At 44.4% G+C, this 71,610-nt stretch overlaps 4 protein-coding genes across 6 annotated transcripts in view; all 4 read right to left on the bottom strand.

The window, feature by feature from the left end:
* ptbp1b (polypyrimidine tract binding protein 1b) overlaps positions 1-11,642 on the bottom strand; it is an 18,757-nt gene extending 7,115 nt beyond the window's left edge. The window contains exons 1-7 of the mRNA XM_048975767.1: positions 11,500-11,642; positions 10,323-10,376; positions 8,589-8,619; positions 1,660-1,732; positions 1,404-1,576; positions 1,176-1,322; positions 226-381 (exon numbers count right to left, since the gene is read on the bottom strand). Of these exons, the coding sequence (XP_048831724.1) occupies positions 226-381; positions 1,176-1,322; positions 1,404-1,576; positions 1,660-1,732; positions 8,589-8,619; positions 10,323-10,376; positions 11,500-11,507 (642 nt within the window). The 5' untranslated portion in view covers positions 11,508-11,642. The remainder of the gene's footprint in view (positions 1-225; positions 382-1,175; positions 1,323-1,403; positions 1,577-1,659; positions 1,733-8,588; positions 8,620-10,322; positions 10,377-11,499) is intronic.
* A 5,304-nt stretch (positions 11,643-16,946) lies between these two features.
* si:ch211-262i1.4 (thymic stromal cotransporter homolog) lies at positions 16,947-21,968 on the bottom strand. Of its 2 annotated transcripts, none has more exons than XM_048975773.1 (5): positions 21,712-21,968; positions 20,245-21,201; positions 19,687-19,770; positions 18,318-18,474; positions 16,947-17,915 (listed from the first exon to the last, which is right to left on the bottom strand). In XM_048975773.1, the coding sequence occupies exons 1-5, from the start codon at positions 21,770-21,772 to the stop codon at positions 17,825-17,827; spliced, it is 1,350 nt and encodes a 449-aa protein (XP_048831730.1). In that variant the 5' UTR covers positions 21,773-21,968; the 3' UTR covers positions 16,947-17,824. The 2 variants fall into 2 exon arrangements, with proteins under 2 accessions (XP_048831730.1, XP_048831731.1); XM_048975774.1 differs by lacking the exon at positions 21,712-21,968 and adding an exon at positions 21,477-21,696.
* Positions 21,969-22,213: 245 nt separating this feature from the next.
* LOC125708314 (mitotic spindle positioning) lies at positions 22,214-31,590 on the bottom strand. The gene is made up of 5 exons (XM_048975761.1): positions 31,484-31,590; positions 26,213-28,340; positions 25,201-25,427; positions 24,044-24,082; positions 22,214-23,859 (listed from the first exon to the last, which is right to left on the bottom strand). Exons 2-5 carry the CDS (start codon positions 28,302-28,304, stop codon positions 23,776-23,778), a joined length of 2,442 nt encoding a protein of 813 aa, XP_048831718.1. The 5' UTR covers positions 28,305-28,340; positions 31,484-31,590; the 3' UTR covers positions 22,214-23,775.
* Positions 31,591-34,878: 3,288 nt separating this feature from the next.
* Positions 34,879-67,958, bottom strand: palm1a (paralemmin 1a). 2 transcript variants are annotated; one of them, XM_048975782.1, is made up of 8 exons: positions 67,578-67,958; positions 54,097-54,142; positions 52,145-52,225; positions 48,599-48,726; positions 47,737-47,845; positions 45,647-45,668; positions 41,064-41,195; positions 34,879-39,748 (listed from the first exon to the last, which is right to left on the bottom strand). In XM_048975782.1, exons 1-8 carry the CDS (start codon positions 67,580-67,582, stop codon positions 39,216-39,218), a joined length of 1,056 nt encoding a protein of 351 aa, XP_048831739.1. In that variant the 5' UTR covers positions 67,583-67,958; the 3' UTR covers positions 34,879-39,215. The 2 variants fall into 2 exon arrangements, with proteins under 2 accessions (XP_048831739.1, XP_048831740.1); XM_048975783.1 differs by lacking the exon at positions 41,064-41,195 and having other exon boundaries at positions 67,578-67,955.
* Positions 67,959-71,610: the final 3,652 nt, after the last annotated feature.

Raw genomic sequence — 71,610 nt, 5'->3', positions numbered from 1 at the left:
AATCGTTTGTTTTTTGATCAGTGGCAGAGAGGGGAGATAAAGGACATTCTCTGTCCTCTTGCACACAAATCCCAGATGCTTAAAGTGTTAATTGTTTTATACAAGTGTTAGACTTCTTCCAATGTCTTAAAATTCCAGTAAGAGTTTTCCTACGGTAATCGCATGCTCAACGAACCAGGAAGGACGAGCGGCTGACAGCAGGCAGCGAGACCGACGGAGCCGTACCTGATGCAACACATCCAGTGTGACCGGGTAGAAGAGATTCTCCACGATGATGCGCAGGACAGGGCTGGGGCTCCCCATGGCAGAGGCATCCACACTGGCCATGGTCATGTTCCCCGTCTGGACGGCATTTACCGCCTGGAGCGCAGCCTGTGCCCTCTGAAGAGAGAGGCGGGACCAGCACTTTATGAACAGCTAAAGAGGCATGTTTACTGTAAAGGACCAGACTGAGTAAAGCAAGAGAACAAGGACACCCATTTACACAGTGCTGTTAATGGCAATTGTTCAGCTTGGTTTGAGTACATCATGGCACAGACAACGTGTCCAACAGGTGGTGACAATCTGTCTCACACTGAAGAAAAAATAAATTCACCACACTATGTGAATTCAATGGGCACCTCTGCCAAACAAACACACTGCACGTGTACAACAAGGTTATGGGCAGGTTTACAAGTCCTAAAGTACAGGCCTGACAAACCTCTCATGTGAGGGTGGGTAATGCAGGAGGGAAAAGGTTATGGTGGGAAAATGGGAGCCTTTTTTACAGTGCTAATATATAGGGAATAATCGAACACACACAGGCATACAATTACTATGCTAAAGTGGAACACAGAGGGCTGATATGCTAATGTGTGGCATCCATTACAGGCTTTAGATGGCTTGCCAAACAGCATCCAAAAATATTTCTACTTGCGTGAGACGAGCACAAATTCACCCGCAACTGGTAAACACCGGGGTTTTCCTAGCCGAATGAGTTGAAGCTGAAAAATCCCTATGAAACCAGGATTTTTTTGACAATGAACAGCCAGCAGTCAAATTGGTTTCTGAACTTTAAAAAGAGTAGCTCACATCAGGTACCATCGAGGCATTTTAAACACCTGTGGCACCCTGTCAAACACAAAAGTAACCTCAGATACCATGTGGTATATTATTGGTCGGTTGATCAGGCTCACCACTTGATTGGGCGAATTGTCCGTCTTGAGCTCCTTGTGGTTTGAGTACTGCATGAATATGGGGTGGTTCCTGATGACTGGTGTGACAGAGGAGTAGTAGGTGACCATTGTCTGTGCCGCTTCTTCTGTGTTCATTTCAATGAAGGCCTAGGGAGAGACGGCAGGGTTACACCACACCACAGTAAGCAGTGGCATAGGCACAATGACATGATGCACTCCTGCAAATACCTGGTTCTTCCCTTTGAGCATGAGCAGGTTGGTTACTTTGCCAAACGGCAGCCCCAGGGATATCACTTCAGCCTCGTTGATGTCATTGGGCAGCTTCCGCACGTGTATGACGCGTGACGGAATGCCAGGGCTGCGGATGTCACCTTTGAATTTTTTGCTGTCGTTGCCATTAGCTGAAAACACAAAAACGGCATCAATTACTCAGCACTCAACACCCACTGATAATCACACAAGACCAGGAAGGTGATGCACTGACCTGCTCCAGACGAATTGCTCATGATATAGGGTCCGTTAGAGACGCAAGAGGAAAAGAGTTCGTCAGATCCTCTCTGTAAATGACAGGAAATGAATGCCACCATGACCATCAGATCATAAAATGACAGTGAAAGGGATCAGAAATTCAAACAGGAAGTTTTCAGAAAGCAATTTATTGCTGAAGCAGTTCTACCAAGAAAACCACACTACCATAGACATTTACCAAAACTGAAAAGCACAATGATGCACTGCAGCTGTGCCAGTTCAACCAACAAAGTTTGACTTTGCTGAACCATATCATCATCTGAAATAATACAAGCTAATCCTGTGTTGTATGCAAGCCAGATGGGCGAGTGACGTGTCCGGGTCACTATTTATTAAACCTTTACCACATAGCAAGCTTAAGATTGTATGAAAACTAAAAATTTAACACACTGAAATACAGTATTGACATTTATGCATCTCAAAGTCCAAAAATGTCTGATGCCGCAACTATCTGAAATAAGCCGAAAAATACTATTAAAACTGCTAGTTAAGTTAGGCATAATTGTGTTTGAAAAGTTGCTAAACACTGGTTTTAAGCCTATTAAAATATTTACTGGAGATATCAGGTGGCACAAATGAGAAGCTTTAAAATTTTAAAACCTGGACATTAAAGACAACCTTTATGGTGCAGTGAAAAAACGTCAGATCCGACTGACAGAGACTTCCATTTTAATCTAATATGCACAGTTTCCATATCAGGTGGTACAATCCAAGGAAAAACAACAATTGCAATATGGTGAAACTTTAGAATTGCATGTGTAAACATTGAGATAAAGCACGAATGTGTGCAGATGCTCAAATAGACGTTTAATAAGAACCATGTAATGTCAGGGGATTCAAAGCACTTCTAATCATAAATGCAAAAACAAATAGGAATTAATGGTTTGACTTTTTTACAATTTGGGAAAAAATTGCTCCTGAGTTTTTGGTTTGCAAAAGCCTATTGCCATTCACCCAAATGCAATCATAAATGTGAACATGCTTTCAGGCAAATTTAGAGGGGCCAAGTGAGTTCAGCTGTTTAGTATTCGACGAGAAAATATTTCAAATGACTGAACAGTAGCTAAAATATGATCTGCTAAGGATATACCATCTATACAAATGTGCAAAAATCTCAGAATGTATAATGCACCAAGCAAGCAGACAACAAATGGCAAATGACAAGCACATTTTACCCCCTTTAATGGGGGGGGGAGGAGTTCTGGGTCACAAAAGCTGCAAGAATGGATGGGAGGAAAGGACCTGATTTGCAAGTCATCCACACCTCCCCCATCCTCCTACCAAAGACTGAAAAAACAAACCCAATTTCCCTCTGAGAAAAATCTGAACATCTAAAGGGCCAGTGCAAGGAATGCGGAAAAGGGGTGGAGTAAAACTAGAATCCAAAAAGTTAAGTTTTGTTGCGTAAATGCTTAAACATACGGTGCTGAAAAGTTTATTCAAGACAGGCGGCCTGCTTTCGTGAGGTAAGCACAGGCACTGAAAAGGAGAAGGCCCACAACAGAGCTCTTTCATTAACATTCCAGAGTTTAGAAACCTACCCAAACCAAACACTCAAGGTTAGCCCAACGCAGCACAATGTTTACACGCACTCCAGGATGACTCAGACATGCGCACACGGCTACTTCCTAGTACTTCAACACGTACAGGTCATACACACCTCGCATTGTTTTAATATCTCCAGCGACAGCTTTAGGCTAAATCACTCTTCCACTCTTGGATGGCAACTAGCTGGTTGCCTTCAGCTGTTAGTTACCATTAGCCTGACTGACACGATTTGGTCCTGTTTTCACAGAAACATTTAGCAGGTACCACGGCCAACATCAACCCTTCATAACTTAAGCCTAGTTCATGCTTCACTTTGCTGCGTATTGTTACAGCCCACACAGTCATGTGCTCGGACTTGGGTGCATACTATATTTGTCGGTTGGCACTGGACAGCAGTACCATTCTGGCTAAGAGGGCAGGCATATTGCAACAAACAGGCTAGCAGTACAGTTAAATTAGTAAATGTATTAACCATTTGAAAACTTGTGCCTGGGCAGTATTACAGTAATATGGTAGAGCTCCATATTTGGAAATCTTAGATAAAATTAATTCACTGAGGGGGTAAACAAAAAAAGGATTCTAGAATGACAGAATAGCACTACTGGACGATATGAAAAATTAGACACTACCTTTTTTTACAGAAAAGCAACCAATGAGATCAAATAAACCAATTACATACAAAATGTTCATTGTATATGCAACATTTTTGTAGTGCAGGACAGAATACGTCCTTCTACTCCCTCAGTAACAAACATCAACTACTCTCTCTGCCACCTAGTGGAAACAGCCAGTTTCCTTGCACACCGATATGCAAAATGTCCGCCTGACACCAACATTTGGGGTGCATGCGAAAAATCTGGACGAACCTGACGACGAAAATTAAATGACTGGGCCCAGAGTAATGGCACACGGAAAGGTGAAGTATGACTCGGCCTTTAAAGTCACTGCCCCTCTGGACACATCAAATTCTTATTTCACTAAAGCAGGCAAACTATAAACAGACTCGAGTCATTATGAAGCTTACTGAACAAAGTCATTTCCTGAAAGATTTAAGTTACCATTTGGGGACAAACAGTGAAAGAGGATTAGATGTAGGTGTAACTATGGAATAAAGTACTCACAAGGTACTGGTGTGAGAAGAATGCACAGGGGATCTTGTATTACAAGCACAAATGGTAGGCGTGTCACCAAAATGAACAGTGGCAATCCCTCAAAGATACCAAGTCCAAGTGTAGATGATCCAGGGAAGCTAATAACTGGAACAGCCTTATTGGTGAACTGTCCTTGAGTAATCCAGGGAAGCAGCTAGTTGCCCCAGTGGAGTGACACAAATGAATGGTGGACAGCAAGCTTACAGGTCCAGAGCAAATGGTACAGTGTAGATAGTGTATAGTTCTGTTTGTGCTAACAGAGCTTTGGAACAAAAACAGACAAATCTTTAATCCCTCCCATAGAAACTACAAACCTCCACTCCATTCTTCTTGCCAGTATAAGGCCTTACGGTTAAAATCAGAATATAAAGGGATATGGTCCAATGGAAAGGTGAGTGCCTCCAGGTTCATGGACAAGCACATTTCACCAAGAGATTGGGGGGGGGGGGGGGGTACAACCCTTGGTGGCCCTAGGTGATTCAGTATTTACGTGTGGTGTCACGTTACATGACGTGCCTTGGAATGACTTCAAGAGGGGAAGCCGAGAAGACTATTGTGCATTTCTAATATGAAGCCAATGTCAACTATTCTTAAAAAGAAACGAATGACTCACTTGTAGATCTTTTCCCAACTCACTCATTCCACCACCATCATTCAGGTTGAGCTACTAGATAGTTCATATCCAGGTTATAGTTCAAGCAGCAAAATCATAGACTTTGCATTTGATGAAGATGATTTAGCGTCGACTTACAAGCTATGTTTTGTATGGCATAAAATTGAGACCAGATCATAGGAGTGTAAACATTTAACATATTCCTCCCTTTAACAAGCACATTCCTGTAGATTTGCCGAGGGTCCTAATTCCTGGCCTGGTGTCTCAGTTTTACGCAGAACAATGCCATTTGAAGAAAGGCAGCTGCCCAGATTCTTTCCCTGATAGCAGAGGGTCATTCAGCCGCAGAAAATGTCTTACCATCACACACACACACCCAATAGGGCTCTTAGCAATTCTCAAATGTCTGCTGGGGAGCACATCGTCTCACTTAGGTACGGACAGCAATACAAAACAATGCATTTCAGGAAAACTGCTACCACGGCCACCTGGAATCACGTTCACCATGGAAACCCTAGCCCAAGGCTGCAGGAGCACTCAACCACACCCGCCATTATAAACACAGTCCTGGCAAACGTTAAGCAGCGCGCGCACACACTCAAGATCTGCAGAACTGGTCAGACCAGTTACTTGTGATCGTTAGGGTAAATGAGAGCATATTCTGTGGCAAACGCCACAATCCAAAGCGGAAAAACTGCATTACAGCACATAACTAATTTATGAAGCACAAGCACAAACAAATGATATGGATTCTACTTTGTAACCCAGCAAAAGCCAAGACAAAAGCTTCAACACAAAAATTGAATTCTCATGTTTCTCGAATGTTCAACAAAAGCCAATTATAAGCCTAATTACATCTGGGACATGTAATGCTTTAAGGCAACAGGGAGAACCACAACCTTTCAGTTAAGACAAAATGCTGAACTAGTATCACCACCACCACCACAAATTCATGTGGCACAAAGAGTACATGTTAAATACAACCAATCAGACCGGAGGGGGCACACACCCTGGCCTTACTCTTTAGAATTCAGAAGGGGGCTGAAATCTGCATACAATGAATAGACCTTCTTTACACATTACCACCCAATGTTTTTCTGAAGGCTACCAACTCGCACACAAGAAGGAAATGCATGATTTGCATTTAACGCCCAACCCATCCATTTATACTGGGATGTAGACGACTTTGTATAACGTGGTAATTCAGAGCATTTGGGAAGGACTTCCTGAACCCAAACAAACGTGTGCAGCAATGAGCATTTGCAGAACTACAGTACAAAACCCCATTGAAAACAAGAGGAAGAAGAATCCACTTACGCTTACAGCACACAGCTTATAATGGGACAAAAGTTACAAAGAAATGCAACATTGAACAAATACAGGGCAAAAATAAAAAATACAGGCATTCCAACTAGCTGTCAAGCAGCCTATCACTGATAGCTAATGATTTACACTAACTCATCCACACAAAGGCCCTCCCTCTCTCCAGATCCACGTCAGGGCTTCTTCCAAAGCATTCTGAAGGTCAGCCTGGGCTGCTACATGAAACCAACACTTATCTCTGCCAAAGACAACTGTGGAATGTGAGAACTAAAGGCATTCAAAGACCAAAACTCCTGCCCCAAAGTCCTCAGAATGCTCTGGAGCTTAAAGCAGTAGTTACTATGGCAGAGAGCTACAGTTGGCATTTTGCCCCGTCCTCATGCAAAACAAACATGATGATTACGATCCACAACTAAGGATGCAGGTTACACAAGTTCATACCGACATCTTAAATGTTTTAGTATATGAGACAAACCAAGATCTGGAAATGTCCTGGGAACGAAAACCCCGAGAGAGACATACGAATAGCTCAGGAAAACCTAAGAGCCATGGAGAAAGGAATGTACCAACAGCATTCTTGGCACACAGCCAGGCCAGCAAGTAATTAGTTTCCAAAGCAACAGTCATGTTCTTAGTCCAAGATTTAGGCAGAAGCAGCTTGGGGGGGGGGGGGGGGGGGGGGGAATAATGTGACGCCACAAATGACCTACTTTATTTGATAAGGGAAACTTAAAGGCATAGTGCTACGTTCAAAACTGCCAACAATGCCAGGTAAACAGGCTCATGGCATACATAACCCATTACCAATGGATTACCCAGATACCCTAATCTGGGCAGCGGATTATATAGCAACTAAGACACCGATCCATGAAATGGCATAAAATCATTGAAATACAACAACCCCACCTGAACACCAAGCATTAAGATCATGGAATTACACTAAATGACCCACAGAACATCCCTGAAGACACTAGAAAAGCATATGAACAGTACGCCCCAATATGGAAATGTTTTCGTGGTTAGTATTAAGAAATCCTTACAATCCTGTGGATTTACGTTAACACCGGGAGTAAGACTGTCACATCAGAGATGATCTTCAAATAAACTGGCGCTGGTAAGCCATCTACACTGATAACCCATAAATCATCTGCATTAGCATCACAGCTAGTAGGTCTAATGAGTTTAGGTACACAATCCACTTTAAGGCTGGTGAGCCATCTAAGTGTTTAATAGTCACCACTAGCGGGGTAACACAGCCAATAAGAACAGCACACAGAGGATGTACATCAAGGAGTACGAGTACCAATGCTTCACAACTCATTAACCCCCCCAATTAAAACTATAGAAATCAAGATTAACAAAATTATTTTTAAAAAAGTTACTGTTCCTGCTTCCTAAATGCTGTCGTTTTCTAGATGAAATCATATTTGAACAGCAACTACCTTTGATCAAAGTGCTAGAACAAACCAGGTGGACAGGTCAATGCCATTGGTACACACCATGAAATACAATACTGCAGTGCAAGACGGTTCCCAGCCAGTACCCTCAAATTGGTGCAGGGGCTAGCTACTACAAATACACCACCAGCAGGCACTGATACACTTCCGAGGGATGAAGACTTAGCAGAGAAACCACTGGCCTGCTTAATGTCACATGTTACTTGGGTTAGTGGTGGATCGATGGGGAACTTTTGGCTGATACCGAACAATCATTTGTCCAAAACCCAATAACTGGACAACCTCAGAGCTCCATAAATCTGTAGGGAAACTGACATCACAAACGTTACTTCCTGAGATCCTGTGAACGTGTGTAGCAACCACACTAATGAGGGCAGTAAGACAGTAAAGTAGCGTCAACTGGGGAGACTGCAGTGATGCAAGAGGCGAACAAGGTGACAGAATCCCTCTTCCTCCACTACAGAAAATGGCCGATCACTCAATGCAATCGTCTCCACTAGGTGAGCGGGTCTTTAGCACATGCACTGTCTCCTTCGAATATTGGCTAACTGACCAAGACTAACACATAGGAATGACATCAATGTCAATTTTAAATGAACACGCGATACCATTTCACACCAGTATCAGCCCATCAGTAACTGGGCGCAATAATGAATAAAAACCTGCCGATCTATAGAACAGAAGACATGCCATGATTTAAATAAAACAATACTTGCGCTACTTGGTCTTTGAATCGATAAACATACAATTCCAGGGCAGAAGACAGCAGGGAAAAAAAAAAAGTGGTGCCTACCTTTGTACCAACCGTAATATCGTGGACACTGCTGTGAAGAGAAGAAAGGAATGTTAGAAAGCAGTAGAGATGAGAATTTAAAAATCATAAACTATATTTAAAGGTTAAAGAGGGTCATTGTCTGATAAGGGTGGAAAATAAAATGGATAACAGGTAAGGTGGGGACAGCTGGTGAGAGTGTTATGTAAAAACAAAACTAATAAAAAGTTCAAGTACAACTTGTTTCAAGGCGAGGGGACTATTGGGAAAACCAGGTAAAAACTTCAAATTCGGCAGCCAAAACAGGCTGAAGGATTAAGTAGCCCTTATGTTTACGTTCGAGACAAAAGTTAGAGGGACAGGAGTACACAACTTCTTGCTGACAAGGAGTCCTTCCATAACACAGGATTCCCCATTTAAGTTGGCAGAATCTGCAACCTTAACAGCACCACATAAACACACCTGGCCAGTGGGAAAACACCTGAATGACTGCCATCCCTACAATTAAGGAGGTTCAACATGGCACTTTGTGCCAACCACCATTGTCACGACATAAAATTTTTTTTTTAAAAAACCTAGTACATCTTGTAAACTGACCACAAGGTCAGATTAATACATCTGCAACTATGAAAAGTATTATTTATATATATATATATATATATATATATATATATATATATATATATATATATATATATATATATATAAATAAAAAAATCACAATGGAGCAAGTAAAACCAGAACAACTTCTTGGGGGGGAGGGGAGAAACCTGAAAGATGGCAGTCACATGTTTTTCCCCCCCTTTCTTCCCTGGGAGGGCAAAGTACACAGCAATTCCTTCTCTTTCCTTTCCCACAGCCCTGATCTACTCCTGGAAATATGAGCAGCGTCTCAGTGCGCTTCCCTGCCCTACACTCATTGCAGATTAAGCTCGTATCCACATCCTGTTTCTCGTGGATCTCAGCAAAAAAAAAAAAAAAAAAGCCAGTCCTTTGGTTTCATAAATTGCCCAGAAGCAGGAGAAGATCACCACTATTTACAGTCCTGGCACTGCAGTTGAGCATAAAAGGAGGTCCAAAGACAACGTCATAGAACATGATGAGGGCACCTGGCTACAATTCTGGGAAGGATCAAAAGGTCAGCATCACAGCAACAACCCCCAATAAAGTTACAGAATCAATTCTGAAACACAGGAAACTGGTGGGGTGGGGGGTTAAGAGGTTTTGTAAAAATAAACGCTTATGTTTGGTTACTTCATGAAGCTCGAGGTCTCCACATTCTGCACAAATATTCACCACTTCTTGACATATTCCCACAAATAAGTCTCAACATGGGTAAGCATAGCAACTGTAGTGAGGCAAAAGCAGCACCACGATTTAATCTACAGCCACGGGTGTCAAGCGATAAATACTACTAGGATTATCACGGTGTCAGCGATGAAAGTCACTGTTCACTTCAACAAGCCGGGATTGAGTTTAGGAGACTCAAAACAAGGAATTACTGGTAGATCCTCCAATACCCGTAATCCTACGAAGGGGTATAATGGCAGTCAAAAGCAGAACGAGGACAGACTGCTTTGTTTCCTGCGAAAACGACTCCTGACCGAAAGCTTAGGAATGCCGGAAGAGACGCCGATTAACTAGTAACCCACACCCAACTAAACAAGCGAGTGGTTCTAAAAAAGCAAACTGGTCAGCAACTAACCACGCTCTCTCGATCTGAAACATCACAGCTTAATAAGAAAAAACACTTACTCAAGTTCAGTGGTGTAGCTGGATCCCAGAGGATACAAATCAGTCTCTAAACGGCTATTGGAAACAAGGAGGTGAGTTCCGTGTAAAAGTGCATGACAAAGTGAAAATCCTTGCAGCAGATCAACACATCAACTCTATCAATAATGGCAGCAGTGCTTTACTTAACAGCTCAACCAAGCATTTACACGCTTCCTTGACATATTGCCACAAAATAAAAGATCTGAAACCAGTGCGACACTTACATCCATGCCAGGGTACCCTACATAAAGGTAATCGCATCGCCAACGAAACGCGGCCCTCCATGTACCTTAAGTTGACTGACACTTTGAAATGTCCACCCCTAATGGGTGAAAGCACGGCTAACCTTAACCAAGTCACCCACGCGTTACCTGTAACCGAAGGCTGCGCTCTTCCCGATCGCCCGGTGATCCGGACTAGACGGGGCGGCTACCGAGGTACGTATCGAGTTACAACTCCGCGTAAAAAAAACGCGGATATATATATGTATATATATATATAAATAAATAAACCACCTTAACCAGATGGACATCAATAAAAGATAAAGCAAAGACTGAAAAAGGTTACCAACTACTAAGTTAATATCCGACACGGAAGTCAGAACCTCTTTATTCACCATTTACACGAATTAGCAAAGAGAAAATTGTAATACCATGAGCTGGCTATTCACATTTTACATATATGAAGTCGTAAAACCGCTGAAATCCCTTCTAATTCAAGTAACTAGCCTACTAATTAGCTAAATCCGGACGCAGTACCTCCATGCGTTAGCGAGGAGCAGCTAGTTATCGAGGTAACCGCAGAGTAAGGAAACCAAAGTTTGAAAAAACAGCTACAGGTGGTCGCGCTCCCCTAAACCTCCGCCGAATCAGCACATACACAGCTACCGTACATGAAGCCTTAAAATAAAGTAATAAAACCTAACTAACTAGTTACTACCCATCGTTAGGCCAGCGGAACGCACTTAGCTAAAATGTTTCTAACTCCAAGTTTCCATCGCAACGTAGTTAGCGCGGTAGCGACCTACTGACGGCTGCCTAATACTCTCGGTAAAGAAAAAAAGAAACTCGTTACATTTATTAACAAGTGATTTTCTAGCGTGATTACGACTAACTCGGTTATCGCTTCAAACATGATTAATTTCCTCATAATTTCTTACCCGTCCATTGCACAATACAGAACTACAGGTCAGAGCAGCGGGACAACAGCTTGGCTGACTTTTCTTATACCCCTACAAAATGGCGGAATACGCCAAGTCGCTCTCTGATTAGCCCGACGACTGGGGGGAAACCAAAAAGGGGCGGGAGCTCAGTGTCGGAGAACACAGCCGGTTGGACAAGATGGCGTCCACTCGCAAAACCACGTCGGAAAAGTTTGCGTGAATCTTCATTGGCCACAATGGCCGTCGGTCATTACTTCTGCTTCTCGGTTTAAGGCGCCGATTGGACCATGCGCTATTCAATCGACTCTGGGACGGTCCTTCTGTATAAGTTTTACTGCCAAAATTTCAAGAGAAAGAACGTGACTAGCAATTAAAAAATGTAAGAAATGGGTGTGTCTTTAGTTTAGCAATGTATCCTGTGAACAGACTTAAAAAGGTGTTCCCCTGGCGTTAAAGACAACAGATCCCCCATTAACTACTATTGCCCTGATTTAACATATGTTTGAACTATTCTAGCCTTCTATATGTACAGTAATTACTAGAAGTTTTATAGTTGAAATTCGAAGTTTCATTTCTGCACATTTTTGGAATTTGTTTTCCGATTGCATCAAAGGTAAAATTGAGGTGTACTATAATAAGTGTACTAATGATTTATTTACATCGTTACAACCAAGTGTATTTTTCCTTTAAAAAGTCTTAACTTTGTGTCTTTTTTCTAGCGTTCTCAAAATGTCTTCGAACTTCAGTTCAAAGGCCATATGGTTTATAGGAGTGTCTCAACCAGCGTACTCTGTAACTCTGGAACCCTTGAAAAGAAAGGCGATACCGTATTACCGCTCAGCTATAAATATTTCAAAAGGTGCAGTTTACAGACTAAATTATTGGATATAGCAAAAACATGCCATACTTCACCATTCTTCGATAGCAAGTTCACTCCCAACAAGCAATATAACTATTCTGCTTTTCCCTTCTTCTAAATAATGTACTGTGATGTTAATATTCCCCCACAATTTCTTGTATTTCTTGTCATTCAAAATCCTTTAAGACACTGTGAATAACAAAGTCTGCTAAAAATAATATTGCACTGCTTTGTGGATCCATATATATTATGAATCCCAACGAAAGTTCTGCTGGTGTCTAGTGCATTGAACCAGTGCTATATGTAACGCAAATATACATATTTTGAAGTATCTTTATATGAAAACATATTTTGTGTTATAGTTTTTTTAAGCTTTTCACAAGCTTCATCCATTACACGAATTAGCTAAGCATTTTATATAACTCAAATAAGCTATAATGTAAATGTGGTAAGTTACAAATAACCCTTAAGAGTTCATTTAATATAAAATTGTTAATATCTTAAAATAGGACTTCGTATATCGTGATCAAATGAAACACGATCCGAGAGGGCAGCTTCATGCTGCTGCTTCCTTTGAACTCACTCAAGAAATAGAGCCTTGTTTAGCATTGGTAATATATCGGAAAATTCCTTACAGACGATAATAAGGAAGACTGACACCAGGCAGGGAAGTGCGGAGCTGCTGGGATTTTTAAAAAACCTTTTAAGGGCTTTGTGGTGTCAAACTCTGCCTGTCGTCGACACAGTTTCCTGATCAGATCCACTTCTGGCTGGATTGCTGTCGATTAGATTTCAGCCTCGGTGAGCATCAAAGACTCAGCTCCCTTTGATGTTTGAAAGCTTCTGGAAAATGCTTGGTGTGGGATGTATGTTCCATAGACAGCGAGCGATGGGCTAGGAAGCGTGTGATAAAAGCAGACCAAATTGAGGGGAATTCTCTGACATACACAACAAAAAAAATCATAATCCAAGTGTTGGATATTACTGTTTAACGTAAATGATTTTAGCGAAAGAATGCCAGCAGTTTCAGGTCTTCCTGTGACGGGCACTGAAAGGAAAACGCTCAGGATTGCTAAACAACATGTGTGTACTTACAAGGAAGTTGTCATGTTACCGTGGTGACCGGGGCTCAGATGTTGAGAAGTCACCTCCATCACGCCTTTGTTTAGTGGAATAATTTAAGAGAAACTGGATACAGTTCTTCATAGTTCTGAAATGAAATGAACTGCGCCAACACTATATTCCATTCACGTCTGAATCTTTGAACACTTGTTGAATGTACCTGCATATTTTGTTTTCTGCGATGAATAGCACAGAAGCATCAAGACCTAATTTCCTGTTTTGTGCAGAAAACCTGCTGCCTGTTGATAAACATCTGGTGACCTAAAGGACTGTATTTTCCTCCTTGCATCGGTTGTCTCATTACACATTTGTAGTCTAACTTCCAACATTTCATGATTTTTTTAATATATATTTTTTTTCAGCTTCCGCAAATTTTCTGCATAAAACTCTCTTCTACAGCTTTCAGCAACAATGAAGTGTTATCTGTGTGCTGCAGACAGGATGTGTACCAGAAGGAACAGAAACCAGCAGTGTCTACGCTGGTTTATATTCAAAATTGTTTTGCTGAAAAGAGGAAATGCCCTAATAATCAGTGCGTTTAATACAGTGTTTTATAATTTTTTTTTGCGTACTTAAACATCATAGTTGATTTCATGTCAATGAATTGTTGGTAGAACCAGTATTACGGAAAACATTCTTCCTGGTGTTTAAATCCCACATTTCAGTTCTTGGGTAAGTTTGGCATTTGGCCCTTAACTGTCCTTTACAAGCAGCCCAGAATATATCGGATAACAGCATCAATAATTACTTCACTAGCTTGCTTTCAGGAAATTACTTTTCCATGTGGCTGCAGGTGACGCACCTGCTTGGAGATAAATAATTGAAAGGATCCCTTGGAGACGGGACCGAGCCCATTGTCTCCAAGGTAGCAGGCTATTCAGTGCATTGTCAAATAACTGCTGGCAACATCAGATGACTGTAGCATTACCAAAATGTTGTTAGTCAATAAAGAAGAGAAGAATTTATAAAAGCTGAGTCACATTTTCTATGAATTTATATTGACTTTAAAAACTTTAATCTTCCTTTAATTTTAATAATTAGATCCATTTTTCCTACCATGAGATATGACATTACATATAAAATAATTCCTGCTTCAACTTAAGAAATATTTCCTGTATATTCATTACTGCTTAACGGTATTAATTGCAAGATGAAACATGAGCCTAAAATGACAGAAACCATTTATTTAATTATAGGTTTTCATAAGCAGAAAGAGAAATCATGAAACAAGTATAGCCAAACGCTATAGGCCTGCTTAAATAAAATTACTTTTGTTTGTTTTTTTTATTCTACTTCAATTTACTGCCATACAATCCTTACCTGATATTGATATGAACGGCATATCAATATTCTGTACCCTGTGGCTGAATATATAGTGATCTATTCTGAACGGTGTTTAATGTGTTTTTGTCTCACTCTTGTATGCCCTGTAACTAAGAATTATTTAAAGAGACGACTTTGAGGAAATTACTAGGTATAACCAGACAATAACAACACAGCACAAAGTGTCTAACCAACTGTTTCGGTGTGCAGTAGTTTAGCAGGTCGTGCGCCCCCGTGTGGAGAAAAAATATTTGCAGCTTCATAACTTCGCGACAATTCGCCGATTGGATGATGATAACAAAATTAAAATGCATGATATTAGTTAAATACATTTACACAGTCCTTTAAATCTAATATGAAGTATGTTATACTTTATAGTCTACCAGAAGACTTAGTAAACCAGCTCGCAGCGTCAAACTCAGTATTCAGTTATCAAAGCGATACAGAACAAAATCTTCAAACTACAATTACAATCATACAGATAAATAATTGCAGCAAATGGTTGTTAATATTTGCTTGCAATATTCCGTGCAGTAGCCCATGTAGCATCCCGGGCACCCCGCTCCCGCTGCTTGCCAAGTCGGTGCCCCTCAGAAGTTGCCACGCTGGACAGTTGCCCATATTACACTTGCCAGGATCCTAATCCGACTCCACGACGCTTGAAAAAGCTCTTACACCACATTTTGTCACCGTATGACACCAGAGGCGCCGTTTCACAAGTTACTGGGAAGGAACGCATGGTTCCAGTTCACTTGCACGAGCTCTCTGCGCATTTCACGTACCGTAATTATTTTACCCTTTGTATTTAACGTAACGCAGTTAATTTAACTTTCTGAAGGCAGCAGCGTTTTTACTTTCTATTCCGTCCCCTTATTTGTTATTCTTACTGTTGTCTCAGGAGCGATAACTGGAAATAACTATTCTGCATGTTATTTCAAAATCAACGTTCGTAAATTATATAGTTGGCTGGAATAATGGGTAATTCTGAGATGTAAAACATACAGCTGATGTTGCGACTCTTTTCCACGATTGTTCGATTTTATTTTTAATTTATTTGATTCAAAGGGGATGCGTGCAAGGTAAATAGAACTATCGACTAAGGCTATATTCATGTACGTAGATGCAGATTTCAAATAAATGAATGTTTTAAAACAACACGATAGTTAGTTTTTTCAAAATACTTATCTTACTTCCTGATTGTTTATTTGGCGTTTTATTTATTTTGCGCAGAGGGCTCGTTCACGGGAACAAGAACCTTGCGTTCATTCCCGTTAATACGTGAAACAATGACCATGGAATCACACATTACGCAAAAGACATGTGTACCCTGTCAGGGGAATGACGGAATGAGCACCCTGTTAGGGAAAGAAATATAATTTAGTGGACTATGACGGAGTGGACATTTTTAGCTAAAGTGAGCATTTGGTGAAAAAATGATTGACCTACAGTTAGCAAAGTTCACAATTGTTCAAGTTGGCATTGTGTTTTCAAAACATTCCTTCTCTGCCTTCTGCCTGTGGCTTCCTGGATAGGCTCTGTATAAGCCTGCATAGGACAAGTAGGTATAGAAGATGGATGGAGGGATGGATGGATGGATGATGGAATTGGATATTGAATCATGACAGGGTGAGCATGTTAAGCTGGATCACAGCCAACTTTATACAAAATAAGGAATATTAGGGAAATATATATATATATCCATCCATCCATCCCTTTTCCAAACCGCTTATCCTACTGGGTCGCGGGGAGTCTGGAGCCTATTCCGGAAGCAGGGAACAACCCAGGATGGGGGGCCAGCCCATCGCAGGGCACACTCACACACCATTCATTCACACATGCACTCCTACAGGCAATTTAGCAAGTCCATTTAGCTTCAGCATGTCTTTGGACTGTGGGGGGAAACCGGAGTAGCCCACGACGACATGGGGAGAACATGCAAACTCCGCACACATGTGACCAAACATATAGGGCCGGCATGGTGGTGCAGTGGTTAGCACTGTTGCCTCACACCTCTGGGTCCCAGGTTTGAGTCTCCACCTGGGTCACATGTGTGTGGAGTTATATTTACCCTTGCGTTTGCTGTTACAGGGTCAGAGGTTCCCAGATAGTTAGTCTCATTTGCTTTGAGTAGATAGACTCGTAAGATAAGATGACTTTTATTGCATGTGAAGTGCAAACAAACATATAGTGTAAAATGAGACAAAGACAGTACACCTTATGCAGACATTAAATGTTGTGCAACAAATTTAAGAAGTAAAAAATAATTTGCACCAAAACTGCATTGTCACATGGCTCTGTGAAGTCAACCATGGAGAGATATGGCCCTTAACCACAGTGACACCTCCAACCGCGGTGGAGGAGCCAGGCGGGAACCAAAGAATAAGGATGCAATGGAAGCTAGAGCATGGAATGAAGGAAGACATGAATGCGGCACAGGATTCTGCCTGGGCTTCAGGTGGTAGAGGTGTTAGTCTATTGGTCCCAGATGGAGCTGAGCAAGACGTCTCAACTGTGGACAATCCTCCTGACTCTGAGGTCTTTTTCAAATGATGTGGGAATTTTTTTTGTTTGACTTTGAGGGTTTTTCCAACATTGTCAGCCCTGCAAACAAGATGCCCAGCACTGCCCAAGGTCTCCGGAAACAAACGTGTTCAAGAAGCGTTGTCAAAAAGTAGGGCTAGAAGTGCGTGTTTGAGAGGTGATGATGGTGATCTCCTGGCTGAACTTTGCTCTGTAAACTTTAAGGCACTTTCCATTAATCTTTCTGTCAGTGTTTCAGAACTTGTTCTAACACTAATATGCAAATTAAAAGAAACTACGACAGTACAAAGAAACATACATATTCAGCCTCGTCATGGTTGTGCATTAATTAAAATAAAGCTTCTTATATTACTTTTGGAGAGTTGAGCGTAGCTTCACTGAAATACAGGTAAAAGAAATGAAAACCTTAAGGAAATGTTGTTTCAAACAGTGTTTCTCTTTAACATTGTGCTTCCAGGAGAGACGTCCTTCAGACATTTAGCCCTCTGCAGTATTTATGCTGTGGTAGGAATGGTCAACATCCAGAACTGCCACACATCCATGCCTGATACCTCTCCAGTTTAGGTAACTGTTGAAGACAATGAAATAGGGGGAACTGATAAATAGATCCAATTATTATTCAGCATTTCCGTAAAATATTGAATCTTATAACTGAAGAGCAAATTTTCCAAACTTACTCTATCAATTTTTTTGTTGTTTTTGAGATGAGACCACCAATGACCTAAAGTCAGGCTTCCTCATTATGTGTTACAGTGTTGGGAACCAAAATTCACTCAGTCTTCATGTGATCCAATGAAGAATTTTCAATTGGACTGAGTAAATCCCACCGACTGAGTAAATTTTGGGAGACAAGCCGTGTGAAACTTTGAGAAAGCTAAGCATTCGTACAAATTTAATGACCCCTATATATATGGCGTGAATATGATTTGTCATACGGTACGCAGAGCTTCCGTTTTGCAGAAACACTCACAGAATGGGGATGACACTTAGGTAGCTGACGGTGCAGGAGATAAGGAAGCAGAGTCCAGGGTACCAGCTCAGAGTTCGAGGGTAAACAGAGCTGAAGAAGATGGTGGACAGGACTTCGGTGACAGCCAGGGCGGACTGCAGCAGACCAAACACGCGACCTGGGCGAAAACAAACAGACACACACATAGTGAACCATGTTGTGTTACTGGATCTACAGGGGAAAGCCGTGTGACACGGGGGGTACATTAGAACCCCCAACCCCGGAGGTGTGAGATAACGGTGTTATTTTTGTGCTCGCCACCATCTTGATGTAGTGAGTAAATCACAGGTATGAGATGCATTTCAGTTGCTGGGTCATGCAGATGCTGTAGAAATTTCAGCTGGTTTTTAAATGAACTGAATATGTTTTTTTTTCTACTTGGACTTTAGACTATTGTCTAAAACTTCCCATCTTACTATGTCATGGTTGGGAAAGATAGAGGAACAAAGCAGGGTGTCATGTTAGCGCGTAAACAGGGTCAAATATCACAGTATATATATACCCTTAGTGCACCCTAGTGTGGGTACAAGGAAAGACGCCTCTAATAAAAGCTGGTTATGGCTCTGACACCCTTATCTTACAGCCGATCAAGAACACTGGAGACCCGGTACAGTGTTTTGGGAGCTGGGAGGGAGGAAAAATTTGTAATGTCTGCGGGTCCCTGAGGACTGGGTTGGAAAACACTGACTTATAGCACTGGAATTAAGTCAAGCAGAGTCTCCACATTTAGCTGTGCTAATTAACATCCCTTGGTTTCTGTTTTTCATCCACAATGAACTGAATCGAGTCTAACGATACATGTAGAACAATAACAAACATCTGCCCTGTGAATCTTTCTTTGGTGCTTAGAGGATATTAGAAGTTAGGCTACAAAATGAAACAGCAATGGTGCTTAACGAAATCTCATTACCGCTTACAAACTGCTACACGTTCAGTAAACAGAGCTCCACCTGCCTGTGATCTGAGGCAGCTCTATAGCTGCCGTTCAGCACAGTTTATGCAGTTAATTACCATATAGTCATTCACCAAGTACCAATCCAGTTAAATATACATTCCAATGTATGTAAAGGCACAATGGAAAAAGATGTAACACCTGCCATTGATTGAATTATAAGTGAGATCACTGACACAGGAATTTACTCTGTAGTTTCTAACGATATTAAAAACTGAATCCTGCCACGTTGTTCTGATAAACTTCGGGAGAAATGTCCTCTGTGATGTTGCTTTCATCTGCTCTCTGGATTCTGGCCGCACTTCTTATTTAAAGTTGTTTCCTGTGTCACCTCTCTGATTGTTGTCGATTGTTTAACGATTGTTGATACCAACGCACCGTACATCTGAGAATCCATGATTTTGGAGAGCTGGGCTCTAATCGTCGGCATGGGAATGCAGGCAAACATCATCACTCCACGGGCTACAAGCACAGAGATAAGACTGTTAGGAGGTAAAACACTGAGATGTACTCAGAAAAGCAATAACGGCGTGTAAAGTTCAGTGGATGGATTCACTGGATACAGATGGACAGCACTATAATAAAGCCAAAACACTTGCTTATGCCTTCTTGAACAGGGTAACAGTGTATGCAGATGATTTTTAAAACATTCTGGACGTCGTCCTCACTAATATGAGGATTTATTGAGCTAATGCCAAGTTAACGAAACATTAATGGTATCTCAAAGTCCCACTGTCTCCATCCTGCCTGTTTGTTTTTCAATCAGTTGGTATATTCAAATGAATAGTCAGGATTTTCAAAGCGTGTATGTCAGAAAGCGCGTAGGTTTAGTTTCAACATTGTTAGGGACCAAATCAGCTCCAAATCAATCGGAACAACCGATTGAATCTACCATCCATACCAAAATTTACACCCTTGGTTGTAAGATTGACCCACCGAAGAAATAGATCCAACTGCGGGTGGCAAAGGCCAATATGGCCATCCCAGTGCAGTTGGACACGACGCCCAGCAGGATGAGCTCCACGTCCCCTAGAGGGTGGGACAGCAGCAGCACGCCCAGGAAGCTGCTGAGATACATGGCGCTGGTGGCCGCCCTGCCGTAGCCCGTCCACACCGAGTCCCAGCTGAGGGGCGGCTTCAGCACGAAGAGGCACAGCACGCCCTCTGCCCCGGTCATACCCAGGAAGAACAGTATCATGGCTGAGAAGAGCAGGGCCACAGCACCGCGGTCGTATGGGGCCGCCTTTTGGAGCCCGGAGTGGCCCCGAGGGACGGATGGAATGGGGTACGAGAGCAGAAAAGCAGAGTACAGGAGTCCGAGGGTGCAGAGCGCCAGGCTGGTGAGAATCAGGGCTACGCCGGACTGGCCGATCCCATACACATAGCCGGAGAGCAGCCCCCCCAGCACACCGGCCACCCCACTACAAAAGTCCACGACGTTCAGCTTGAGGCTGCGGCGGCCCTCCTCCGAGCTGAGGGCGGCCAGGGACACCACCCCCCCCCAGTAGCCCGGAGACCCGCCGCTCAAGCCGTACACGGCGGACCCTGCATAGAGAACCGCCAGAGGCAGCTGGAAGAGCATGAAGAAGAGTAGGAAAGTCTTAGCCAAGACGGAGCCGATCTGCGGCACCACCAGCAGCACGCGGGGGCCAAGGCGGTCAGAGAGGTGTCCGAGGAGCAAGGTGGACATGAGGGACAGCAAGGAGGCCAGAGTCTGGTGGATCAGGAAGAATTGGGCGGAGAGTGCCTGGGCGTGGTCGCTCTGTCCGTCTGCCTGCTCCAGGGTGCGGTTATAAACAGCCAGCGTCAGGGCCGTGTCAAAGAAAGAGGTCCCTACTGTGTTTATCACCACAACCGGCTCCACCAAGGCCCAGGAAAGCCCCATGACTCTCCCTGCAAAAGGAGAAGAAGTTATGGTTTGTTATACTTATATAAAGTTTAATCACCACCTTACTTTCAGGCTCATTTCACAGTATAATATTTGAGTGGCTTAGCTCACCACACCGAAGGCTATACAGATTGTTTGCACAGAACTGGCCAAATTGACACATACACATCATAACATGCGTGTCTTTAGGTCCGATCACCTGGGACGACACCCCCGAGGATTTTAGCCCTGATGCCATCTTCTTTAAAAAAAAGTCAAGCCCCAGGTTAACTTGACTTACCCCCGATCTTTTCAATAGCTAGAAACTGCCCTGCGTCGAGACATCTAACAGCATATAGAGACGTCCATATTCACATGCTCAGCCTATCTGCTCTTATGCCAAGTCAACTGCATGACAGCATGTTTGCAATGTACTATTTTCCCAACTTGACTGGACATATACATCTTTACAAACATCATCCTTAGTGCTGATTTAAAGTACAACAGAGTTCTTCATTGTAGTATACAGTACATACCCCAGCGACGGATTCCTCCTGTGTCACGCCCCAGTGTGAGAGAACATGGCGCATCGCTCATCTCTGCTCTGGAAACCTGAGACTAATCACAACATCCCCCTTCGGTGCGTACCGAAGCGGAAAGGGAAGAAGGTGCCGACGTGGAGAAGTTTGTATAAGGCAAAGTGAAAGTGATAAAGGAGAAGAAAGAGTGTCAATGCCAAGGGGACATGGAGATGGGAATCGATGCCACGGACCTGTGGATACACGCAGCGTTACAAACCGATAAAAGGACTCGGATTCAGAACCCGCACACTCTTAAATGAAATATCTCTACTTTCATATTCTGTTCATCGTTACTTGCCCCGTCTCGGTGACTCTCCCTGCTGAAATACTCATCACATCATGAACTCTTATCTCCAGGTGACTTTTGACTGTGAACATTTCGTACATTATTAACATTGAAAAAAATCCTGCTTTATCTGCCGGGGCTTGAAAAGGTTTTATTACAAAGACAGAAGGGTTTCAAACGCTTTATTTATTCAAATTCATGTATCATAATCTTATCCACTATAAATATCAACATGAATGCATTTATTACATCAAGGCACTATTTACACATTCAAAATAATTTAAGATAAATTATGGAACTATGCATGTCATTATATTTCCAGGGCACATTGCATAAAAGATAAAGTTTATAGAAAAAAAACTATTATACTGATTGAATAAGAAAAATTTAATTAATGGATTGTTCATACAAAAATCTAAACGTTATGCTATTTCACTGTGTCTTTAATAAAAAATCTATATTGTGAAGGTTATTAAAAGAAAAATGTAAACACCACATTTAAAACTTTGTCATAATGTAGCAAAACACCATTAAAACACATCAGAAATTCCATAAAATATTGATGTCTAAAGATACCTTTCACACTATATATTCATTAGCCTGTCCTAAATAAGGAAATCGATTGTTTACTCTCTGTTATAATTTAAGAGTCCAGTTGTATTCAAAATTAACAGTATCATTTTTACTTAGTGTGAGTTGAAACTGAAGTTACAAAATGAGTTGTATAGCAAAAATATGTTGTTTTTTCAATCTTGCTCTATGCCTTCAGTATGCAGAATCTGATATTTGTATTAAATAATATATATCGGTACTAATGCTTCAATGTCAAAGTAATTGAGAGTGAAAGAATTAAGTGCATATTCCAAGCCCTTTAAATTCCTTTAAAATATGTCACAAGATTAACACCACAAACCTCAACTAAGCACATTTTAAATACATTACCTACACGCAGTATGTTATCAATGGGTGTGCTTATTTGGTATATAGTGACTTATTAATTCTGTTTCCTTAATGTTATTTTTCTTTACCTCCCTACAGTAAACGATATTCTACATTCGCAGTATTTTTGTCATTCTGCTATTTTCCCTTAACATAGCTTATTTCCTTGACTACCATACGTTGACTAGCCTTCTTTGGAATCCCAATAGTGAAATCTGTTTAATTAGTCAAAATGTGCTTATATTAATTTTCCTCTGATCAAATGATAATATCCTGGTTCCACTTTCTCCTTTGTAATAAGACCAGACAGCTCCTGCTCGTGTTGGGCCAATCTCACAGCTATTTTGCTTTTACTAGCTGCTTGCTTTGTTAGAAGTTGTGTAGCTCCTGCTTCAATACTGCTTACACTCATACCTGGGCACTGGAAGCTCAGCCTAGCTGCACTTATGCCAAGTCAAGTCAACTGCATGACAGCATGTTTGCAATGTACTATTTTCCTGACTTGACTTGACTGCTAAATATGTAAAATGGAAATGTAAAATGTTAGTGAAAAAATGAACACGTACACAATGACTTTAGCACTAGTTATGTAGTAATAGAGAAGGGGGGGGGGTTAACTATTTATCTTTGTTAAAGCTTTTGGACTGAGCCAGTCGACAGTGTGCACGTCTGTGGGAGGGGGGAAAAGGAGAAGATGTTGGGAGTGGAAAGGAAATATTCCCTTGGAGAGTCCCGTAGAAGGTGCTGGAGGTGAACAACACCCTCCTCTCTCCTTGGCAGTTTCAGTCTCAGTCTCAGTCTTTGTTGGCGAACACTCCTGCTTCCCACCGGAGGGCGCGCATGTTCTTATGCCGGGTAACTCGAGTAGCCTCCAGGACCTTCAACGGGAGAGCCAGACATGACAGCAGAGGTGAACCTCACATCTCGTCCTTTCACAACCAGATCATAGGATTGCACAGCACAGCCTGCCTGTAGCGACTGGACGGAATGCAGGTTGATTTTAGTAAATCTAAGGAAGCCTCACTAGGTCTATACGTATTGCAGGTTACAATGAATAGTTACCTCCCAATTTACATCATCAGTTGGATGGATTCCAGCATACTGCAAGATAAAGAAGAAGATGTACAGTCAGGAGAATTGTTTCCAACCATGGTTCATCATCCGGTGAATCTTTATCATTGCATTATTTATATGGATGTTTTTATTTATATTGTATCTTGTTTCATCCAAAGAAATATAAAACTGTGAAAGCAGGATCAGCCAGTTGCTCTGCCCACCACAGAGATTTGAACTGGGGATGGGCAATTCAGGTCCGGAAAATCAAAAATCCAGACCAAGATTTTGTTTCAGCCAACTGGTTGAGTACTCTGTGGCTGTGACTCTTTATAGTGATGTGGATGCTTGAAACAAAATCTTGGTCTGGATTTTTGACTTTCTGGACCTGAACTAACCACCTCTGCTTTCTGATCACAGGCATGGAATCCTAATCCTCTGGGCCAGATATTACCCTGATTTTTCAAGTTGCTGACAGGTAGCAATGCTATACAAAGAGGGGGAGAAGATGCCACCTCTGTAGGCCCTGGAGCCGTAAGACACGTTCACATCACCAGCTCCCCCACACCTCTTCTCTCAGCATATACACATCAGAACTGGAGCATCCACTGTCAGATGCGCGTGGGTGGGGGGTTATGAAAAAGGTGTAATTTCCTCATAGAATGTTTCGTCAGTCGATACGTCACAGGGTTCATAAATAGATCTGGATAGCTAACGTGAAACTGAAGTAAAAATATACCGCGTATAAGACCGCTGTCCCTGTATGACAGTGTTTCCCAATCCAGTCCTCAGGGACCCACAGACAGTCCACATTGTGCTGGGAGGTGGAGAGAGCAAAAACCTGGGCTGTCTGGTAGGGAGCAAAGACATGGGCTGTCTGGTAGGGAGCAAAAACCTGGGCTGTCTGGCAGGAAGCAAAAACCTGGGCTGTCTGGCAGGGAACAAAAACATGGGCTGTCTGGTAGGGAGCAAAAACATGGGCTGTCTGGTAGGGAGCAAAAACATGGGCTGTCTGGCAGGGAGCAAAAACCTGGGCTGTCTGGCAGGGAGCAAAAACATGGGCTGTCTGGTAGGGAGCAAAAACATGGACCAACTATGGGTCCCCGAGGACTGGACTGGGAATCACTGCCATACGGGACAGAGCAAAGCCCCCCTTTTCCACTAACCACGCTCTCCTCCAGCTTCAGCCTGGGGCTCCTGTCCTCCAGCAGGGTTTCAGTCAGGCCCTTCTGTGCCGCGGTGCCACCTGCCCCTGACCTCAATGTCTGCGTTTTCAGGGCGGGGACTCTGGCCGGGCCGGGTGAGTCTGGCCAAGTGGAGCTCCAGGGCTGGGCCGTTACAGCAGGGATGGAGGGGAAGCTGGAGACTGATGGGGGGGGCAGGGGGGAGCTAGCTGTAACCGAGAGACAACGAAGACAAAAACATCATTGTTTCGTGTCACTGTGTCACATGGCCAAGATGTTCACAAGGTCTATGTGTCATAACATTAAAATACAGTAAATGAAACTGTATTTTCTTCTACCGTATTGTAGTCTTCTGAACTTCTGTAATTTTATAGCTTTAGGGAATTGAAATTAATCTGCATTATAATATAAAGCAGATATCCCCATACCTGGTACTTTTGTGAAGCAGCGACTAACATGATAAATTAAAGCAATGAATGGATGGTTAAACCCATTTCCAAAAGCTGTAACGAACAGTGAAACACGCTGTCATACTTTCTCCAGCAGATGGCGATATTCTTCTGCCACGATGAGCTAATACTGCAAGCTGAATGCTGAGTGTGCAGTCTGGAAAACACTTTTGGGTGTGTTACCAAGCCCTTTGTGACTTATTTTAGCTGTTTCCAGAGAAGGACAGTGCTCTCTTTCAATAATTAACTGCAGTACAGCAAAGCACCCGTTTTAGTCTGTATGACATGTACAAAGTTCAAGCTAATGAAGTCAGTCATTCCACATGTGAATAACATAAGAGCAACTTAAGAATTTGAAGATTAAAGTACCGATACAAAAAGAGAAATGATAGGGTGCAAAAATAATAAATAATAGAGCCCTGAGATATACAAGACATCTAAGGATGACAGGAATAACAGCGAGACTGTCATCATATAACTTCTGATGTTACGTGACGTATGTCCATTCTGAGCACAGATGACACAAAGGCATCAACAGCTCATACCTTTTGTTGTCACCAAAGTCGCTTGCGTAGCTCTGAGACCCCAGGGGGAGGACAGGCCTGGCCAGCTTTTGCTCTCAGGGGACATGAACGTTGTACCAGTAGAGGGCGCTCTTTTATCCGCATTATCCGGGCCCTCATCCTGAGACTGGGGCAAGCTGCTGCCACCCCTCAGTAGGCGAAGCTCTTCCTCTCTTTTGATGTCTTGCTCTATCTCTTTGAGAATTGCCTCTGGAGTGTCCACCTTGTGAGGTCTCAGGCTGAACTTCTCATGGAAGTCTGCCTGGGGTACGATGTACCTCCCAGTCAATGATGGCCACAAGAGTCGCAGGTCAGTGGGCGTGGAGGGAGTGAATGGAGAGGGACTGTAACTGTCTGGCACCGTACTATTGTTGAGTATCCACTGAGCTGTCTCCTCAGGGTGCCGGTGAGGACAGCAAGGAGACAGGACATCTTCTGTTTTGTTGTCACGTCTCCATTCTGCTGGGGTGCTGTACTCTGGTGTCCTGAGTGCCTCCGCAGCACCTGTGTTGACTTGCGTCGCATCGAGGTGGTTTCCTGTGATGCTTGTCTTGGGGGGCGTGACTGGAACCTCGTCTGCTTGCTGCTCAAAGACCTTCTTCCTCTCTCCCAGTTCCTGGGGAGTGTCATGGTTATGCAGAGCCGGCGCTCTCCCTTGATGGTGCAGCTTTTCTTCTCGCTGGTTATCCAGCTCTATCTCCCGCTGGAGGAAGAAGCTTACCCTACCCTTATCCCTGGTTTTGGTTGGTGTACCAGTGGGTCCTGTCCGAGAAAGAAATGGCTTGGTTTTAATTTCCACCATCTCCTTTAAGTTTGTGTGCTTGATGCCTCGCTCTCGTCGCAAACTCTCTTCCCTCTCCTGGGCGAGACGGATCTCCTTCTCGATGGGCGTCTCAGCCTCATCTAAAGGTTGTGGCTCCTGACCATATTCCTGCCCCACGAAGGCATACTGATCACTCACATGGCCTGGCGGAAGCATGAATCCACGGCCAAGCTTCTCATTACAGCAGCTTTGGTTTGCAGCTGTTTCCTCTGACGTGTAAACTGTTACACATTTGCTACCAAATAAGTCATTCTTAATTGAATTTGATTCTTGGTTTTGACTCCTGGTTGATTTCTCTCCAGTGAGGCTCTCATAATCATGTCTCCTCAGCATGACTAGGCCTCCCTCAGCTTGTGGTGGTTGTCCTTTGTTTGCAGATTGGTAAGGTTCCTGGGGAACATTCTGGAAGGGGTTGGATCGGGACTGTTCCATTGTGAGGAACTGTTGCCGTGCTATATTGAAGTTAATCTTCTCTGTGTCAATGGTGCCAGACTCCGCCTTGGCTGTTTCTCGATCTGCCCTGGATGGGATATAGTAGAGGCTCAGCCCATCCAACACCCTCTGGGGCGGTTTGCTGAGGTCCAAGTTTTCAAGTGCCTCCCACTGCTCTATGTCAACAGGTTTCCTCTTTGGTGCCTGGCTGCGGATGAGTTCCAACCTTTCCTGAACTTGCTCCAGGTCATCTTGCACTGTCGCAGGCACAGCGGCTACCTGGGAGAATGAGTCCCCCTCACCATCCTGGAAGAGCTTCTCCGGCTTCTTCTCACTGTACGCCTGCACCTTGAAGCCATTTGCCTCCTTGACGGTGGCTAGTTTGTTCTGCCTCTCAGGGGAGACCATCCAGGCCTCTGTCTTCTCCACGTCTTCGTCCATGAAGGAGTAGAAGCCATGGCAGGTGCCTGTGCTACTATTACTGCTAATGCTAGTGGGGCTGCTGGGATGGTGGTCCTGCCTGTAGCTTCCCTCAGAAACCTGCACTCTCTGGGGCCTTTCCAACACATCATGCTCCTCCTGCCATGTCACCGAGGTTAGTGAGTCATTCAGACCCTGCATCTCACTGCAGGTCCATGTGCTGTCCTGACTGCTTTCTTCTCTGCTATGGAGCACAGTTCTTAAGTCTGCCGGTTCCAGTCTAGGGGACAATGGCTGCATCACCCACTTCTTGGGCATGCTCTCCATCAGTGGTCTGGATGGAGCACCTTCCTGTGGAGATGGAGGTGCTTGTGTGGCAGGGGCTTGGTGAAACTGCATCGATATTTGATCTTCTTACATCACTGGCAGCGCACCCTGTAAGTGGTTTGGTGCAACAAAGAGTAAATTAATGCAAATGTATATAAGTACAAGTCTAAACGAAACCTGCTCATTTGTTTTGCATCAGTGCGATTCATTATTCAGTATGTTTAGTAGGAACTATTCTTTAAATTTTTCCCAGCACTTTTGGTATCAGGAATATGGACTTTTATTACGTCAATGTACAACTCATTTGTTCATTTTGTACAGTGTCCATCAATAGTTTGGAGGCACCTACTGATGTAAAGGGTTTATTTGTATTCCTCTCTACATCATACAATAACTATAAAGACATCAAAACTATCAAATAACATTTATGGAATTATGCACTGACCAAAAAAGTATATAAAAAAAATTGTTTCGGGGGCAGCTCTATGGTTTGGGACTCAGTAGGTTGCTGGTTCAAATCCCTGTATCGGCAAAGTCATCCCACCATTAGGTCCTTGAACAAGGCCCTTAACCACGGCTGCTTCAGGGACTGGCTGATTCTACTGTCTCCCCTACACAAGTTCATGAGGTGGCCTCCTGGGATGCTTTTACACATGCTGAGCACTCATTGGTCACTTTTCCTTCACTCTCCCAAACCATTTCTCCTGTGTTTAGGTCAGGTGGCCACGTCATGTGATGTGACATTGTCGCTCTCCTTTGTAGGTGGCTGGATGTCCAAACTTTTGACTGGTACTGTATAAATGAGTTATGTTATGATGTCTGATTCAAAAGATATAAACAGAGAACCCGACTTGAGTAAAGTCTCTCGCTCTCTCTCTCTCTCACACACAAGAATTTTTGCATTTTTAGATTTTTCATTGCAGGCACGGTTTTTTATAATATAGAGTTTTCCCCTATGGCGACCATTATTTGGGCCCCACAAGGTAAGGTATACCCTGACCACACACACACACACACACACACACACACACAGCGCAATAACACCTCCACAGACACAGGGGTACGACCTGAGCCCTCCACTCTAGCGTGTCAGCGTAACGCATTACCCACTAGGATACTGCGTCATCCTGCTCACAGATCCTCATTGTACTTTCATTTCTGCAGTGATCCAAAATGAATTAAATGCATTAATTGGATTAGACTAATTCACATATATTCCAAGATGTCTATGGAGCGGAGTAATGCCAGACATTTTTAGTTACGATTCAAGGTTCACAGCACCAGGAAACAGAAGCAGCCTTTTCGCAACAAACACAAGCTGATACAGAGCTAATTGCACGTATAATGAACATTCCTAGCATGGTCTAATAACTGGGAAACAACAGGAATCAAAGTCACAGATAACAACACTGGCAAACCATTAGCATGTCATTATCTCTCATGATGAGTTCATATAAAAAAAAAAAACCCAAGACTGAAGAAAAGTCAGATAAATCCAGCATGTCCATAAAAACAAGCAAAAATAATTTCATATATTAATGTTTGCCCACTCAGTCAATGAACACAGCAAGCAGCAAGACAAAAGCAAATCAATGTGGGAGTCGGAACTCTTAATTAATGTGCTGGCCCTGAGTAAAGCAGATATACTCAAGGGCGTAACTTTGGTTTGAACATTGGGGATGCTGAAATTTAATTAACCTATTGCGGTGTTTCTCAACCTAGCCATTGGGCGCCCCCAGACAGTCCACATTTTTGCTGCCTCCCAACACCCAAGAACTGGTTTTATTAAATTTGATCATTAACATGCTGATCCTGAGTACAGCAGGCATACTAGACAGCTACGGCCCCACTGAAAACTCAAGCAGAGTTTCATTTTATTTATTTTATTAAGCTTGAACCTCGAGCTGCCCAGCCTGTGTATGATGATACGGATCAGGTGCACGCTTATAATGTGGCCCAGAATTGTTACGCCGTAAAAGAGCCAGGACTTTCTGGGTGATAAGCAGAATGGCAATAGGGGAGTAACATCCCCTGTAATGCCACCGGGTGATGGGTGCGCACAGCACAGGCACAAGTGCCATATTAAACCTAACCCACAAATATGGATATAATCACTTTTAGCTGCAATACAAAAACTGTGCTGCATGTATAAAAGAACTAAGAAAAGTCTACACTTGACAACATTCTGATAACAAAAAGCATGAGCCTCTATTTATATCCTGTGACATAACAAGCTCACTCAGATGAGCTATATCATAATCATATAGCAACATACCATAGTATCTCTGTAACTTATGGCGATGTCATTTTCTTCTGTAGGATCCTGTGCTACAACTTATCGTATAACAATAGCGTTGATTCAGATAATACAAAGTTTTGTGGAGCGGTGTGTCTTCAGCAAGTCTGGTATCTCCAGAATTTAGTTAAATTGCAACCGTTCCTTCAACCCAGTTACTGACTGCATGATTATGGCCAGAAAACCTTAACTCAAGCTGTTGAGATGTAGGAAAAATTTGATGCAGTTTTCCATTACCCTCTCGCAGTTTTATAGCATAATAAAAAGCATGACAAGTACATCAGAGGTGGATGTACATCACTATGCTGGCCCCCATTCCTCCCTCATCTCCGGGGCTGTCAGACAGAGCAGAGCTGTGTGGGTCAGAGATGCCGATCTGTAACTCAGTGTTCCCTGAATGTAAGTCAATTGGAATCAAGTGATTCGTGAGGCAGTGTTGGCTGAATGGCGGATAGAAATAATATTACATTCAAAATAGTTAGATACTAGATAGACCTAGTGCACGAGAAATTGGGCTGTAAAAACGATAAACATACAAGATACTGCATAATTTCCTTCTTCTCTTATGAATAAAGTACTAATTAAAAGAATGGTTATTATAGAGATTCATCCGTCCTTTAGTTTATATATCTATGGAAAACAATAACTAGAATTCACATTTTTAAAGATCAAGGATAAAATTTTGGGTTTTGTGTGTTTGACATTATGCAAATATCTAGTACACATCTTGTAATGTTTTAAGAAAATTGTAACAGCTTCTTTCACGTTTAGCATGATTCGACAAGTTTAATGGCACATAATGTTCACATAAAGTTGTTTCAAAATAAGGCAAATGGTTTAAAATAAATATATATACCAGTGCTCGGCATGACAGGTATTGCATTGATTGATTGAATTAAAGAAAAAAGTTCAGATGATTAATGTATAAAATTGCACAGGAATGCTCTGTACTCACATAGATCTTCTGAACATTGCTAAGCAGGGTCTAAGTACAGAGTATGTCTTCTGGACCTTCTGGCTCTGTGTGTTTGTGTGTGACTACCCTCACATTTAAAACCGGACTGTGTATCCCTGATAAGCCCCATCCTTCAACTTCCAGGAACTGGCACCTCTGTCAGCCCCCATTGGCTGAACTGGGAGGGGGTGGAGCTAGTGAAGCCTCTTTTTACCAGTCAGACTATCGTCCCCAAAGAAGCTCAAAACTGATAGGCAGAGTCCTGCCAACCTGTAGCCTCAAGCCCAGCAGTGAAGATAAGCCATGATAGAAGTCTGTCATTGTTATATGGGACACGATGTCTAATATGCTGTAATGTGTAATGAAAATATACAAAATATGTGAATGATGAGGGGACAGCAGTGGTGCCTTTGATAAATGAACATATACATGATTCATTTGTAACCTAAAGCCTATGAAGTAAGTGTCAAGGTGCAGTGTGAATGTATATAAGCAAATTAGAAGTTAAATTAGACACCTACTTCAAATTTACTTCATTTATCGGGCTGCTGGCCCTGATATGTTATATTTATGTATGTTAGTGGGTACTGTAGCTTTTGTGATGGACTTTCTACGTAAAGCACTGCGTTTACCGTTACGAAAACAATCTTGGAGAAGATAAATATTGTCAGACCTTTGGAGAGGCAACGGGAAGTTAATTGGTGCCACTCCCATGAAATTCCTCATTTGAGAAGCAAACCGCCCTTTTGTTCAGCCCAAATTTATGAGAGCAATAAAAGTGTTTAGGTGGCTAAAACAGTCAGAAAACGGCTCCTTCTATGGTTTTAGTTACAATGTGTGTAGACCTACCTCAGAATTTAAATGAGGTTTAGCTGGGAACTGCAGCTTGACTTTAGTATTCAGTCACCGTGCCCAGTCAGAAGTACATTTCATTGCACATAGAGACACGTGTAGAGAGGTGAGATTGCATATCCAGGTATATTGAGAAGAGACGCCTGTATCTACACACCGGTAGCTTTTACTGCTCATAAAAACTCAAGGTCAAAGGTGTGCAGCACCAAAGTTCAAGAGGGAAGTGGGAAGACTGAGTTTAGTCCAGGAATGGGATTGATCATTGGCTATCTTTATGGTTTGTATGAATAAGGCATAAGTGGCACGACAAATCTGTTAATGGCTTAAATAACGCCATTAATAGCCGCTTGAGCTGTATGCAAATTTTGCAAATTCACCAGCATGTGAAGATCCAGTTGGTCTGAATGGATCTCACATGTGTTTTACTGACCTCTAGTGGCATGAAAAAAGTTGTGTAAATAAGTGAAAGGGCTGCAAGGTGCAAAATGCTTCTTTGAAATAATTTCTTATTTCTTGCATTTCTCCTAGTGAGAGTAGAGAGGATTTTATTATGTCTTAATGTACAGCTTTGCCATTCTTCCATCTTCCAGCTGCATATCCTGGTTGGGCTCTTAAGTGAATCTCTACACATTATTCAGAGGCAGCCTGGCATCCCATCCCTACCCAGGTTTAGAGGTGTCCCACTTAGACTGTAACTCAATAAGCTGAATTAGAGAATGGGCAGAGTAATTCAAGGATGCATTTAATTCCATCTGCCCACTCAACATCATCATAACAATTTAAATTACGCGATTACAATACATTGCAATTCTAATAATAATTCAATGTGAAGTTATGGAACTAAATTTATAATATATTATTATAGAGTCACTGGATATTTATACGTTATAGAATATTATATATTTATAGAAAGTAACATTCTAGAGGCTACCTTGCCTGAGAAATAACCACATTGCATGTACTTGACATAAGGGGTGTGTGACACACCATGTGTCACGTGAGTGGAAGTGGCTGCATCAAAAGGAACTGAAGCAGAAGATGGTTTGGAGGCCAGAATGGGACAACTACCCACTGCTTATGGGGACAAGCACATCACGTTCCTCTCAACAGCATGGCAGGCGCAAACCACAGCAGATTTAAATATAAAAATGGAGGAAAATATACAGAATAAGGTCTGTCATTTTATTCCTGGCTATTACTGTAAAGTCTTAAAATAGATGCACACTGCTCTGTTTGCATGTGTAAGTCACACATTTGCTTAATTTTCTTTTTAAGAAAAATTATACTTGAATAGAAAATCATACTATATAACAAAGGCATTAAATAATTGGTGTCAATACAACCTTACTTCATCATTTCAGTGTTAAAGAACTCAACACACCTCCAAAGTTATATAATATACATAGCAGATGCACAAATGCTGAAATAACGAGTTTTTGGGTGACAGGTTTTCTAATGTTGATCAGGCAAATATGTCACTAGTAGCTGGTGCATATTTGCCTCGGTTCTTGTCGCAGATGATTTTGTGTGCTTACCTGCTTCTGAGGGCAGCATGCACCTTTAGGCTGCTGCATGTCTGTGTGCATGGGCTGCAAGGGTGGAAGTTACCCCAAGTCCCCCCACCTCAAAATGTACTGAGCAGGAGGTACGAAATATATGCAAAAACATGGGATAAATGGTTTTGAAAAATTATTCCGGAGGTCTGAGGCACAAAATAGGGTGTAGAACCGCCTATTTCCAGAGATCTTGTATTAGAATCACATTCACTACTCGATCTTCAGGAAAACAAAGTCGTCCATGTTTTCAAACCTGCATCCTTTCGGTTTTTTAACGGCGTGGATGATGTACTTAATGCTACATCTCCAGGCCTGAAAGCTGGGATATATTGGCCTGATATTTCTACCTCTTTACATTTGATATGGACCAGGCACCTTCAGCACTTCACTGCTGAACAGCCGAAATCGAAGGCAAGTGAATCCTTTACATCAGATGTTCTAGGTGTTTCTAGTCTAATACGAAGTGCCAATGTTAGCTCAGGCGTCTGGATCCCGGTGGTGTCGGACCAGCCCCTGGGACTTTGGCTGGCCGGTTCTCCCCACCGTTCCCGCCTCCGTATGTCCCACCCTCTCCAACCCCGTCACTCAACGGGCACAGTTCTCGCCCGGAGTTATCGCCCCAGATTGGATGCTGGTATGGCATCACTGAGCAGCTGTTTATTTATTTTCTGTGTGCTGCTGTCACAGGACCTACGCCGAGGGCAGGGGACTTGCTCCGGAATGTGGCTGTCAGCGAGCACATCACAAAAGCAAACAATGCTCACTTAACACCCACATGTGACAATAAGCACGGGAATTTTCCGCCACGCTGCGGGACCAGTTAAGAGGAGGCGTCACGCACGCACACACTATCGGGGGGATATTTTCACCTTTTTTTCTGGAGTCTATTGAGAAGACGATGGGGGACGTGCAACGCCCTGTGGAGTCAGGTTCCCAACATCCGGAATTTGAAAAGGAGAGATAAAGAACAAGAGAAGACGCCATTGCTTTAAAGCACGTTACATTTTATTGTTTCCAACACTTTCTACATCACTTGCCAGTTTGTAATAAAGAAAACCTTGACACCTTATAAGGCAGGAGGAACAACAGCAGTCGCACTGCACCGTTAGCTGTGCAGGAACCAGACGTTTGGGAGAGACGGAGGGTTCACGATAATAAGAGAAAGATACATTTCTTCACAAGGACTTTAATAGGTAGGGTTATATACTTATAAAAAGCATGCAGTTACAAAAAGAGGCCTGGACTGAACCAGACTACAAGGCATTAGGGTCGTCTAACGCGTCAGAACTGGAATGTCAGTACAGAGTGTCGGAGCGGGGCGGGGGGGGGGGGGGGGGGAGGTTGCTAAGCAAGGGCCTGAGGTAACTATGGCAATGGATGCCAGCAAAATATGAAGGGAACAGTCATGTGACGTCCGCTGCAGCCACACTAAGCCAAACGCTACAGAGTATGTGTGCCAGCCGTAACAGAACTGCAAACATATCGTGCATTTCCAGAACGGTCACTCTGCTGAAAGAGTGTGATGTACATAGTGATGTCACCTCGACGTCGCTTTGGCCTTGTGGGAGTGCATGGACTGATTTGACGCCGAGAAGGTCTGACTCACCCCATGCTCCATCTGAAGATGAGTAAGCATGTGCCAAGGACATAATTACAGAAACACCTCTTGCCTTAAATTGAAGTCGGGTTTCAAAGGGGGTCTCCCAAGTGGATTTGGGCACTGTAGCTTAGAATGAGAGTTAAGCTTCTTTAAGAGATAAGTCAAAAGCGGAACTGAAGCAGCCAACTGAACCTACGAACACAGATAGGATCTGGTTGACTGTATCAGTTAGAATATACATTTCTAAAAACTGTGCTATGTCCAATGGAAGGTTTTACATTTTGTAAATGTGCATGAAAAGATTACTGCAATCCCCAACAAGTCTAGCACTCTGCGAATCTCATTTTCACAATGTGACCATCTGAATGAGGCTTCCCAAAAAAAAATAATAATAATTGCACTGTATTGAGGACCTTTGTTCCAGGCTGTATTCCAGCAAAGAGTTAATGATCTTGTCTTTTTCATAGCAAAAGACAGAATAGGTTGGAGATTTTTTTTTTTGGAGAACAGACAATGAATAGGTAAGATCTCAGTTTCAAGCCCGAGGCCACTGGAAATGTCTTAACCAATTAGCATCTTGTGGAGTGGACAACAATCTATAACATTCCAGAAAAACACCTCTGTGTTCGTACAGCGCACACATTCAAACATCTCCTTGTAATTCTTACTTTCCTACTCTCTCATACTGAGCCTAAACCTGATGTAAACAGGTCTCGGTGAAGTCCATACACAGCTTCAGTCACCCAGTACTCAACCCTTCGAAGGCTGCCGGGCACAGACAGCCCATTTCAGCATCTTTGCATATCCACCTCAAACTTTCATCTTGGCTCTGTCCATACCTGCTTAACTCTCCTGCATGAAAGATCCCGTCCACATAAACGTCTGATCTCGAACCTGCATTTAAAAGTGGCTGCACCTTACAGTGAGCGGGAGCGTTTGTGAAGAGCTCTATATGAAGTTTTGTCAACATAAACGACTGCAAACTTTAGGAAGGTGGGCGTTACACTGATAAGCAGATTATTATAGAAATGCAGGGATTTTTGCATGTAATATAGTCAAAAAAATTTTTTTTTTTTAAATTTGGATCATGTAAACATGCATGCAGATATTCTGTTGCATAGGTTTGAGAAGCCCGCTGAGGGAGTATTAGATATGCTATAACGAGTGAGTGGCCACCGTGGGGCGCTATGCTGAGGAGAACGAGGACGCTATCGCTGCATCTGGCCCGGCGCTCCCACTCCGATGGCCAGAGGGGGCGCTGTGGGGCGCAGCCCGAATCCGACATGCCGATGGGTAAAGAAGCTAACGCAAATGCCTGAGGCGAAGGGAGGTGCCAAGCGGAAGCAAGGAAGAAACCGATATGCTTCCAGCATATGCAGTCTGGTTCTCCAATGGGCACGAAACGCATTTACCAACAGTGCATGAATACCAAGACATTATTTGCTGTTTTGGACTGGCAACACACTTCAAGCACCATTTTGAAATTTGGATAAAACACCACTTTAAAAATCTACCTTCACAGAAATGACCAAACGACTCCTTAAAACCCATCCTACAGATTCAGAGACAATAGAAAAAATGTAAAAGTATTGAAATATGACCGTCGCTAAGACTGAAGCATTTTTATTTATTTTTTTTTGCAAAGAAAGACGCGCAGCACAACCTGTGCAAGCAGGAGGCACGACAAACTCACAGGCCGTGGGATTTTTTTTTTTTTCAAGTTAAAAGTACCGGAGTCCACAGAAACCACTTGTTGTTCGGCCAGCTTCCCAAATAAAACTTTTATTTTGAAGAATAATTACACACGGACCAGCAGGCACACTGGGGTTTGTCAGCAAATTGGAGGGAGAAGCACAACACAGGCAATTTGCTCGACAATCCGTCTCATTATCCCATCTCACCATACAAAGGACAATAATTACAGGACCTTTTTAGCTTAGCTGGAAATTTAGCTCCAAATTGTGCCAATAAAATAATAATAATAATAATAATAATAATAATAACAAATCCAAGCTTCTATATGTCTACCAAGGCAGCAAAACAAAGAAACAAAAAAAAAACAGGATGAATAGAACAAGCACAGAGAAAAGAAAGAAAAACAACTATCGCGCTCTAAGTGCGGGGGGGGGGGGGGGGGCACTGAACAGCAACTGGAGCAAATATTACCACTTGGGGGGGAGGAAAGAGGTGGCAGCATCCTGGAATGTGAGGAGGGTTCGTGTCCCTGTCTCTGACATCAGGTTTGTACGCGAGCCGAACAGCCCGGCGGGAAGCGAGGGAGCGCAGACCGGCCCGGCGATGCGGCCGACGGAGTGCCGCCGCGCGTGGTTCGTCGACGGCGCGAACTGTGCCGTCGGGGTGTTTCCCGAATGACGGTGAACCCCACGGGAACTGTGCATGGGGGATTATCTTCCCGCTTTTGCTGTAGGTGGGGGTGGGGGGGCTGCACATAACAAAAGGCCATCCACCGCATGCCGATTCAGGAAAATAAAATACTCCGCAAATGATCGCAGCACTGCGACATCGAAACAGCGTCGCACCGAACTCGACGCTCGTCATGACTGCTTGGGTTCAGTTGGACCGGCGTCCAGCTCTGCTTAGACCTCACCGGTGCTGCCCGTTTACTATGGGCCCCGGGTCAATAAACCCGGAGTGTGGGCATCATAGATGATCCAGAGACTTCTCGCTGGAAACTAAATGGGAGTTAAACCAGCAAATCACCCCCTCCTTACACGACAGCATTTATTTCTTCAGTATGGGTGACGCTGGCCAGGTTATCGTTGTTTTTCTCGTTCTTACAATCATGGTTCGGTTCCCATTCGGCCGAAGGAGAATCGTTTCAGAGAGAAAAGCATTGAGTGTAATGAGCCGGTGTGACTGAGATTGCTGGCGTGGACAGAGGTCACGTGAGGTCACGTGAGGGCATCACGATGACATGGAGACGAGCACAAACAGCACGAGAGCTTGGGGGCAAACCCTCAGTCGGCCTCGCATTTAACGCACTGAGCTGCCCAAGTGTCCAGATTCACATCCGCTCGTTTCTCCACACTGCACACTGGTAGTAACCTTAAGACACCAACCCTCTCCCCGTATCTTAAGAGTAAATTTAGGTTTTTTTTCTTTCTGGGAAAAAAAAAAAACCATGACAGTTACCTCATCACAGCATTATCAGTCATAAATATTACAACACGGTTTTCGGAATTTTTAACCCGCTGGCTCGCTGAATCTCAGAAAAACGGTGACAGCAAAGAATGCACAGCAAGCTGAATACCTTACGTCTTCACCCACGGTGACCAGAGGGATTTGTCTAAAAAAATCCAAATAAATATATCTTTAAAAATAAACAATTTATATATAGATATATATATATATATATTTATATATGGACATTTGTGTCCTTCATACGGTAAGATAAGACTACAAAATTCATGACACTGAGTAAGTGATGTCATTTACAAAAGAATCCTGTCGGATAATGTTGGATGACCTTAGCGCCGGGTGGTTACGGGGACGAGGCCCTCAGCTCCCGGTTCCTGAATGCCAGGTGGGAACGGCTTCGGATGCGAACAAAGTGGAAAAAAAGAAACTGAATTTAAAAAAGTAAAATAAAAAACCCCTAAGGATGATGATGGAGTGGGGGTGTCATACAAAGATGGTGTGTTTCTGTGGCAGGTGAGAGTTTCTGTCCGGCGGGCTCGCGTCCCGGGGCGTGCTGGCGGCCCGCTCACATGATGGAGCAGCACTTGCAGGGCTGTTTCTCCTTGGTGTTGAGCTCCGCCGCCCCACTCTCGGCCTCACCCTTGCCCCCGCCCTCCTCCTGGGCCTTGACGGGTTCGGCGGCGCTGCCGTTGGGGGGCGCCTGGTCTTCCTTGGCCCCCTCGACACCCCCTTTGCTCTCACCGTCCTCGATGACCACCAGCTCTGCTTTCACCGTTCCCTCCAAACCCAGCACCTTCTTAGTCTCGGTCTCGTCCTCGACGCTCTGATATCCCATGAACACCATGGTGACAGGGTGCTCGCTGCTGGCGTCGCCCAGCGCGTCCTGGGTACCGCCGCCGGGCTTGGCTTCGATGCCTGTGATCTCCTTCTTAGGGGTCTGTGCCCCCTCGACGGGACCGCCTGTCGCCCTAGGTGTGCCCCCCGCCTCGTTCATGGAGACCTCATCGGCTTTGTGAATGAGCTCATCCACCTCCGTGGAGCTGAGCTGGTGCACTCCGTTCTCCACGGCGCCGTCGATGCCGCGCACCTCGTGCACCACTGTGGGGGGGGGGGGAGAAAAGAAGGCGGGGTCAGGCAAAGGCAGCTTGGTGGAGAGGGGGATGGTGAGGACAGGTGGGCGGGGTTGCTGTGATCAAGCTTAATCTGCTCATGGACCAGGGCTCACTGAAGCAGAGACATGGAGGCCAAGAAAAGCAAGCGAGTGACAGGAAGCCCAGCAGTGCACCATGGGTATGAACCTCACATTCGCTGGCCTGCCTGGGGGGGGGGGGGGCTAACAGGAACGGGGTCTACGCTGCACATGGGAAGCTGCACGCGTCACATTACACACACGGGCATGAATTTTCACAGCGTCGCTTCCAGCGACAGGAAATGGCCAAATTCCACTCCGGGACACTGGCCAGCCCTTGCAGGAACAAGATCCAAGATCCTCACTATTAAAGGCGTTAGTCCACTAACTTTCCAAAAAGATTATTGGCTAGAAAGGGCTGATTCCCAAATTACAAGGAATGATATCGCTGCCTTTTCATTTGGATTTAAAACAACAGCAATACAGTCATATTATCAAATCTCAAAATTATCAGCTAATTCTTGCAGACGTCGTTTACAGAGCTTCACTTGAGGTGGAATGAGCCTGGGGGGGGGGGGGGGGGGGCGGGGAACAGAGTTGGGGGAGAAGCAAGTGCCCGACTCTCTGAGGGTGGTGCTGGATGGGAAGAGCGGGGTGAGGATTGAGAGGGCCATGCCCCATTCCGGCTGGAAGCAGGGTGACCAAGTGACACATCGCAATTCAGAGCCAGTCACTATGCTACCGGCTACCGGTGAAGCACTGTCTCTTAGCATCAAGAGCCGTTTGGCTGCTTCCCTACAGTGGAATGTGGGCAGGAGATACGAGGCAGAATAGTCACATTCCATTTAAAAATACTCATTAGTTTTCACGTCAATCTTTTGGTCACCCTGCTGGAGGCGCTCATGCTGAAGTTTCGCACTTTACGAGAAGTGGCATTTTGCAAGTTGCTTCGGGCGTGCTAACCTGACTCCTGCTAATCACCTCATCGCTTTGGCGTTTCCAATGACCCCGTTACCTATGCGAGCAATGCTAACGTTACTGCACTACGATGTGCGCAATGCACTTAGCAAGCGGCTCATTGGCGATGGTCTTTCTGACGGAGCGGACTTTCCTCTAGACCCTTGGGGCTCAGGCATGCTAATCCTGCGCCATAAAGGCTGATGTTTCGACCTCACCCTTGCCCCCTCCCTCCTCCTGGGACTGGCACTTCTCGTAAAGCAAAGCGACTGCGCAGGATGGGTTTCCGCCCGCACGACTCTCCACTGCAGACTGTAGCAGAGTCACCTTTCTGGTCATCCTCATACACCTTCACCCCCTGCTGAGTGAGGTCTTTCGGCAGGAGCGTGTTGGTGGATAACACTTTAGTCTCGCCGGTGAGCCTGTCCCTTTCAACGGTGATCTCGACCGAGTATGTCGCTGGGCGTCAACGAGAGGACACGTTAGGGGTCTGCAGATGCTCCTTGTAGGTCACCAATCACCACGCACCCACACTCTCCTTTGGCAGTCAGCCAATAAACCCACAACATCGCAAAGACATCACGGTGTGTACATCCTAATAATCTGGCAGAGCAGCTTTCCCCTGATAGGCCCTGGAAAATTACACCACTAATTTATACCCGCTGACAATTTTTGATTTAGATCATTGGTTCAATGAGGTATGGATTTGATTTTGCCTTTTATATACCATAAGGGTACTATTACATTGTCAACAGAGGCACAATTACCCATGTACGAAATGGGGCAAATGAAATCACCACCAGGTAATCCACTGACCACTTACTGTTACAATTTTGGAAACAAATTTGAAAGGATTTCTTTGTAGTTAGTACGCACAATGAGCTCACGGCTGCCATGGCAACAATGCATAGGAGGGCACAGCACAGCCTGGCAATATTTCTGTTGTCATAGCAACAGCAAATCTGCGATCTGGATATATATTATGTTACTGTAATATACAGAGTAGCCTTAGTTAAAATATTAGGTTTATACTCCATATGCAAACGCAAGCTTTCACATTTTCATATCTACGTCTTTTAAACTAAAAAATGTGGGTTTAGACACAAAGATACAAGCATGCAGAATGACAGGGTGTTTTGGAAATCGAGACAGAGAGAAAACAAAAATTTAAGGTGAAATCAGGTAGACAAATATTGTACATAAGAGGCAACCGAGTACATGACAGTGACAACATATTGCGGTATTTAGGGAAAAAAGCAAATAAATGCACACAGAAATGGAAACATAACTTACATTAATAATGTCATAATTGAATATGACATATACTATTGACTATTCATTACTGTGTTTATGTTGTAACTTCTGAGTGATTTACTGTTTCATTTGCTGATCATCTCACAAAAACAAAGAACCTCATTGCAAAAATAATCTGCTACACTTTATCACACTGGTTATTTAATTCTTCTGCCTGTGGCCATGTTACGTTAATGGAATTCTTCAAAAATAATTTTGGAAAAAAATTCACAAATGTTTGACTTTAATTAATGATACAAAAAACTGTAATGGTCAGATGAGTCGGCATTATGTATTTGTGGGATATGAGCAAAAATAAATACGATTTTGAGATATTTCAGTTATATAAACATCAAAATGATGACAAAATTAGGAAACAGTTGTAATTATGACACGCTGATTGTTAATTATGATACAGTATGTCCTAATTTTGACATAGCAAGTCTTCGTTATGAGAGAAGAAATGCAGCATCACGAGATAAGTGCAATTATGGGATGTCAGTTGTAATAGTAAAAGAAAAACAGCTTGAGACACTAAATTGCAATGATCAGATATAAGAGTCGTCACACAGCTAAGAGCACCTTAATAAGTGGTACTTTTTGCCACATATGTGAGATTTCATTAATGGTTAGGGGAATAACTATTGCATGACTCAGTTTGCATGACTTCCTAGGTGCAGGGGTTTGAGATTAAACTTACATAAAAGCACAGGATGCAGAAAATAAAACTGGAAAAGGCTCCCTTTTCAAACAAGCTACGTAACATAAAAATAAACAATCCTCTCAGAAAAATTACAGCAAAAGATAAAAAATAAAATTATGACACAGTACTGTGCTATTTGACACACGTAACAGAAAGACACTGGGTTTGTTTCAGCCGAGCGCACAACTCAAAGTTTCGTGGCATTTTATGGCCCACGAGGCTGCAAATATTAAATGAAATGAAAGAAATCTAAAGACATCTTTTTACAGAGGGGAGGATTTCCACTGAAACACAGGCTGCAGAGACTCACCTGTTTTGATCATATCTGAGGAACTTCCGGACATGTCCAGACGTGAACGGTTGTGAATTTTGACCTCTAAAATGGTCAAGGAATAAGGAGGCGGGACAGGCAGGAAGGAAGAAAACGTGATACAAACGGTAGCAGCCCAGGACGTGCGGCCAGGGCACAAAGGAAGCGTGGGAACCTAACAGCTCAACGAGATGTTTCTCTACATCCAGGATCATGGTCGGATCAGAAATTCCCTACAGCCACAAAGCCCTCTGGCCCGCGGCTCCTGTGACCCCTTGGAAACCTCCAGTGAGCCTCCCTACCTCACATCCCACCGCTGCACACTGCAGGATATAAGCCACACCCACCCCCAGTGATTCCCATAAACTAAAGCCAAGATTTTTCTACTTTTACTCGGTTGGTCTAAATCATATAGAAACATCTGGTAGAGGCCAAATGAATGGTAAGGTCAAATTGACTACATGCTAAGTGAATAACAAATAAAACAGGCTGGTCTCTTATCATACACATGGAATAGCTGTGCAATGGATGAGAATTATGCAGCTGTAAATTGCTTCCAAATGTCAGCAATGATATATATGATGGCAAGGCTAGCAATTGCTGTCACCCGAAACATGCTAAGAATGATGTCAATACTGGATGTAGAGAGAGACAAACAAATCTTCAAAGTGCAACAGTGGACTAAAGTGCACACTCTACAATCAAGATGCAGAGAATGGAGTCCAATCTAGTATGTCATTTCCCCCTGGGGACCAATGAGGTGCAACTACCTACCAACCTATCTAGGATGCAAAGCAGTAGAATGGCACTAAGCAGGCTAAGCTCTAAACAGACCATATTAAAATCTAAAAAAAAGACCATATTAACAGAACTTCTCAGATAGGGTCTACCCAGACAATTCACTCGCAACACCAGGCAGAAACTCAGAAACAGTCCTGTTTCTGGTTCACTGGTGCTTGGAGTATAAGAAGAACATTGTGTGATCTGGTTGGCCATCAAATTGATCCTCGTGATGTTCCTCATTGGAATTCAAGCCATTCCACACCCCAGAGTGACTAGTCATACCCCCAGAGGGACAAGAAAAGATCCTCTTTATTCCAAGAGAGCAGAGAACACAGTTTCCAGGTGGAGTCTGCGTTCGCTCCTTCCGTGAGAAAGCGTGGTTGCAAAGAGCAACATCGTACAGGCCACAGCAGTCAACTACAGCCTCTAAAGGTGCCTTCCGAGATGACGATGCAAGGAATTGTGCACTACGAGAAGCGCGAGGAGCAGGTCTCCCTCAACACGATGGAGGAAGCCTGGGCAGGTCAGCTAAGAGAAATATGTGAGCAAGACCAGAGCAGGACTAGAGTGAGAAAGCAAAAAAGCCTTAGGAATGAACCACAGAACCTGGAAGCCGAACACCATGTAAACACTGAGGAACCCCTGGCCCAGGATTATGAAAACCAAAGCAAACCACAGGGACACCTTCAAAGAAAAACAAGGAACTGCTTGTGAAATGCGAATGATGACCGTTACCTGACTTTTTCTCCCAAGATGATTGCTGAACTATACACAGTGTGAATTTCAGCAATTAGTTACAATGTCGTGACCATCTCGCGCATGTTCATATTTACACCAGGCTCATTCACGGACAGCATCAGATACACTGGGATTTGATTGGCATGTACTGGCTCAAAATTTCCAACTTTTTGTCCACTGCCTACGGCAAATGTCTTTTGGAGTGCACTTTTATTTTCTTTGTAAATAAATATGTCCAGTTTTTGGGGGGGGGGGGGTTACAGATGTTCCTCAAATTAGTTTGTGCTTCACTTTCTGTTTTACTGCTAAATAGCTTCAAATGTTTGCAACAATTTTGTTTTGAGACATTCTGTATGAATTTATTCATTATGGGAAAACTCAAACTATCCATCTCGGTGTAATTAAAAACAGAGGTATTAACATCATATTCTAAAAAAGCTATTAAAAATGAACTATTAAAGGTCTTTTACTTGTATTTTGTAAATTATTTGTATTGCAATATTTGGCATGATGATACCTTTGAACCGGTTATGGCAACAGAGAATGGTGATCACAAAAAAAAAAATCTACATTAATATCAAAATGGATAGAATTGCTGTAATGGGAACTGGGCCTTGAGGGTTAGGGTTAGGGGTTAGGTTAGGGTTAGGTAATGGGAGGACCAGGGTTAGAATTTGAGTCAGGGTTAGGGGACGGTTGAAGCTATAGATAGGATTATGGGTAGGACTAGGAATAGTGGTAGAGGTAGAGTTATGGTAGGTGTAGAGGGAGGTTTAGAATTTGGGTTTGGAGTAGGGTAGGGTTAGGATTTCATTCAAGGCAAGAAGTAGGGTTAGTTGTTGAGGTAAGGGGTAGGCATAGGGGTAGGGATATTGGTTGGAGTAGAGTTAAGGTTAGAGCATGGTTAAGGGAAGGGTAGGGTAAACCATAGAGTTAGGAATTACGGTTATGATAGGGATTATGCATAAGAATTGGAACACCAGAGAGAACAGTGTGCACCTGCTAAGCATTCAGGCAGAATGTTGACAAGAGACACAAAACTGAGACAAGAAAAACGTGCTGAAGATTCTGGAAACGTCTTACCTTTGACAGAGCCTGCAGGAGCCTGACAAGAAAAAAATAAAGGAAAATATGTGACGTTCAACTGTACACCACACGGCCAAGTAAAACACAATGTAATGGGCCGATCATTCGTATCACATAGGTACATTTACATTATTGCATGTACTGAACCCCTGCAGATGCAACTTTGAAAGATCTTTTGTACACTTTTAGGTTCAGTCGCACAGATTTTTTGCTGACATTTGCTGAAAATGCTGCAGGAGCAGCAGCAGTTTGCTTTCCTGAGAAGGACAGCGGGCCGGAGGGAGAGCTGCAGAAGTGGATATTGACAAGCGAAGAAAGAGCAGTCAAAAAGCAGCTGTCAGAGCGGGCGAGGGGGAAGACAACGTTTCAGTCTGTTGCTAAGGGACTCTCGGAAAATGGGTCACACAGAGCAGCCCTTCAAGCCTCTGAAAAAGCCCCCTGTCGACAGAAGTTCCGAATTGGGTGCCCGTCTCCGCTTGGGACCGGTTCCCCACAGCAGGTCCAGTCTGCCTTTACGATACGGGTTTGTCGTGTAACGGCAAGACGGTGACGTGACGCCCGTTCACACGGCAGGGATGCGCCGGCTTCGCCGAGCCTCTTCAGGAAGCCGACATCACGCCACAGAACTCCGTCCAACCATCCGTCCATCTTCCAACCGCTTACCCCGATCATGGTCATGGGGATGTTCGACGTTGAATAAGTCACTTAGAGCCATCGTTTGAGTGTGATTGTATTGAGCAATGAGGGTTTACGGTTGGCTCATTATGGTCTGATCCCATTCCCAAACATCCTAGCCCACCGTATTATGCCTTAAGGGTCGGTGAGTTGACCCTTATTGGATGGACCCACATGGGAGGATGGATTGACCGCATGAAGGTGAGCGTTTCGAAATAGGGTGATGGAGAAACTCAGCATTGTGGCGGACAGCTGGCTAGGGTCTTACTTTAAGGTAGCTATATAACGACGTCTGCACAAAACAAAATTGAGACAAACGTGTCGCACACTTAAAACATTGGGGACACCTTGTTCGTTCCTTGTTCGTCTGCAATCCTAGAGGGTGCAGAGCGTTTTCTGTGCAGCAGTCCCACAGATAGAGCGCAGATAAACATACTGCGGCATGTGCCTGATTTGTTTTAATAAAGGAGACGACAGCTTTTAAAATGGAAGTTACTCTCTTTAATAATAGCCACTATTGGCTTAATACTAGCGGTAAAGGGAAGCCAGCAATTTACACGACACTCACAGTTGCATGCTAATGAAACACGCATTCCATGGCAAACACTTCACAGTTACTACATTTACTATTTACAGCAATACACCAATATACGTTAATTTACAATATTTAAAGTGTATTGCAGTGCAAAGCACACTGGTAACTGCAGGCATAATTAGTCCTGCTGGCCAATCCCGCGGCATCACGTTTATGTCAGCCAATCGTGGACTGTGGATGGGATCAGGAAAAAAAACAAAAACGTTTGCCTCGGGGACCCCGCACAGGGGTTACGCCGTAAAGGCGATCACTGCGGTGATTATAGTTCATATAAACTGCTACAAACGATGTTGATTCCATCTTAAGTATACGGCCACCTTCAGCCTTCAATGCTTCATGCTTCGCTGCTGATGTCAACGACAGGCCTGTTTGCAAAGTGCCATTTTGCTGCAAATGAAGTGGTGTGTGGCGAGAATGCGGTCCAAGCTGTGGTTTGGGCAGCCGGCTCCGCCGTTTTCTCTAATATATACTGGCACAGGCTATTTATTTAATTCATGTGACACCCATGGCCCAGGGCCCTGGGAATGGAGAGGAGGGGAGGGTCTGGAACCACCCATCAGCATAGTGCTGTTACATTATTTATATTCCCTGCATGAATTTATGGAATGTTTGTGGGCCAAAGGAAGGCGTCATGTGAGCCAAATGCAGCCCTGGGGCCACATACTGAGAAGCCCCTCTCTCATGTCTGGGGAGATGAAGCAGGAACAGCCCAGAAATTCCCCCCAAAGCTTCTCAACAGTATTTTGGCTGCCATTTCAAGCATCAAAAATTGACTTGCGACTCACAGAAAAGGGCGGTACCCCTGGCGAGGGCTCACCTTGTTCCCTCCTGTTTTTCTGTCTTCCTCCATGCCCACATCTGATAGGTTCTCTTTGGTGGATGTTGCTGAAACTCCAGTTTCCAGTTCCTCCAGCTCCTGTTCCAGCCTGTGAGAGATGGGAGCAGGAACATCCATCCAGCCACCATCCGGACACTTATCCAGCACAGAAACATTTATCATGTAAAAATCACAGATAAACCTACACAAAAATGTCTATTGCAGGTGATCTGATTGTCTTCCAGCTGTTTGGCGTAAAGCGACTCACAAAAGCCTACAAACCACACAGCGGGACATCACACTACAGTGATTCAGGTTAAGTACCCTGCCAGGTAACCTGACCACATGACTAAACACTCTCCTCCGCTCGGCCTCCCAGATAATTAGCGACATTTAGACTCTGATGCACTGGATCGGCCCTGGTTTTCCAAGCAGAGCGACAGCCGCAGCCCGCCAGCTGCCGTTGAGGAATTTAATTGGGCCTGGAGCAATCGCAGCCTGCGGCAGCCAGGCGGAGGACTGAGGCCACAGCTTGCCGCTGGCAGGAAAGGCACGAGGCGAGAGGGGACTGTGCCGCCGCATCTGCCCATTCTGAGCATTCATGGATTAGTTTCTTACCAAATTGGAGTTTCGGGCTTTGAACAGCTGAGAAAGCTGGAGAGCAATTCCAGAGACTCATAACTCTGATGACTTATAACTAGGTTTTGCTAAAATTAATGATACTTTTTATACATCATCTATAGGAATTGCATCTCGGGGAGGGGGGGGAGGAGAAATATACATGTAGTCGTCAAAACAAAGGTATTACTGTATTCTATTAAATACTGCTTTCTTTAACATTTTCCAGGTTCATTTACTTGACCTTATAATAGTCTCCTCCAGACCCTTGGTCTTGGCCTCGTCCTCCTGAAGCTGTCTCTTTGCTTCATCCTCCTCCGAGCCAGCAGAGGGCGCTCCATCCAGCAGCCATCTCTCCCGCAGGGCCTTTGACTGCACGAGGTACAAAAGCCACAAGCGGGTGTGTTCAGCGGCATTTATGCATGCAGTGCCATGCCTTCTAAGAGCCATATGGATTTGAATTTAATTGGAACAACAAGCAGCGGCATATTACAGGGAAGGAACAATGATGAATAAAGCAGCACTGGAGCTAAATTTAGTGTTTGATATAGGTGATCGTCTAATGATGTCTGGCTGACTGACAAACAGTGCCATCATTTCAATGCCACAGTTCATTCATTTTTTTTTTATTACAAGCATGATGTTTATATCAAAAACACAATATAAGAAGGTGGGCAATATAAGCTGAATGATAACTGCAACATACAACCTGCCAACTTGGTTGCACCCCACCCATGTGCCCTAGGCTGCCTGGGATCAGCTCCTGGGCCCCCCTGACCCGGACTGGGGATAGCGGTTAGAAGACCGATGGAAGGATTGATAGATATCTTCATGGACTAAATGTACTTCAGCAATATGGCCAAAATGTCCTACATTCTACGCATACAAAACATGGATTTTAATGCATAAATATTAATGCACAAAATATGTTTAGCCTAAACTTAAAGCAAACCTGATATTCAAACTGCGGATTTTTAAGGAAACAAAGAGGCACATTAGTATCGAAGAGATCTCCTCTCCCCAGACCCTGATACAGTGCATGTGACACGGTCCTCTCCGCGCGTAAGTAATCTCGTCAATTAGCAATGAACTGGAGCATGTGACCCCGGCCGGTGTCGTTCATTTTCCTGACCCACCCTAGAGCCGCGCCCCACTGCCTCGCCCATGCCGCGGATATGTCCGTCCGCTCATCCTACTCGCCATCCCACATGCAGACCTGCAGGCCTGGGTCCAATCTGGGCAAAGTGCCCAACGACCCGTGGCGCTACACAAAAGGCATGACAGGAGGACGGGGCTACAGCATTGCTGTCTAACACAAGTGCATCTGCGAGACTGTTCGGCGGGGGGGCTCCAGGGAAAATGAGGAATATAACCTCCGGAGAAAACAGCTGCGTCTTCCTGTAATCAAACCGGCTAATTCCGACATGGGCCGCGTCAGCGAAGAAGATAGGCAGACAATCGACCGCTAAAAGCCTCGGCCAGTGCGTAACCGTGGAGATGGCAGCTTCTAGATATGAGGGGCCATCCAATCCTCAAGTAAGTGACCATGGAGGGTCAAAGATGGAGAATGTAGTAGCATGGGGTCAGAGCGGGACGCGACAGCGAGAGTTAGAATCAGCCTGTAACCGGGTGACTGTTGTTGTGAAACGCTGATGTTTGGACTGTTGAAGGTCGGCTTGTGGCCACCGATACTTCCGAGGAATGGCGAAGTGAGAGCCTGGCCACCACAGACGACAGATCTTTGCAGACACACCTCTTCCCGTAAACCAGGAATTACGTCAATGACAAGCAAGTGAAACCTGAAATATACTTTCTAAAGAGTTGCTACTTTCAGCGTACCAGGTAACATTTATTGTTAATCTTGTGTCTGCGAGTACATTGACTTGTTTGTCCATCGTCACCCCCGTTGCCCCCCCCCTCTGTCTCATGTGGTGACCCTGTGTGTTTCCTGTGCCCTCGTTTGTCTGACATGGGCTGCTTGCAAATGCACCGCTCCATGGGGGGGGGGGGGGGGGGGGGAGATCGGCGGGGATCCAGGCGAAGGGGTGAACGAGCTGGGAGGTGACCAATCAATTTCCAGAAATACCTGCACCCCACAAAAAGGCTAATAAAATTATATGACTGTATGCATATTTAATAAGCTCAAATATACTACAGTGATTTTTATATTCTCTCAACGAAGGAGCATTTTATCTTACCTCATTCCTGGCTCCCTTCGCACCCCCTCCACCCCTCCCCCCCCCCAAACCCAGGGGAGATGCAGCAGGGAGCGTCTGCCGACGCAGCGACGGGGTGAACAACATCCCAGTGTGCCGACACCCTTCCACGCACACACACAACACAATGGAGGCAGGAAGAGCGGGAGGACGGAAGGCTGGCGGGCAGTCCCCGGCGTTGCGTGGTGCAAGCTGCTCGCCGATTGTCCGCGCGGCTTCTGCGCTTTAAACGGGGGACAATAGGAGGCAAGACAAAAGCCCACGGGGCCACGCGTTCCCACAGATACCGCCGCTGCTGTGCGTGTGTGTGTGAGCGCACCGTGGCGACCTCAGCCCACGAGGGCTCCGCACAGAAAACGGCATGAAATTAAACAAATCGACGGGCGTTAGGATGACGGAACCCCAAGGAGACGGGAGGACGTGCTTGACGTTTTTAAGCCGGGCAGTTTTGGCGAGCGACCTCTCGCCGTCTGCAGGTCAGGCTGCCCCGCTCTCCGCTGTCACTTCTGCAACAACAGTGTTTTGCTCCAGCTCCTTCTAATTACATTAATTACACGGCGGCAAAGGGAAGCTGTCGGCTGCCTGACAGCAGGGTTTGTCTCTTTGACGCATGCCGACTTTCTCCCAGTTCTCCTTTCCCACCGCTGGTGTATCTGGAAGTGCAATTTTGGGGGGGGGGGGGTCCAGCCCAGCTAAAGGCCAGCACATTGGCTCTCTGTCTCGAACGCCCACCCCCCCCCCCCCCCCCCCGCCGCCTGTCCTCCACGGCCGCGCTCCGCTGGGCCTGCAGTGGGCCTCCATGGAAACCGCTGACGAGAACGGTCGTCTCTTGGACCTTATCTCAGTTTGGCGGGCCGCTGCCAGCTCGGCCCTCTCCAGGATGTGTGGTCCGCTCTTCCACAATGGCTTCGCCTCTCAGGCCATTTCTCTCGCGCGATTTACGGCCGTCTGGAGCCATAACGTGGCGTCTCGCGCCGGCGTGGTGGTCTCCCGCCTGCCTATTTTTGCACCGCTGACAAACACCATGACACCTGTATGCAAACAGGTCTTTATATAATAAGCTAAACACGAGCCTCTGAAACTGCATTTGCCATGTTGCTCAGACCAGCAGGGGGCGATGTGGGACACTAGTTCTACACTTCCATAAGCGCAGTCTCAGTACTACCCGGCTTGAACCCCCCACCACAACACAACACATCGACAAGCCCTCCACCCTCCATAGGGGACACACCCCTTAACAGCCCCCCTACTGCAGCCCCTCCAACCCAGCATTTAGAGTCTTATGAATCTTGCTGGTTCCTGCCTAGCACTAACAGCGCAGGTTAAAAATTACACAAATATAATCCAACAAAAAAAATTATTAAAAGTCGATAATAGTGCCACTGTGTACCTTGCCAGAAGATTTCGTATCATCCTGTCACTTAGCACATTATGACTGAAGATGTTCCACCTTTTTATGCAGTAGACACAAACAGGCCAGTAAGTTGCCTATTATCATTCATAATGCATATGGGCTGAGAGCAGCTGCACCCGGAGTGGACGGCCTCCCCTGCACACGTGACGGCCGGCACTACCTTGAGGTGCTGGAGCTGTCGGCGGTCATCCTCCAGCTGCCTCCTTTTGTTCTCAATCTCTGTCTGTTTCTTCCTCTTCTCCTGCGAGACGATAATGGGACCTGAGGTCAGCCAGGGACACGGACGGGGCAAGCGAAGACGCAGGGGGATGTGCCCCTGGTAGGACCGAGCCGCAAGAAAGACATGCTACAAATTAGATAAATCAGTGCACAGAATGGGACCGTGCGCCCATAGGACACACTGCTGCCTCACATCACCGAAGTTTAGTCCCGCCCTGCTGTGTGTGTGGTCATGTACATATTACATCGCAGAAACAACAAAAAAAAAAAACTGGCGGATAAGGTTCAAGGAAAAATATACAGTACCAGTCAAGTCTAGATACACCCACTGAAAATCATTTGTTTTTCAATAAGACCCTTAACGTACCTCGAGATTTACTACTGTCTTGTGAAAAGGGAAATGGACAGAAGACCCGGCCCCCTACAATCCACCGATCTAAACCCTATAAAACTGGTTTGGGATCAGCTGGACTGAAGAGTAAAAGGTGGCCAACTTGTGCGCAGAACCGGTGGAAACTCCTCCAGGACTGTTGGAGAAGCATTCCAGGTGGCTACATCTGGAAGCTGGTTGAAAGGACGCCAAGAGCCTGCAGTGCTGTCCTCGGAGCAAAAGGGGGCTGTTTTGAAGAGCCTAAATAGAGATGTTGAACACTTCTCTTGGCGGTTGACATTTGATACTTATTACCCCCCCCCCCACTGCCTTGAGGTCTTTTAGTATAAGGTGAATAACGTAGCATTAAAAGCAGGTGTGTCCATACATCTCACTGGTACTGTACATTCAAAGAAAAATAATAAGCAGAATGAAGAGAACTCTCGAAACTCAAAACGAGGTCATTAAAACGCTGACGTTTCTATGTGCCCGTGTTGCTAAGCTATCTAATGTGTCTTCAGTGGATAAAGCAGCATAGCAGCTCCAGGCTAAAGCAGACGATTGGGACCGACTTCCTCCGCCAGTATCGGGAGTCCCATCTGTTAGCTTTTGCTAATCAAATTCGCCTCATAAAGTACCTTGCCTGTCTTAGAGAGTAAGGCATTAGGGAACAAACACCCAACACACCGCTACGGAGTCAGCCATGTCGGAACCAGTCCTTCGTTTTTTTTTTAAATATCCATGTGCTCCATAAAACCTTAACTGGGTTTACTGGGGAGTGTTTCAGTAAGGATTTCTCAGTTTTGGTGCCAATTTAGACATGTACAGCACTACTGTGCTGTTTGGATGTAGAAGCTGGGATCGGCTTTAAAACATGATGGGCTGGAACAAAGTACAGAATGATGGGAGAAGATGATGATTTAGGAATGAATGAGGGAGAACCTGCAGGGTTTCAGGGGACACAGACAGAAAATGGAGAGAGAGGGTAGTCAGAGGCTGCATGCAGACTCCATTAGCGGCGGCCAGGAAGCTTGTTTCTGGAGGTGGGTGTGGTGGTGTAGCATTCTGTGTGTGTGTGTGTGTGTGTGTGTGTGCCTCTGGATCGATGGATGCATTAGAGAGCACATTACCTCTCTGTGCTCCTTTCCTCTGGAATGATCACAAACGAGCGGAAGGGGGCGGGGGCAGCGGAGGGGGAACTGGGTCACAATGGCGGAGGAGAGAAGGCTTGGGTCTTTGAAGTACAAAGTGAGAATCCAGATGGTGTTTGTGTGTGGATGGGGTGGGGGGGGGGGGGCGCTGGTGTCACGTGGAACATCAGGGTGGCACTGAGGGCCACGCTGGCTGTCGTGGGCATCACCTCCCCCAGTAATGGAGGTTAGACACCCGCGGTTGGTCACATAAATATAAAATGCGGCTTGCTGCCTGAGACCGTTTAAGTTCCGGAGCGTGACATCTCACAAGGCCAAGCTGAGCACCTCCTCATCGGACGCAGAACAGCTGCGTAGACGGGTCTCACTCACCGCTATGGCCTGGAGTCTCTCCTGGTGCAAAACCGCTTCAGACTTCCTGCCCGGGGAGACACAGAGAGAGAGTTAGAAAGCACTCCGCTGAGGAGGAATGGGACTGCTTACACCTGCAGGGGGGGCTGAACTCACCGCCCCGAGACTCAGGGGATGAGGAATAGGAGAGAAGCTTGCAGAATGTATCTGACAGACCCTAAATATTCACTCAGTATATAAAACCAGAATAAGCACTGTATACCTAAACAGCAGTATAGACAATCTCTAATAAGTTGACTTAATTAAGCTAGGGCTGTCACTATCGATTATATCAAGTAATCCATCCATCCATTTTCCAAAACCGCTTATCCTACTGGGTCGCGGGTGGTCCGGAGCCTATCCCGGAAGCAATGGGCACGAGGCAGGGAACAACCCAGGATGGGGGGCCAGCCCATCGCAGGGCACACTCACACACCATCCACTCACACATGCACACCTACGGGCAATTTAGCAACTCCAATTAGCCTCAGCATGTTTTTGGACTGTGGGGGGAAACCGGAGTACCCGGAGGAAACCCCACGACGACATGGGGAGAACATGCAAACTCCACACACATGTGACCCAGGCAGAGATTCGAACCCGGGTCCCAGAGGTGTGAGGCAACAGTGCTAACCACTGCACCACCATGCCGCCCCCTATATCAAGTAATCTACCGAAGAATTTGAGGATTAATCAAGTGATCATTTGTATATAATATAATATAATATAATATAATATAATATAATATAATATAATATATTTATTGCAATTGCCGTGGCACTAGCCTATTGCAAGGTACTCACTCACTCTCTCACACACACACACAGTCAATTTAGGCACTTCCAGTTCACTTAAGTTGCATTTCTTTGGGCAGTGGGAGGAAACCAGAGGATGCGTTGTAAACCCCCGCACACATGAACATGCAAACTTCACACACACAATGCGACGGTGTGCAGCAACAGTGCTACCCACTGTGCCGCCCGCAATACTAGGCCTGCATGATGCACGATGTCAATACTGACATTGCACGTTATTGTACCTGCAATTGTCACATCGCAAGGAAAACAACAGTCTGAGTTGACATCATCAATAAGTTGCTTATCATGCTGATCACAGGAAAAGAATGTATTGCATATAAAAGTCCTTAATACAGGAAGACAGTCTTATCGTAGACATCCTAATATACAGAGACTTAACCCTATCCCATCTGGACTAAATTGATGGAATGGCAATTCCATTATCCAACGGCAATCATGCTCTATGGCCAATTTAGAGATACCAAGTAGCTTAGTCATAGTGTCAGGGGCGACAGGAATACTCACAGAGCACAAGGAGGAAGCGTGAAACTCCACATACTGAGGGAGGCTTGGGACTGGTATGAGGCACCAGGACTGACCACTGCATGAAATTTGATTCTGTATCGCCATCAATTGTCATTTCTACAGACACTGCTGTGTTTCACTTTAACACACGCACACACCCCTACAGATTTCATAAGGCGTCTGGACAGATGTTTCACATCTGACTGCTCAGATAAAACAGAAAAGATGTCCAGATACACGCTAATACCATATGGAATACATGTAGCACCCCCAACTGGCCTTTGTCCTGGGCACATTTCCCAACTTTATGAATTCTTGAAATATTTTGAAGCTCTCAACTGGTATGCAGTACAATATGGCCAAATGTAAATAAATCTCTGAATTTCTGGTCTGTTCTCTGGTATGTATCTTACAGCCTGAACAAATTCTGTTAAAAATGAGCAGTCTGTCCTTCCTCACTGCAACATACAAACAGCTACATTTAAGACAATAATCTCAGAGGTTTCAGGCAGGATTGTGAACCCTCAAGTGTATGACTAAACTCGGAGTTGACAGGTAGGATGCTGAACTCATGAGGGTTTGATTAAATTATGAAATGACAGGCGGGATAGTGAACTCACAAGCATTTGATTAAATTCAGACATGACAGGCAGGATGGTGAATTCACGAGCGTTTGACTAAATTCAGACATGACAGGCAGGATGGTGAACTCACGAGCAATTGATTAAACTCAAAGATGACAGGAAAGGTGGTGGAATGACGAGCGTTTGACAGGAAGGATGGTGAATTCACGAGCATTTGACTAACTTCAGACATGACAGGCAGGATGGTGAACTCACGAGCAATTGATTAAACTCAAAGATGACAGGAATGGTGGTGAAATGACGAGCGTTTGACTCAACTCTGAGATGACAGGCAGGATGGTGAACTAACAAGCATTTTTGACTCTCGGGTGTTCGACTAAAGCATTCCCCCTTAATCAAATCCAGCCATGTCTAGCATGCAGATAGCTTAGGGAGTCCAACCCGGACATGCACATGCGTCATCAGCTAACATATACTCACAACAAGGCATCGGAAATAAAATAGCACTTGTGCCTTACTCCCAAGGTAACAATGGTGCACCTACGTTTATTTCTGACTTTGACTAGGCACTGAACCAAGAAGAAGAAGAAGATCAAAACGAATACTTGAGTACTCTGCAATTCCAAAAACCACTTAGATTCATAATGGTGTCGATGGAGATGAGAAACGACAAGAAAGGCGAGAAAAAGTTCAGAAAAAAACAGATTATGTAGACAAAGCCAGGATTCTCAATCATACAACTGGTACATATGTTAAATATTACTAAATACGGACTCAGTATTCACGTGCAGCTCATATTGGGGATGACAGAATGGTGTCTTGAAGCAGTGGTTCTGTTTACAGCTGTTTTGTTCTCACCAATGAAAATCGCAGATTTTATCTTGGAAATGGCTTCAGAGCAGAGTCACATGACGACTTCGTGAATTAAACGCCTAACAAGGCTCATGCAGGCTCATTTTGCACTTTTAACAGATATCTGTACGCGGCACTCTGCCTGGGTTCCTCACACACAGTAGCATCACACGGTAAAAAAAAAAATCTATTTGTGATCTGTGAAACACAAAGATTTACTCTGAATGACCAGGTTAATATAATACTCCTATGGCGGTTATCTTGAAGCTTTCGATTCAATTAATACATAGCTCTGAGTTCTCTGAGTGAGAAGGAAACGACCATCGCCAAAGGAAGGCCGCAGAAACAACTGCCAGCCAGGCTTTGGATGAATAGCACGTGTCATGAAAAAGTTCCACAAGCCGAGGAGCCCCTCGTACCAGCCAGCTGCTGGGAAGCTCAGAGTGGGGGCTTCTCTGGGTGTCCGCATGAAAGAGGAGAAGGTTGACCACAAGGGAACAGAGGAATGCTAGGCCTCCGGCGGGGGCCGCCCCTCCCCACCGTCACACAACACATGCTTCCCGTCCCCTCAGATCTTGCCTCTTAACATGTACCACCTGTGAAAATATGATGGGCATCTCAGACATTCGAAGCAAGTAGCCTGGCGATTCTGGCTGACGTACAGAAGGGCGGTGCACAGAAGTGAGGATAACACTGCACTCAGGGGCCAAGCACATCCTGCACGGACTGCTATTTTTATTTTTTGTTAGATATAGCCACTAGAAAATGCTGCTTGTCACATACTAGTTATTATAGGTCATTAAATGTATATTCTACATCTTTAGCAAGCTAATAACCCATGTTTCGAAAGCCAGTCATTCGCCTGGACTCACTACATGTGGTCCCAAGGACACTTTGCAAGGCATTATGGGAAGGACAATTATCCATCCAGGCCCCCACCCAGACTCCCTGTGGTGGTGAGCCAGACGGCAGAACTTAGCACAAGGTAGCTGCACAAAACTATTTTCAGGGTTACTGGGTCATGCTAACATGGGCAGCGTTATCTAATCTACCGTTTCCGCCTAAGTGCTTTGAATGTAGCCCCCGTTACTGTCACTTACGTTCTTCTGGGCTTCCAGCTACAGGTATGGTCAACGCATGTCTGCAATGCTTGGACTCCTCAAAAATAAATATCACATGGTGCCCGCAGCCTAAATCTGTCACGGTCACATGCATGCCGCTGGGAGAACGGACAACTGCAGGGATTCTGTGTCTTCTGGAATGATGCGATTGACGATTGGGTCATGACATTATCACGGAGTATCGCATGCTCAGCGTGTGCTCCACCAGAGTGTTGGGCGTAGTACAGACAGCCCTCTGTGGAATGTGCTGTTGAGGGTTTCCCCTTTGAAGGACCATCTGGGTATGAAATGAGTAGTATAGAGGTACGTAAACACAACATGCGCTACCGCTACACCAGCACATGCCCTGCCATCATCACGAACGTATGAAAACTTGAAACAAAGCAGGCACTATTGTTACCAAGGCGCAGGGAAAGGTGCATGCAGTGTCTAAAACTAATGAAAACTACAAAAAGGCAACATCAGCTAAAGCATGTTTCTAGTATAGAAGCTACGTTTTGTTGGACCAAGAAGTACTAGTGTAAGATAAACTGATCCACTGTTAAAATTCACGCCGAGGAAGAGTAGGACAAGAATAGGGTGGCAGGCCCAGCATGCTGGCGAGGACTGGAGGGACAGAAGGAGAATATTAAGTGGACACATGAAAGGGGAGCACATGTTGGCAACAGCGGGCCTGCGATTCAGATGAACTCCATCAGATCTCCCAGTAAAAATCACTGAAGTTTGCTGCAGCCTTTCCAAACACGTCGAGCACAGATAACTCGACTCACTGCCGCTGTCAAGTATCAGCCATTACGAGAATCCCTCAATGCTCTGCTTAGTTCAGGAATTTCTACTTTACACAGCGCACCCTGGGGTGGTCGTCATGAATACTGAGACATTCCAAAGGCCTCGCTCTACACTTCTAATATAACATCATTACAGATATAACTAAGGAGCACCAACATTATCACTGGATTTACTCCAAACGCTACATAAGCCCAAGCCCATTCTTTGGGTTAATGTGATCATTTACATTGAGCGCTATAAAAGAAAGGCAATGAAAAAAATGAAACACATGACATCGCACAGCTGTTGTACTGGTATTGGAATGGACTCTACTGCATGGGTGGTGCATGACGCTTTAGGTGCTTTGTCTTCTATAAAACACAATTTGTAAGTTAACTCTGAAATACAGAGACTCTCCAAAAAATGTGATTGTATTTAACAGTCTTTAAATGGGCTACTCCTTATGACCGGTGATGACGTTATTTCCTGGGCGATGTCTGAGTTAATCAGGAGTTCCTACTTTATTTCACTGGCTTGTAGAAATAAGAACACCAGAAAAATGTCGTCATTAACTATTTCTCTGCGACAAATCAAAACAACAGTTTTGGTTCCCGTAGAAATCACATCATTTCTTGCTCCGGTAAGTTCTTTAAGGCATTATTCTTGACATTATCTTTAACCGAATCTCTTAACGCAGAAACATCATGCTACCAATAACGATACAGTGAACTGGAAAGCAGAGACTCTGTTAAACGGTAACGGCTTTCGTTACAGGTTGTAAACATTACCGAAAGGAAGCTCCATACTCCTTTCATCACCTTCTTGCCAGAGCAGGATAACAAAACAAAACCAGCCACGTTCTCACAGGGAGCAATTGTATCATCTGAAAAGAATGCATATAAAACAGCAACTCTCAGTATACTTCAGCAGGCATAAAATATGTTACTGAGAAAGAGCTGTAAATCTGTAACTAACACAGTTTGGATGGTGGTGCCATGACGTTGGGCAGGGTAGTTGTCTTGTATCAAATCCAGCTCACACAGTGTGTGTAGATTATGTTTATATTACATTGTGGGGACCAGAAGTTCCCAGTAATAATGCAGTGATAATAACCTGTTTTATTGACTTTGTGGGGATCATTTTTCGGGTCCCCACAAAGATCTGTAATTGCAATCAGAAAACTAAAAATATTTTGTTTGGTTCATTATGGTTAAGGTAAGGGCTGGGTAGAAGTTAAGGTCGTCATGTTGGGATTAGAGTTTTCCCCATAGAAATAAATAGAGAGTCACAAAGATACAATTACAAACCTGTGTGTGTGTGTATGGACTTTGCATGTTCTTTGTTTGTAGTTTAACTCCAGGTACTCCAGTCTCCTTCTACAGGTCAAAAACATGTCATTTAGGTGAGCTGGTGTTACTCAACTGCCTACTGTGTGTGTCTGGCCATCAATGCACTGGCATCCCATCCAAGGTGTTTCCTTTGCCCTTCTCTTCAGGCTCCTGGTCTCAGATAACTGGCTGGAAGATGGATGGACATGGTCCAGTGTTTAGCTATTCTGATGTTGACCTCAGATCCAGTGAAGGGCAGCCTTCCTGTTGAGAAGCTCCTGACTCTCAACAATGTGCTCAAGGCAACATGAGCACCACCTGAAGGCTGTTCTTCCCAGGGGAGGCGAGATGAGGCAGCCCAACCAGTCATTAAAATAAATAAGTACATTTGAAAAGAAAAACAGTAAATACATTTACTACAAGTTATTATAAATTCACAGTTATGAACTTACATATTAAAAAGAGTACAATCACCCCCCCCCCCCCCCCCCCCCCGGGACACCCATCGATGCTTCCAGCAGAAGGCCACAGCAGGCTGGATGACACCTTTTGACTCGCCTTTGTCAAAAGTTCAAAGAGCCATGTTGACATAACCAATCATCAGATGCCACAGCAAGCCACCGGAAATGTCATCTGCCACATCAAGACTAGCAAAAGGAAAAACAAAAAACTGAACAAAAGAAACATCCCAGTTTTGTAAGTGGCATTTTCACCAAATTGCAGACAGGATGTCTCAAAGCAAGACAGGTGAGCCGAGAAGTCCGCAGGTATTTTCACTGGTGGCAAAATCAAAATTTCCATCTCAAAAATGAAAGAAGTATTACTGTCTTCTGGCAAAAAAACACAACGTGCATTAAAATGGACGGTTGCCGGCGCTGCCATTGTAGGCTATCCGGCTGATCGTCCGATTCGAATCAATGGATCCACGCTGACGTTGAAGCTTCCTTGGTCTCTTCCTGTTTGTGCAACAGGATGAAGACACAAGGGCTGAAACTCGCCGCAGCACACGTCCAGTGATGAATCCCGTGGGCCCCATCGCACACATTTGTGAGAGGCACGAAGAATGTGCAAATGCGCTATCGTCTCAGATTTAACATTATGAAGCCATTTTCTAAATCTTCCTTACACAGAGGCTATGACTCTTTTTCAATATATAAATCTATTTTTATTAGCTGTTTATCTTATTATGTATTATGGTCTTTACCACTTCTGGGCGTTTGTGTAGAGAAAGACGTTCAATGGAATCAAAGACCTTCATCGTATTCTGTAACGAGACCCAAAAAATCAAAACACATTAAGGTCTGTTTCCTGTTGACGTAAATGGATTCTATAGAGTGGGACGGCACAATGTTACATCAACCTAAAATAACTGTTGTCTACGATGTCAGAAAAAACATTTTTTGTTCTCCCCGAGATAATTTAGCTTTAAGCCTCAACTTTTGTATGCAAATTAAAGGCCTGTACACCAAACCAGAAATCAGCACTTATCTCCTCTCATGTACAGAACATACCTCAAACACAGTACTATACCCAAGAATTACATCCAATAACTAATAGCGACAAAATGTAGCAAACACTGTACGAAAGCAAACTTATTTGAACATCAAATAGAGTTTAAAATTCAACTAACTGCATTGTTTATTATCATCAGTAGCACTTTTGAATCTTGGGAGAAGGTTTCAAGATGTACTGCTAACTACACAGGAGACGAATTCCCTCCCTAGTAAGGGATGATGATACGATGGGTTGACGACTTACTTCTTGAATGAGGTACCAGATAGCATATTCAATTTAAAAACAATGGAAAGCCGTCCAAACATCAGGACACAGTTTAAACACCGGCGCTGAGTCATTCTGGTGCAGGCCAAGGCTGGCCGGTGGCCGTGTGAAACACATAGGTTTACTGTTCGGAGATGCAGTGCTTTCATGAACAACCCAGCACATCCGACAAGCCCTGATGATCACATGATAGTCTGTCCCGAGTACGAGTCCATTCTATTCCCTGCCAAGCTTAAGGGCTTATAAACACAGCAAATGTCTTACATTTGCCAATTAAGGATGAAACTGCAAGGGAAGCGGGAAAACACTACAGTGCAATAAATTTAGGCTGTACTGCTTCTCCCATACCAGCTGACGCAGGGCTGACTGCAAATTTCCCTTTTTTTCGCATTATTGGCCTTACACAGAGTTTCTAATTTAACTGCACATTTAGATATTAATACCCCCACCCCAATACACCTGTCTGGAAGCCTCTGGGGCAGCTGCCCATTTGTTCACTGCAACTTGTTTTTTTTTTTTAAAACACACAGCATGTCATGCGGTAGCTCGTGTCCAACAGCGCACTGGTTCGTAGACGTATTTATACAGGAGCCAAAAGAGACGTCCTGGGTCCCGCCAGCCAAATCACCTTCCCTCCCCACCTAGTCGTGGAACATCACCGACAGTCTGCATGGGGAGCTTGTGAAATGCTCATAGCTCTGGAGCGAAAGGTGCAGAAGAGGGCGGGGGGCAGCCTGATCTCGAGAGCTGGGCCTTCGAACCAAAGAGGTCTCCATCTCCAGTACAGCTTCCAGAGCGAGAGTTTACATTCATGAGGCCGCAAGAGGGAAGCAAACCCGCTGACATCTCCTACCGTGAAGGTGTCAAACGTCACCCCCAAGTCCAAGGTTCAATGGGGGGGGTCAGGAATTCCTTGCTAGGAAAAGTGATTAAACGTTTACGTACATATGTATCTCGACCAAGGGAAGCAGCCTTCTATGTTACGCACAAAGACTTCGTTCTTGTTCCGAAAGATAAAGACAATGCTAGTTTGCCCCCCCCTCACAATGACAACGAATGCTTGGAACCAGCCATCTGAAGGGTCAGCCACTCCTGCCACTTTCTATTCTTAGTTGAAGGGCCATGCAGGTTGAATTCTATTGGTGATGACAGAAGTTCTCTGGCTTCAATCACCTAACTGGTTTCACATTTTTGAGATGTTGGAAACCCCCCCCCCCCCCCCCCCCCCGAGCCACACCCTCCCCAGCACCCAGCAATCTCCTTTATCACAATGACGGTCTTGCCCCTTTCCTGTAAGCCTGGATGTCAGACCTTACGGATAAAGTGCCTTTGAACATCTGTAGCTGGAGGTCTCACGGTATCAGGAACAGGAAACATTAAGGAAGCTGTATCCCGCCCCCCCCCACCACCCCTAAACCCAACCCCACCCAACAGAACACAACAGAAGCAGCCAGCTTCCCTAGAAGACTGAGGATAGTGAATCTTTGGAAATTTCTCTTGCAATTTGTGTTGGATTTCTTTAAAGTCATGGGTTACGTGCATGTTTTTCAAGTACCTTAAGACCGGCCATTATCTGAAAGAATAACGGCTGCTGACACGTTCATTTTAAAAATCAGGAATCCAAAATCTCACGTTAGTCCCCGTTTTCATCTGATGGATTCAAGCTGCAGACAGGAATCCTGGACACCGAGCAGTGTCACAAAGTCAGATACTCCCCCTGCAGATAATTAGACACTTATTGTTCCCTCAGATATACCTAGGAAAGGCAAGCGTATCTCAAAATAGACCAGCGCGTCTGCAAAGGTGTAAGGATGGAGAGAGAGGAGAGGAGAGGAGCTGGACATGTCTACGGCACCGTTACCGTGGGAGACGCCCGCCCTGTGACTCATGTTTTCGCATGCAGCCCATCTGCCGAATCCTGCTGTCAGAGACTTCTCCTAAGCTATTTTAATCTGGAGCACCGAGGACCTTCAACCTCTTCGCTCACACGCTTAATCTTAATATATCCGCCATAAACGGAGAAGGTAGCAGTCTAATTTCAGCTAGAACGGCGAAGGGCCGCCTTCCTCCTTAGAAATCGCCCCCAGAGAAACCAACACAGCGGAGCCTGTCTCAATACCCAAAAGGAGGCTGAAATCATATGGGTTTGCTGTTCAGAGATGCAGTCCCCAGCGCAAAGAACCATTTCATTTCATGCGGCAGTTTTTATAACCATCTTACCTGGATGGAGCACTTGCACAAAAGTAACTGTCATACTATGCAACACAAACAAACATTCGGAGACGCGATTTTAACGTAAAACGCATTAAAGCATCACCATGATGTAATACTGTTACATCATTCAAAACTCAAGATTCCTTCATTTGTTATGTAGATGGCCATACAAATACAACATGTAGTGGAGTGTACAAACTGTGCATAAATATAGGTGTAGAAGGTATACAGTGTGTATATGTTTAAGTAGTAGTATACCTTATACCTTATGCACGTCAAAGGAACAGAAATATGCACCTGTCATCAAAAATAAGATAAAAAGTAGCAGACGATTCTTCTCATAGGTTACAGACTATGTGTCAGTTGATGTCCGAGCTAAAGTAAGTCATTTTCCTGTTGTACGCTATGCTAATAGGCCTTACGATCCTTTCACTTTCAATATGGGAGACAAACGGAATTCAGAACCATTAAACCCATGTTTTAGACCATGGGTCTTCACTGCTGCAATGTCTCTGAAGACAGGCCTTTGCAGCCCGACTTACTGGCCTTGAGTAGCACAGCCCAGTAGCTGTTCAAAGGTGCCGCTCTGTGTGTAAACGCTGCACCGAGAATCGACTTCTTGCCATGCGCTCCATAAAGCCGCTTTTCAAAGCATGAGAGACGAAACAGCTTGAAAGAGTCCGGCTGGTTTCTATGGAGACAACCCAAAAAAAAAAAAAAAAAAAAAAAAACACCCCGGAGAGCAGAACCAGCACCGAGCAACAACAGGAGCAAATGGGAAGTAAGATATTTCAAATAATTCCCTAAAAACGCTAACAACCATAATGACATTCATGAAGCAAATCTGTATAGGAACCAAAAGTTTTGAAAAAAAGACGAATACAATGTATGCGAATGCGAATACAAACGTTAGAAAAAGAAAAAAGAAACATTTTAACCAGCAAGCCATGACAAGAATAGAAATACTCTCAAATATTAAAAAATCTGCATCCTCAGTAACAGACACAGAGGGGACATTAAGCTGTGAAGCCTGCAGGCTGCCACAGGCCACACCCCCCTCCTGCTCATTAACGCATCTCAGTTCATCACGCGCGCGGCCCTGGGAGGGTGCTTCTCTTGGGCTCCCGCGAGGGAACCGTGTCTAGCCATACCCAGAACCCCACAAGGAGCAAAGGGAGCAGGGTTAGGGAGGGAGGAGTGGCAGGGGAGCAGCAGGGCGGGGACTATAAGCCCTGGGTATCTGCAGGGCAGCCCCATTCCTAAAAGGAGACTTTTAATTAAGAGCAATGTGCTGGCACCATTTTCCTCAGCGTCTCGCCTTTCCCTGCTTCACAATAAAAGCCCAGAGTGTGATAATTGTTCGGGGTGGCCATTCATGCCTTAGCGCTTAGCATGCTGCAAGAGTGTTAAAAATAATCCAGTATCTCACGAGGGAGATGGAGAATGTCTGCTGGAGAGTAAGGTGAGTGACCGAAGAGCACTGCATGGCTAACTGGAACGCCAGAACATGGACGAGGGAGAGGGAAGCTTCACGCAAATTCACTGGCAAATGGGAATTAATGGAAGTATAGTATTCCACACCTCGGCACTCCACTCCACTATGAATCCTAATTCAGCGTTTTAACTGCTTCAATTAAGCACCCCGTCCAATATCAACTAATGCAATCTGTCATATGTTACAGACATCAGAGGTACACTGTTATTTTCATGGACAACTGGAAGTTGGTAGCTTTTGATTTACAGACACCTTGTCCAAGACATAAGCTTGGAATCACAGCGCAGGATCAGCAAGAGTCCAGGACCCCTAAACGGGGTAAAGAACCATGGTTATATAAAGCCACAGGATTCGAACCCACGACTTTCCAGACAGATCCCTAATCCACTGAGCCAGACACTGTTCATGCAATGAGGCAAAATTTCTGCAAACATACTGGTGGAATGTTGTTCTTCCCTAAAACAAAAATTACTCATGAACAGACTGCATCCATCTGAAAGTAATTAAAGCCATATATTTGTATCAATTACCTACACTAATCTACATTGACCTGACCTTACATCACCCAGTTAACCGGACACCGAAGCATGCCACTTGTTCAAACATCAACGCAGTCTCTACTCAGATTCTCCAGCTGACCCCTGACACTGCCTACTGCCCCCCACTCTACATCGACCTCACAACATTACCCACTATCTTTTTCACTGGCCCACATACGCTGTTCAATACTACAGGAAGAGCAAAATGGGAAAAAAAAAACATCCATGCATTAATCAATAATTACGCTGAATAAGCGCATACTATTACCAAGTAAAAGCAGTCACAATTACTCAAGACTGAAAACGGAGACAGAGGCAGGCAACCAGCTCTACAGGACATAACAGCTGCAGTGGGTGACATTTTCAGGATACAGAGGTCTAGCGTCACACAATAGGATTCCTAGAGAAAAAAAAACACCATTGAATAACAATGGGAAATGTTTGGGAAATGCTGCATTTTCTTGACCTGCACAAATGCTTTTAACGGATGGGTAAATGGATTCCACATATGGAGAGTTACGAGGACAGCAAGCACAAATAAAAGCAAGAAAAATGTTTTTTTATGATCTAGCCACATCCAATGTGCACATCCTATGGTCTGTACAGCCATGTTGGAAGAGCCCATTTTTATCAACACATCAGAAAATGCCTGCTCTCAATGTCTGCACATTCACAGCCACTGCCCCGCCATTCAGGGCAGATAATGCCCTCGTCTCTCCACTAATTCCTGCGTAAGCAAAATACCCACCCCCGGGGAAATAAACAGGACTCATGATTCCTATTTGCAGGAAACATGTTTCTGAGTAGTCTCTGAGTAAGGCATCATCAGCAAGCAGCACATCTTAATACCATCAGCGCGAACAGCATCATGGAAAACCTTAAATCAATAACACACATTATCAGCGGCGCGCTGTTAGGCTTCAGCAGATGCATGCCAACAGATGATAATATGCTGTGGTGAGAATAGCTGGGACGATAGTAACAAATGAAACACAGATGATGCACGTAAAATCGTGTTTCACATTTCCAAGGTGTAAACAGCCCTGTTTTACTGCCATTAACGTCGTCTCATTGTCATCAGCATATGCTGCTGTTCGTCCTCCCATGTGCAAATCTGAAGGCATCCCGAAATATTACACAATCTCTATGCTGCAATCGCCGCAGTACTATTATTAAGAGCATATTCAGACACCGACGCACGGCCACCAGCGAAACGAGGCTATGCCAGATAAAATGGTTACGACGCGTTTTTTTTTAATAAACTACGCAGACCCGATGTATATTTTTGTGGATTTTTAACGATGCAATTTAAGCCATTTCGACTGAAAGGGCGGGCATGTGGAGTGACGCCAGGCAGTCCCCGAAGGTAAGGCGAGCTGAAGAAATGAATAAAAAGCCTCATCGGTGCATGCAGGTCAGATGAACATGACAACAGTCCGTCATGGCTCCGTGTGTACTTACTCCATGGTGTCAGCACTCTCCCCTCGTTTTCAACCTTGTCTTTTTGTCTTCTCCTTCTGGACACAGGCGCGTTTCGATCAGCTCCCAGCCCGCAGCGCACTGGAGGAAAGCGATCAATCGCAGCCCCTCTTCCTCTGTCTCGGCGGTGGTCCTCCTCCCGTCTCCTCCCGTTATTCGTGGGCAGCGCCGCTCGCCCGGGCTGATCGGACAGCCTGACCGGTGGGAAAGGGTGGAGTGCAAGTGTACGACGGCAAGCCAAGCTGCCCCCAATATCCCCCCTCCTCTTTAAAATACCTTTTGTTTGCGACTAGTCAGTTATAGTGAACGGTTGATTGCGGTGTGTTTTGCGCCCTCCCGCCCATGTGCGATTTGACAGGCAGACACGCCCCCTACTGGTGAAGTATATGACTAAACTGGGAAAAGCTAATGTGTTGCTAGAAGGCAAAGGGAGGGGCGCTTGGTACCCGGCGCGGGAATTAATGATTTATCATGGCATCTTTAGTTTTTTTTTTGTATTGAACTGCCTACGAATGACAACATACCTCTCGAAATTCCTTTTATGGTACATTTGCAATTTTACGTCTTATTATTCTGGTGCTTTTTACGTCGCCTCCCTTTCCGTTCGCATCGGGTATTCGTTGTTTTTGTCAGTTGAAAGAAGCCCTGAATCGGATACCTGTTTTATCCGAAATATAAATGTGTTCAAAATACAAGATTTCTAAAAAAGGGTGTAAACATATGCATAGCCAACATGGATGGCGTGCATCATGCATGTTTACCCTTCGGTTGTTTGAACTTTCAAATTGAAATATTACGAGTGATTTGTCAAATTTGAGATTTCCAAACGTGCGGTTAGTTTTTGCTGATATTGACAGAGTAACACGGGGTTGATCAGAAGATAGCAGTGACTGTCCATTTCGTCAGCCTGCTCTTACCTTAGGCTACATGCCCCACAAAGCCTTATGGGTAAACACATGGCGTGCAGATGAAGTGCTAACTCTAAATTTTGCCTAATGTGTTACTGTGTACTTTGCATTATTGTTGTTTTTCTTGAACTCTAACAGGCTCACCAGTCCATATAAAGCAGGATATATAAAGCCATATCACCAAGCTCCCTGCTGTGCTTACTGCCAATATTGGGACACACTTGTATGCCTCCACAACAAATTATGTTAGACCATCTTTTTTGCTTATTTCTAAGGTACTGCTTCATGAATGCTGTTTTTAGTCATTGAATACGGTAGTGTGACCAATTCTGGGAAAGCAAGTACTTTGACACAGTCAAAATAATCTGTTATGCTGGTCTCTGGGACCTCAATTTGGTTTACTGCAAAAATATCCCACAAAAACACAACCCAGACTGGACCAAGTCACTGCAAGGTCTTCAAACTGACGGTTTCTGATAATACTGAAAACAGGCAACTGATGGGGCTTTGGGCTCCTGGCAGGAGAGGTGGCTTCAGAATGAGATGTGCAATGGTGGATGTGTAAGAGACTGGTGAATGTAAGGGATGAAGGGCCAGATTGGAGACAGGAGTCATCCAGAAGCAGGTGAAAATAGGAGACAAAACCCAGCCAGAATTGGCCAGAAAACAGGTGACAGGAACCTGGGATGAGACTCAGATGAATCAGGGATTAAAAATGAGTTAAAACAGGAAACTGAAACCCATAATCGGATAAATTAAAAGCAGGTTTTCATAAGAAACCTGGTGCAACCAACAGAGGTGGAGATTTCAGGTCCAGTTCAGTACAAGTGAACTGAAATCTGTTATCTCCACCTCTGGTAGCCATGCCCATTTTAATAAAAGCCTAAAGCACAGGGAAAGTTGACAGCTTAGAGTTTGTGGCCAATAGGGGGCCTCCTGCAGGTATGTAATTAGACTGGTGTTAAACACTGCCTCTGCTTGGACCCAGTACATCCCTGTTGGAGCACAGTCAAGAGGACCACCATCGCCTTCAAAGAGGGCATGGAAATTTGGCTGAGGGTATAGCAGAAACTCAGTCAAAATTGCAGCTGGTACGCTCCACCAGAAACTGCGCAAAGAGGTACAAATACTTAAGTAGTCATATGCATGTCAGATTCCTGCTTTTTGATAATATAGATTTTATGAAAATATTTGAGTTGAAGCTGTATATGTGGCTTGGTTTTTAGAAAACCGTATAGCTTGGCTAGAATACAAGTGCTTTATAGAAACTTGTCAGGGTCCTGCTATTTACCAGCACGCAGTCACTAGCTCTCTTCTGGGGTGCAATTTCGAATGCATTGTGTTATAAACTAGCTGGTTGTCAGAGAAAGGAGAAGAAAAATGTGCCCTGACTGTCCCACTGACAGCCAGGCAGCAGAGGGTCCCGAAACAGCGGAAAAAAGATTCTTGGTCTCATACCAGAGGGACACTTAATTATGTTTTAACTGTTTTGTTTAAAATGTGCAGCAGGGGGCACCAAACTGTTTATTTCCCCTTTATTGCATTTTTGTAAGCACTGGAAACTTGCCAGACCTGAGTCAGAGCACCACATTTGGGGTGCTGGGGGTGCTGGCATTCAGCATACAGGCATTGGTGTGAATCAACACCATAAACTGCCCGTTTTGTCCTCCGTCCTAAACTTTACTGCAGAGGATTTAATATTCCCTTTCAGTGAGCAGGTGGACCACACCAGCAGCATTTCCCACAAACGGTTCCTTCCTGACTCCCTGGCAATACATCATTCTCCAGGAAAAGTCCAACTATACACCATCAGTTCATTGACAATACAAACACAATCAGATTAACAATAATCAGGTCTGAACCTGGGTGGCTTATGTGTGTGTTTTTGTTAATAATCCACCATACATGTGGCACAGACATTCCTAGGCTTTTGTTTATGCTTCATCAGAGATCAATAAAATAATGCAAAACCATCCCACTTTGGTCCTAATTATTCTTAACAGATCCCTTCTCGACCTTTGGAGCCACAGACCCAAACTTTTCATACCACACGTTAGTTTCAGTCTATCTCAACTCCACATCTCTGAGAACCTTTTTTTGAGCTTCAAGTCCACCAACAAGGAAGCAAGAGCCCAATTTCACCTCAAAAACCCAGATTTGCTGACATCCAAAGCCTCCTTGTGTGGAGTACATGACCCATACCTCTTGGTTACATAGCATGTCCTCTCTCCTACATTGTGTTGTTGTCTGCCAGGTCCTGACTCCTGCCACTAGACCACACTCGCTCATCCAGAACCCCGCAACACACCTTGTCATTGACCTTTCAAAATGCTCAGAATCAGTCATCCTGTTCTTTCATTACTTGTTACCCCATTCTGCCTAATAGCCTTGAAACAGCCATACCTTTGAGTATAAACCATTACATTTTGACATTCCCTTAACCATCACTCGTCTGAAAGAGCAGAAATCAAAATAATTTTTCAACCTTCGTCTTTCAATGGTAGAATAAACGTCTCCTGTCCTACTGCTGCACTTTATAGCATTAACCTTCAGGCATGTATTTTGCATTCTGATAAATAGCTGTTTGTTCATGTATATATTCGTTAGTCTACTGAATGACCCTACATCATATGATCTTGCGCTTTGAATCATCCAATTGTGTTCGTGGTCTTTTTTATTGTATGTGCAAACTGTACTTGTGTTGGAAAAATAATACAGTGTGACTGCTCCATTGATGCTGGAGTTAAGGGCAACACAAGACCACACGATTGTCAGCAAATACTTGAAATATTTGCCGGGTTCAATAACCTGGTGTATCTCAGCAGAAGGCAGAATGTCATCATAGTCACAGGTCTGTTATGCTTTAACATAAAGCCTTATGGTAAGTTGCATTTTGTTACTACATCATGAGTTGCATGAATGCTTTTATTAAAACAATAACTACAATTGACAAAGTAATAATAACAATGTGATAGGCGGTGCACGCGGTAGTGTGTGGTTCTGTGTGTTAAGCCCGTGCCTGTCAGTGGAAGGTTGCTGGATCAAATATTGTGGCCAGAAGAGCAATTTCACCATTTGGCCCTTGAGCAAAGCCCTTTACCCCAAGG

Source organism: Brienomyrus brachyistius, chromosome 15 (assembly GCF_023856365.1).
Source record: "Brienomyrus brachyistius isolate T26 chromosome 15, BBRACH_0.4, whole genome shotgun sequence".
NCBI lineage: Eukaryota > Metazoa > Chordata > Actinopteri > Osteoglossiformes > Mormyridae > Brienomyrus > Brienomyrus brachyistius.
Note: the sequence above shows the minus strand (reverse complement) of the source record. Positions and strands in the feature narration are given on the sequence as shown.

What these genes read in the sequence shown, in the direction of transcription:
- si:ch211-262i1.4 (XM_048975773.1), bottom strand. Translation starts at nt 21,772, where the DNA reads ATGAGCGATGCGCCATGTTCTCTCACACTGGGGCGTGACACAGGAGGA. An exon ending in CATGGATTCTCAGATGTACG is followed by an intron (nt 18,475 to 19,686) that starts GTGCGTTGGTAT and finishes GTTTTCGCCCAG; the next exon opens with GTCGCGTGTTTGGTCTGCTG. An exon ending in CTAAGTGTCATCCCCATTCT is followed by an intron (nt 17,916 to 18,317) that starts GTGAGTGTTTCT and finishes TGTCTTCAACAG; the next exon opens with TTACCTAAACTGGAGAGGTA.
- LOC125708314 (XM_048975761.1), bottom strand. Translation starts at nt 28,304, where the DNA reads ATGCAGTTTCACCAAGCCCCTGCCACACAAGCACCTCCATCTCCACAG. An exon ending in GACTTTGGTGACAACAAAAG is followed by an intron (nt 25,428 to 26,212) that starts GTATGAGCTGTT and finishes TCTCGGTTACAG; the next exon opens with CTAGCTCCCCCCTGCCCCCC. An exon ending in TGAAGCTGGAGGAGAGCGTG is followed by an intron (nt 24,083 to 25,200) that starts GTTAGTGGAAAA and finishes TTTATCTTGCAG; the next exon opens with TATGCTGGAATCCATCCAAC.
- palm1a (XM_048975782.1), bottom strand. An exon ending in GACAGCTCCAGCACCTCAAG is followed by an intron (nt 48,727 to 52,144) that starts GTAGTGCCGGCC and finishes TACCTCGTGCAG; the next exon opens with TCAAAGGCCCTGCGGGAGAG. An exon ending in GAAAAACAGGAGGGAACAAG is followed by an intron (nt 45,669 to 47,736) that starts GTGAGCCCTCGC and finishes TTTTCTTGTCAG; the next exon opens with GCTCCTGCAGGCTCTGTCAA.